Source organism: Pistacia vera, unplaced genomic scaffold (assembly GCF_008641045.1).
Source record: "Pistacia vera cultivar Batoury unplaced genomic scaffold, PisVer_v2 Contig676, whole genome shotgun sequence".
In the NCBI taxonomy this organism is placed as follows: domain Eukaryota; kingdom Viridiplantae; phylum Streptophyta; class Magnoliopsida; order Sapindales; family Anacardiaceae; genus Pistacia; species Pistacia vera.
In genome coordinates this window covers 641,135-713,223 of record NW_022196530.1, presented here as the reverse complement: position 1 = coordinate 713,223, position 72,089 = coordinate 641,135, and the positions used below count along the sequence as shown (strand labels likewise).

At 33.9% G+C, this 72,089-nt stretch overlaps 4 protein-coding genes and 2 pseudogenes across 8 annotated transcripts; 2 read left to right on the top strand and 4 right to left on the bottom strand.

Annotated features, from left to right (window-relative positions):
• LOC116113252 overlaps positions 1-201 on the bottom strand; it is a 1,276-nt pseudogene extending 1,075 nt beyond the window's left edge.
• Positions 202-35,393: 35,192 nt separating this feature from the next.
• On the bottom strand, positions 35,394-35,618 carry LOC116113250 (gibberellin-regulated protein 2-like). Its single transcript, XM_031399394.1, has one exon. The coding sequence runs from the start codon at positions 35,616-35,618 to the stop codon at positions 35,394-35,396; it is 225 nt and encodes a 74-aa protein (XP_031255254.1).
• A 2,422-nt stretch (positions 35,619-38,040) lies between these two features.
• LOC116113270 lies at positions 38,041-41,646 on the bottom strand. Of its 3 annotated transcripts, none has more exons than XM_031399410.1 (3): positions 41,427-41,646; positions 39,607-39,679; positions 38,041-38,713 (listed from the first exon to the last, which is right to left on the bottom strand). In XM_031399410.1, exons 2-3 carry the CDS (start codon positions 39,670-39,672, stop codon positions 38,132-38,134), a joined length of 648 nt encoding a protein of 215 aa, XP_031255270.1. In that variant the 5' UTR covers positions 39,673-39,679; positions 41,427-41,646; the 3' UTR covers positions 38,041-38,131. The 3 variants fall into 3 exon arrangements, with proteins under 3 accessions (XP_031255270.1, XP_031255271.1, XP_031255273.1); XM_031399411.1 differs by having other exon boundaries at positions 39,607-39,674; XM_031399413.1 differs by lacking the exon at positions 41,427-41,646 and adding an exon at positions 41,163-41,396 and having other exon boundaries at positions 39,607-39,674.
• A 1,035-nt stretch (positions 41,647-42,681) lies between these two features.
• LOC116113269 lies at positions 42,682-45,579 on the bottom strand (annotated as a pseudogene).
• Positions 45,580-49,250: 3,671 nt separating this feature from the next.
• On the top strand, positions 49,251-56,925 carry LOC116113265. Of its 2 annotated transcripts, XM_031399405.1 has the most exons (8): positions 49,251-49,615; positions 50,103-50,888; positions 51,976-52,328; positions 53,983-54,194; positions 55,457-55,713; positions 55,888-56,066; positions 56,245-56,300; positions 56,397-56,925. In XM_031399405.1, the coding sequence occupies exons 1-8, from the start codon at positions 49,351-49,353 to the stop codon at positions 56,404-56,406; spliced, it is 2,118 nt and encodes a 705-aa protein (XP_031255265.1). In that variant the 5' UTR covers positions 49,251-49,350; the 3' UTR covers positions 56,407-56,925. The 2 variants fall into 2 exon arrangements, with proteins under 2 accessions (XP_031255265.1, XP_031255264.1); XM_031399404.1 differs by having other exon boundaries at positions 56,245-56,925.
• A 13,106-nt stretch (positions 56,926-70,031) lies between these two features.
• On the top strand, positions 70,032-71,317 carry LOC116113267. Of its 2 annotated transcripts, none has more exons than XR_004125390.1 (2): positions 70,032-70,704; positions 71,016-71,317. XR_004125390.1 is itself a non-coding variant. In XM_031399409.1 (2 exons), exons 1-2 carry the CDS (start codon positions 70,404-70,406, stop codon positions 71,132-71,134), a joined length of 405 nt encoding a protein of 134 aa, XP_031255269.1. In that variant the 5' UTR covers positions 70,032-70,403; the 3' UTR covers positions 71,135-71,317. The 2 variants fall into 2 exon arrangements, 1 of the variants encoding a protein (XP_031255269.1); XM_031399409.1 differs by having other exon boundaries at positions 71,031-71,317.
• Positions 71,318-72,089: the final 772 nt, after the last annotated feature.

The window sequence follows — 72,089 nt, the reverse complement described above, 5'->3', positions numbered from 1 at the left end:
CGATGGATGACTTACATGCTTTGGTAATAAAGAAGACACGTAATTGTAAGGTTTGGGTTTGTAAACTTGTTTTGAGTAATGTGGTGGTGGTGGGGAGCTATAAGTGTAAGGGGCATAAGCTACCACATTTTGTGCAATGAGGCAAATTGCCATAGCATAAACCAAGCGAGGCCATTGCCCCGTTTGTCTTAGGGTTGCCATTTCTCGCAATCGAATTCTTTTTGCTAGAAATGTAATCTCAATACTTGGATGATGATAAACTTATTTGCTTGCTACTATTTATATAGTGATCTTTTAGATCATTAGTACCATAGATATATTTCTTTAATATTAGATAACAAATTAGATTAAGTATTTAATCACAAAATTATTGTCTTCAATTCTCAAATTGCATTTTATTTTTTTGTACGTGATTGGTGGATTCCCACTAAGTTTCTCTATTTTGTATTTTTGTTTATAAAATGCCTTCTATTAGTCAAAATTGAATTTTTAAGATGCTACTAATAAAATAAAGAGTAGACGACTTTTCCCACCGAAGGTTTGCCTTAATGACACTTTCCCACCCAAAAAGTTTTAAAATATCATTTTCCCACCCAAACTTAATATTATGTTGCTATCCAAAGTTGATTTCGACTGATTTTGATGGCGAAAATTATCTCAATCACCACCATTTGAACCTTCGTTCTCCTCTCTACAAAACATCTTTCACTCCGACACCTAATTTCCCACTGATTGCTGGCCACCACAAAGCTAGGGTTTTCGGTTCTTAGCTGATTTCTGGTTGATTCTAGTGGCGAATAGTCAATCAGTCACCACCCTTCGATCCACCAACCTCCATTCTACAAAAACCCTCTTATCCTAGATCTTGGTAATCGTCAAACACTGGCTAAGAAAGTCGAGTGTATTTAGGGTATTAACGGAACATAAACATTGGGTGGAAAATGGTATTTTGAAACTTTTTGGGTGGGAAAGTGTTATTAACGCAAACCTTGGGTGGGAAAAAGTCGTTTACTCTAAAATAAATAATAGAAATGTGGGAGCATCAATGTGTTGACCATACAATACAAAGGGTGCAGACTACAGTTCTGTAAAACATAAAAGGTCACATAGCAACTTGTCAATATGCTGTCGTTTTGAGTAAACTGTTTTAGATATTGCTTTGAGCTCAAACGAGCTACTTTACTAATTTCACTTTACTAATCTTCACTGGTTCTCTCCTTTGTATATAAAAGAGATCTTGATTGTACATTCTTCAATTTCAGCTTAATACAAATCAATTTATCCATTTTGTTTTTGCTCTCTTAAATCTTCACATGGTATCAGAGCCACTGACTCACGTCGATGGCTGAGTATTCTGGTGTTGATAGTTCTGCAAAGAACGTGAATAAACTCTACAATCAGTATGAGCTTCATTCGTTTATTGTTCCTTCAAGTCTTCAAGTAATAAATCCGAAGCTAACAAGGGACAATTACCATGATAACTATCGGTTCTGGCGCTCGCAAGTTTTGTTCACAGTAGGAGCTCATGGATTGGAAGAGCATTTGACAGGTTTGATCCCCTGTCCTGAACCTTTACTTACCTCATCAATTGATATTTCAATTAAATTAGGAATAATTAGTTCTAAAGAAACCCTAGCTAAAGAAAAAAATCAATCCTGAATATGTTGCTTGGAAATGCATTGATAAATTTCTTGTTACTTGGTTACTTGCGTCAATATCCGAGTGTATGTTCAGCTGTGTATCTAAGTTTCAACTCTCTACCGATGTTTGGTTCACACTTGAAAATGAGTTCTTGTCAGATTCTAAAGCTAGGGCACTACACCTAAAAAACTTACTTCAAAATACTCAAAAAGGCAACCTTAGTGTTAGTGACTACATCAAGAAAATGAAAGGAATAGCTCAAAGTTTGGCATCCAGTGGACAAGTTGTTTCTGATGAAGATGTTCTTCAATATGTTATGGATGGATTAGGTCCTGAATTTGATGCTGTTGTAGTCGATTTAACCTCCAGACTTGAGTCTAGGTTTGATTCTGTAAGTATTCAAGAAGCACAGTATCTTCTACAGAAATATGAGTTAAGACTAGAGAAATTCAACTCTATTGATTTTCCAGCAAGTTTAGTACATATAGCTGCAGTGAGTAATTCTAGTAATTCTCACTTTAAACCTACTCATTCAAGCACTGTTAATACTTCAGTTAGCTCTACTGGAAGTCTAGCTTCTCTCACACAGTTTACACCTTCCTTAAACATTTTATCTAATCCCTCTTACACACAACATTATCCTCTAGCAACTACCATTCCCATTGAACAAACTATTTCACATTATACTCCTTCTCAGACCTACTATAATCCTTCAGCACCTACCTACAGACCTACTATTTTTCACAATACTGGCAGAGGTCGTGGTAGGAGTAATGGCAGAGGAAGGTCAATATGCCAAGTCTGCAGCAAGATTGGTCATACTGCAGTACAATGTTACCACAGGTATAACTCCAATTACAATAGGACCTCACCTCAATACAATTCTTCCCTACAACAAATAGGTGCTGGATCATATTTCACCCCTGGTTCTCAAGTTCCTGTCACTTCTGGACACAAATATGTTAATAATCCCACTAGTAGCATCCTGCCACAACAATCTGTCCAGTCCTCCTATTCACATGAAGGATCACAATACCAAGGATAGTTTACTGAAATCTCTGATCAACCACAGCCACAGCCCTCAACAATTTCAAAACGAGTCTTCCAAGTACCCAGCAAACAGCAACAAACATCCAACCAAGCCTACCTAGCTTCTCATCAGAACATACAGCAACAAACACCTACCCAAGCCTACCTAGCTTCTCATCAGACCATACTTGTCAGCTCTCATTCATCACCCTTCATTCCTAGTGGTGCCTCTATCTCATCAGATCCTACCTGGTATATGGATTCTGATGCTACCGACCATGTAGCAAATCTTAGTTAGTTGAATATAAGCAGAAATTATGGTGGAATTGAACAATTACAAGTAGGCAATGGTGAGTTTCTTGATATATCCCATGTTGGCTTTGCTTCTTTACCTAGTTTTCTACAAAATAAATGTCTACATCTAAAAAACGTTTTGTGTGTACCAAGAATTACTAAAAACTTGCTCAGTATATCCAAATTTACTAAAGACAATAATGTTGTGGTTGAATTTAACTCTGACTGTTGCATTGTTAAGGATAAGGTTTCCATAGCAGTTTTACTATAGGGAGAACTTAATGCTGGGCTATATCAATTGAGACTTCCATCTGTCAGTTCTCAGGACACTTTAGCTTAGTCTTCTATTCGTTTTAATGCACAAAGCTTAGTTTCTGTCACCAGTCACAAACCTCAAAATCAAAATTGTTTTGCTAGTGTTACTGCCATTGATTCTCATAAGTCTGTATCTACCTTAAGAGATAAGATCCCACACAAGAGTCTTAGTGAGTTACAAACTAGTGTCAATCCTTCTACTATTAATATTGTTGTTAATGTTGATAATAAGTACACAGAGTCAATTTTGGATAGTTGTAATGTTCCTTCAATAAATAAAAATATTTCTGTTTCTGATTACTCTTTATCTAATAATAATGCTTCTAATTTGTGCAATATGATTGATCATATCAATGAAACTTCTACTGTTTATCTTGTTAGCAATACTGATGGTATTTATTCTAATGATAATAGTCATACTATTGATAATACTCCTAATAGAACTACTAGTCATGATGTTTCTATTAATCTTGATGCTGGTATTCATTCTGTCTCTGATAGCATTTATCCTGGTGTTAATAGTCATATTGTTGATGATACTCATAATAAGAATGCTAATCATGTTGTTCCTGTTGATTTTGGTGCTGATGGTATTAATTTTGTTACTGATCCTGTTGATTTTTATGCTGATGGTGTTAATTTTGTTACTGATCCTGTTGATTTTTATGCTGATGGTGTTAATTTTGTTGCTGATCACCATGTTGTTGATAATGTTCCTAGTTACTCTTTTAATAATAAAGCTTGCAGTGCTGCTGAAATTGATTGTAGTACTAGTAGTAATACTGATGACAATTTGGTTTCTCAATGTCACCTGTATCTGCCCAACAGTTCACCTTTGGCTCTTCAAGCCACTTGTCCCAAACAAAACATTTCATCAGTCTAGCATAAAAGATTAGGGCATCCACATTCCGAAGTTTTTCAGAAAATTATGTTGCAAATTAATCACAATCCTTCAAAGCATATTCCTTCCATTTCTTTTTGTGATGCATGCCAACTTGGCAAAATGCACAAAAACAGTTTTCCTGACTCTCATTCCAAAGCTACTGTTCCTCTTGAATTAGTTCATAGTGACATTTGGGGTCCTTCTCTAGTAGCATCCATTAAAGGCTTTAAGTACTATGTGCATTTTCTTGACGATTTTAGCAGGTTTACCTGGCTTTTTCCCTTAAGAACCAAAGCTGAAGTGCATTCCGTTTTTGTTAAATTTCATCATTTAGCTGAGAGACAGTTTAATCATAAACTTAAGTGTCTACAGTCTGATCAAGGGAGTGAATATAGGGGTTTATTTCCTTACCTAACCAAGTCTAGCATTCAGTTTAAGCACTCTTGTGCTTATGTCCATAAAAAAAATGGACGAAGTGAGAGAAAACATAGGCATATAATTGAAACTGGTCTCACCTTACTAGCCCATGCCTCCATGCCTATGAATTTTTGGTGGCTTGCATTTGATACTACTGTATTTTTAATCAATAGGATGCCATTTGCTGTTCTTGATTTTCATTGTCCTTATCAGTTGTTGTTTTGTCGATTACTGCTTTATTCATCTTTAAAAGTTTTTGGATGTGCATGTTTTCCTTACCTAAGAGATTACAATAGGCACAAACTAAGTTTTCATTCATCTAAGTGTTTATTTATAGGATATAGTCTAGTTTATAAAGGCTATAAGTGTTTAAGTCCTGAAGGTAAAATTTTTATTACACCTAATGTCACTTTTAATGAAGATGAATTTCCTTTTGTGCACAACTTTCTTCACTCTTTAGTTTCACCTTCTGCACAGTCAACAAACATCCCTTCTAGTCTTAGATTTCCTTCTTTGTCAGTGCCACCATCAGTGTCTCCTACTGTTTTAGCTCCCAGCAGTAAAGTATCTCAAGTAGTATCATGCTTTGCATCCATTCCTCCTTCAACAGTTGGAGCACAAAATTCCTCCTCAACATCACCTTCCCGTCAATCCAATCCTGTCTCTAACAACACTTCATCTTCAGAAAGTTGTCCCTTACCATCACCAATTTTACCTCACCAATCACATGTACCAGTTACAGCATCTCCTCCAACACCTATAATATTACACCTTATCACCATTCAAAATCAGCCTACGACATCACAACCTCACAGATTACAAAATCAGAAGTCTTCACACTGTCAGGAACCTCATCTTTGTCCTCTTATAGTAGACTTAACACCATCTCAATTGGTCATTTCATCCACTGATAACCCTACTACATCACAACCTCTTATCACACAAAATCAGTATATTATATCTCAATTTCACCAGTCATAAAATCAAGAATCTTCTCACTACCTTCTTGTAATTGATTTGACTCCATCACAGTTTCCTACTTCATCAACTAGTCTGCCTACTATATTAAACCCTCCTACAACAAATCACTCACTATCAGCAACCTTTTCTCTACCTCTAAACCCACATCCTATGTTAACTGGAGCAAAAACCAGTCTTTAACACAAAACTCCCTTTATCATATCTAGGCAAGAACTTGTCCTACCAGATTCTGATTCAGTTGTTGAAGCCTTGGTCAGTAATGAATGGAGAGAAGCCATGCAACTTGAGTATGATGCATTAGTAAAGAACAAGACTTGGTCCTTTGTTCCCAAGATGAGTGATATGTAGATTGTTAGTAACAAATGGGTATTTAGGACAAAGTTTCATGCTGATAGGTCTTACAAAAGTACAAAGCAAGGCTGGTTGCCAAGGGGTTTTAGCAAACCCCTAGTTTGAATTTGTTTCAACTTTCAGCCCTGTAATTAAGCCTTCAACCATTAGAATTATACTAACTCTTGCTGTGACCAATGGATGGGACATCCAACAAGTGGATGTCAATAATGCCTTCCTAAATGGCACTCTCAATGAAACAGTCTATATGAGGCAGCCTGAAGGATTTGAAAATCCTCAATTTCCTACTCATGTTTGCAAGTTGAATAAAGCCCTTTATAGACTTAAATAGGCTCCAAGAGCCTAGTTTGATAAACTGAAGTTTGCTCTTCTAGACAGAGGTTTTAAAAACTCTATATCTGATTCCAGCCTATTCATTCTCAAAAATGATTCCTACATCATCTATGTCATTATATATGTTGATGATATATTAATTACTGGCTGCAATGTCTCATCCATACATCAACTTGTTCAAGATCTTAATGATCAGTTTGCCTTAAAAACTCTTGGGTCTATTAAGTATTTTCTTGGTTTGGAAGCCACAAAGACCTCTGCTGGAATTCATTTGGAGCAAACAAAATACTTTGTTGATTTGCTAACCAAAACTAAGATGATGGATGCTCATGCATGTTCCACACCCATGGCTGTTGGCACAAAACTTTCTTCCACTGACAGTGAATTGTTCAAAGATCCCAGCCTATACAGAAGCACCATTGGAGCCCTTCAATACTTAACTTTAACCAGACCCAACATCAGCTTTACGGTTAATAAGCTAAGTCAATTTCTACAAGCACCAACAGAGCTCCAATGACAAGCTTGTAAGAGAATTTTAGGGTATATTAAAGGTACACAGTATCATGGGTTATAGTTCAGACCAGCTGCATCTTTGAATGTTGAATGCTATGCTAATGCAGATTGGGGTAGCAGTTTAGATGATCGACGGTCCACAAGTGGGTACTGTGTTTATCTAGGCCCTAATCTTATCTAATGGAGTTCCCAAAAACAGAGAGTTGTTACTCTTTCTTCAACAGAGGCTGAATATAGAGTCTTAGCACACACAGCCACTGAAATAGCTTGGTTACAAAGTATGTTTTCTGAGTTAGGTTTGATTCTGAACATTCCTCCAGTAATTTGGTGTGATAATGTCAGTGCTGGTGCCCTTGCTGCAAATCCTGTTTTTCATTCTAGGACCAAGCATATTGAGATTGATATTCATTACATCAGGGATTAGGTTTTAGCTAAAAAGCTCATGGTTCAATATGTTCCATCTTGACTACAAATTGCTGATGTTCTTACCAAAGCTTTATCAGCAGCTCAATTCCTTGAATTAAAGGAAAAATTGAATGTTATAGCCATGACTGATTCTGAAGAAAAAAAAAAGGGTGAGGTAGTAAAGTGTTGTACTACAGACTCTAGCTAAAATATCCAGCTAGCAACCATTTAATTGAAGCAATAGTTCAATTAAGAAGCAGCAGGTTGAAGCAGCAGTTCAGTTAAGAAGCAATAATTCAGCTATGAAAATGCAGTTCTGAAGCTTTGTTATATGTGTGGTTTTCAGCTAAAAAGCAACAGTTCAGCTGTGAAAAATGTAGTTCTGAGTGCTAAAAAGCAGCAGTTCAGCTGTGAAAAATGCAGTTCTGAGTGGTGAGTGCAGTTCAACTGTGAAAAATGCAGTTTTGAAGCTTTGTTGATGTGTACTGTGGTGTGTGTTCAACTGTGAAAATGCAGTTTTGAAGCTCTGTTGATGTGTACTGTGGTGTGTGTTCAGCTGTGAAAATGTAGTTTTGAAGCTCTGTTGATGTGTACTGTGTTGCTTGAAGAAACAGAGCTCTGTTGATGTGTACTATGTTGCTTGAAGAAACAGAGTTCTGATAGGAAAAATGCAGTCGTTTGTAGTATGTGTTGTGATGAATGTTGTGGTGAAAATCAGTTGCTTGAAGAAACAAAGTTCTGATAGGAAAAATGCAATTTGTTTTGAGGGGAAGTGTTGACCTTCAATCGTATGAGGAGTAGTTCAGTTTGAGGAGAAATGTTGACCATACAATACAAAGGGTGCAGACTGTAGTTCTGTAAAACATAAAGGGTCACACAGAAGCTTGTCAATACGCTGTCGTTTTGAGTAAACTATTTTAGATATTGCTTTGAGCTCAAACGAGCTACTTTACTAATCTTCACTGATTCTCTCCTTTGTATATAACAAAAATCTTGATTGTACATTCTTCAATTTCAGCTTAATACAAATCAGTTTATCCATTTTGTTTTTGCTCTCTTAAATCTTCACAAAATGTAGCAAGGGCAAAATTTTGTATCGCTTAATTTGATTAAATTATACAAATAGAATTAACTTATTGCAAATTGAAATTATAGCATGTTTTCTATATTATCTCACGTAGTCACAATATGAATTTATTAAATTAGTCTCTAATGATGATTTAATATATAAAGTCTTGCATGAATTTTCTTCACTTTTCAATGATCTTATATTATGTAAGATCCGGATCATTTTTATTTTATTTTATTAATTACTAATTATATTCTTATATGTATTTGCTCTAATAAAAGTTGAAGGAAGCATCGTAATACTATTAATTTATACTTAATTGACTCTCAGGAAGTCAGAGAATGAAAGCTAAATAATTATATAATTAACAATTTTGAAGCTCTCTCGTGGATTCGTTTGACTCTTGTTACATAATTAAATATTGCCCACTAGACCACTAGACCACTCCCTTTCATCATGGTTATCTGTTTTTTCGATAGCCAAAGAATTTTATTTTTTAATTATTAAAATTCTTTAATTAAAATTACTCTAAAAAATCAAAACAGTTAAGCAAATTAAAATAATAAATTTACTCTCTATACACACTGAATTATATATATGTCAATACATATTTTAAGTTGCTACTTTCATAAATTACTTATGCAGAATTTGTAATAAGACGAGCAGTTAAGTTAAGTATTTTGAGATTTGTGACAAATTAGATCAGTTAAGATATATATGCCCAATATTAATATTTAAGTCTAATAATTCATCTCATTGAAATAAATTAGACCCAATTCAACATTTTATAGATCGAAAATTGCTTTAATTAAGATAAATGATTTGATTGTAATGTGTGAGGAAATTTGACTATGATGTTAAATATTGAGAAATCACTTAAAAATTGTGCTTGATTCTCTACTTAGAAAGAAATAAATTGATTTACCTATATTTTTTAATTTAATTATATCAAAAATAAATATTATGATGTTAATTTGTTAATTGAATTAGTTGATAAAAGAGCTATGATATAAAAAATTAAATTGGAAAAATAATTTATTATAACTAGATTTTTTATTTATTTTTTAATTTACGGACATATCATATATAAGTAATGTTGTTTATTGACGCAGAGAGTTACAACAAACAAGGCTAGTACTTGACTATACATTTAGAATCGATAACAAGTCTCAATCAGAGAACTTAGGTCATAAAGGTTGAAGTAAAATATGAATAATCATTGAAATATTTTTCCAAAAATGAATATATGTTTTATATAGGGTGGTAACAACCCTAACAAGACTCCCATAACAAGGAAATAAAATCCAAATTTTTTTTTTTAAACCTAAATAAAATAGGAAATACACGCAGAAACTTAAATGACCCAAAACTGCCGAACAGTAGATTTTGGGCCCAAAAATGTCTCCCAACCGGGGAATCGAGTTGCCATGTCGCAGGTCTTGAAACGAGCTTCCGTTGATATTTATGGTCCCCGTGTTCGAATCAAAGTTATAGTTGTTTAAAGTTGATATGTCCGCTTTTGGGGCTTCTGATGCTTGACCCTATGTAGGAATTCATCTACTAGACGTTCTAACAATTATATACAATCAAGTTACAAAATCTTGATTTCATTGATAGCAACTACAAATATAAAAATTAACCACGCCGAGAAAACATGCTAATGGAAATAAATATTATTTGTTTCCTCAAATAATGAGAATTGACTCGAAATAAAACATGCTTCTAGGGATCAAGCAACAATTATGAATATCAAAACTTCATTAATTAAAAAAATTTAGATACAATTAGAGTGCTTCTTACAAATGAATTTGCAATTTAAACTCTTCTTATTCAAAAAATCAATGCCAATAACAATCATACATACATCAAAAAGGAAAAAAGAATTATTCTTGAACAACTTCATGATTTGACGTCAGCTTAGTAGTGTGCTGGAGGTGGGGTGATTTATAGATGTACTTTGGGTGCCATGGTAGAACTTTCTTGTTTGTGGTGGAGGCGATTTGTAGATGTAAGGAGAGGTGTGAAGGAGATGGTGGGGGAGGGGATTTGTAGATGTATGGAGGTGGGGGTGAAGGGGATGGTGAGGTGGAGGTGGGACTTGTAACTATGGAGGTGGTGGAGAAGGGATGGTGGGGGGTGGAGATTTGTAATGGTATGGTGGATGTTCAATTTTCTTTGTGGAGAGGAACTTGTAGACATGGAGTGGGGGTGAAGGGGATTGTGAGGTGGGACTTGTCGACGTATGGAGGTGGCGGAGAGAGACGGTGGGGTGGGGGTGGGGGTGGAGATTTGTAATGGTGTGGTGGATGTTCAATTTTCTTTGGTGGGGAGGAGACTTGTAAATGTATGGGTGGTGGTGAAGGGGATGGTGGAGGTGGGGACTTGTAGCCGTATGGAGGTGGTGGAGAAGGAACGGTGGGGATGGGGTGGAGATTTGTAATGCTGTGGTGGATGTTCATTTTTCTTTTGGTGGAGGAGAGACTTGTGAATGTATGGAGTGGTGGTGAAGGGATGGTGGAGGTGGGACTTGTAGACGTATGGAGTGGTGGTGAAGGGATGTGGGAGTGGGGACTTGTGAACGTATGGAGGTGGTGGGAAGAACGGTGGGGTGGGGGTGGGGGTGGGATTTGTAATGCTGTGGTGGATTGTTCAATTTTCTTTGGTGGAGGAGGAGACTTGTAGACGTATGGAGGTGGTGGTGAAGGGGATGGTGGAGGTGGGGACTTGTAGACGTATGGAGGTGGCGGAGAAGGAGCCGGTGGGGGTGGGGTGGAGATTTGTAATGGTGTGGTGGATGTTCAATTTTCTTTGGTGAGAGGAGACTTGTAGACGTATGGAGTGGTGGTGAAGGGATGGTGGGAGTGGAGACTTGTAGACGTATGGAGGTGGCGGAGAAGGAGACGGTGGGTGTGAGATTTGTAATGGTGTGGTGGATGTTCTTTTTCTTTGCTGGAGGAGGAGACTTGTAATGTATGGAGGTGGTGGTGAAGGAGATGGTGGAGGTGGGGACTTGTAGACGTATGGAGTGGTGGTGAAGGGGATGGTGGAGGTGGGACTTGTAGACGTATGGAGGTGGTGGAGAGGAAACGGTGGGGTGGGATTTGTATGCTGTGGTGGATGTTTCATTTTCTTTGGTGGGAGGAGACTTGTAGACGTATGGCGGTGGTGTGAAGGGATGTGGAGTGGGACGTGTAACGTATGGCGGTGGGGGGGATGGGTGTGAGGTGGGGACTTGTAACGTATGGGGTGGTGGTGAAGGGGATGGTGGGGTGGGGGGGGGTGGAGATTTGTATTGGTATGGTGATGTTCAATGTGTTTTGGCGGAGGAGGGGACTTGTAGACATATGGTGTATGCTTTTGTGGTGGTGTGGAGATTTGTAATAGTATTTTGGATGACTCTCACTCTTTGGCGGTGGAGGCGACTTGTAGAAGTATGATGTTTCTCCACAGTTTCGGTGGTGGTGGAGAATTAGACTTGTAAGGTGTATTTTTGGTGGCGGGGGCGACTTATATAATAAGCCGGATGACTCACATGCTTCGGGAGATGGTGACTTTGTAATGTACGGTGGATGCTCCACATGCTTAGGTGGCGGTGGAGACTTGTACACATAAGGCGTATAAGTAGGTGGTGGAGGAGAGCTATAAATGTAAGGAGCTATGCCCCCACATTGTTTGCGATGAGAGAATTGCACAAGCAAAAACCAATTGGGGCAAATGCCCCCCCTCCCAGAGTTCCCATTTCCACAATTGAACTCTTATTGTTTGTGACTTGAATGATCATAAACATATATGCTCCTCCTTATATAGCAATCCCTCCAATCATCTTTTGAATATTTTTTTTTTTAATGAGCATAACAGCCTGGATCAAAACTTAATTTATAATCTTTGTCTCCAATTTCAAACTGTATTTTAATTCTTTTTTAAATGACATTAGTGTTCTCCCACTAAGTTTGATCTTTTTTTTCTTTTTTTATGTATAAAATGGCATAAACAAGTCAAAGATGGAGTTGTTTAGACACAAATAATATGAAGTCAAATTTGAAGCATGTTTATTTGGGAATAATATCTATAGATATAAGCTCAAATTCTGGCAAGTTGGTTTGGAATAATATTATTTTAGGTGCCAATAGTTGATAACAATTTTAGAGTAAAATCGTGCTATAAATGTTGGTGAAGTGCCGGTGATATAAATAATCAAATGGAGTAGAAATAATAATAATTCTTTTTTTCAACTATGAGAATACTTAATTTTTGTCATGTATAATTATTAGGATTTGATCTTTTAGTTCAATAATTATACAGTGATTAAACATATGTAGTTTTAACAAAATTTATATCAGAAAGTAGAATTATATATATATAATATAATATAATATAAACTTTTTTGTCCAAAATTGAAGCTTGTTTATTTGGACATAACATCAATATTATTTTAGGAGCCAATATTTGATAAGATTTTATATCTAAAAATTGGTGAAGAGTCGGTGAAATAAATAATAAAATGGGTAGAATTATATATCTTATGAGTATAATTTTTTTTTTTTTTTGTGTATAATTGCCTGGATTTTATCTTTTAGTTTAACCTGAGCAGGTGTCAGAAGATGGTTTTTACAATAAAATGTGATCCAGTTCAATAAAAAAAAAAAAAAAATCTGGTTTTGCGAGTGAGAGTTTAATTAAAACTGTTTTGGAAATTTGAAAAAATATATATATATTTAAGAAGAAAATTCCCAAAGAATATTGTCATCTCTTCCCTTACCGCCTTATATTCTCTAAATCTTTCCTGAATTTACATTTAAAAAAATTACAAAAAAAAAAAAAAAATTCATCTCATAAATTTATTTTCAAAAACTTATTTAAAATTAATATCATACACAACCTTATCAAGGCTTTATCTTTCTTTTTTTCCCTTCTGGTTGTATAGAGATGAAGAAAAGTCTTCCACTAGGAGCAATAAAACTTTGTATTTGCTAGTTTTACTATTTATTCTCTACATGGTTAATAAAGTGAAAATAAAATATTTAAATTTCTATGTAAGAGTAACTCTCTAATCAAGACGTTATGATATTTGTTTTATCAAGATTCTGCTTAAATACAATTAGATTTATCATCATTTGATTGAAATATTATTTTATGAATAAATCCAATAGTATTTACAAATAATCATGATATACATACACAAAACCAAATTTTTCTCTAATTAAGACTTTTTGATATAAATTTTATTAGGATTATGCTTAATAATCACATGATAATTAGCATAGAAAAAATTTATATATCAGAAAGAACTACGGAAGTAACATAACTACTTATATGTATAATGACTTTATGCAGGAGAATTATTTTGCGGAGGAAAATATTCCTGTTAATGCACTTATGATTGTTTGAAAAATAAAAAAAAATAAAGGTCATATAGAGAAATGTAACCTTTAGGAATTTATATAACCAATGTGGATGAGTCGGTGTGAATGTGTAATCCTAATATAATGTTGGGAAACGTTAGTCAACTGATCATAACATTGTTCTGGTAATATTTAATATAAAATTATGTTCAAACTGGTGCAGTTTCTTTCATAGTTTCTGCAAATATATATATTATAAACAACTAGCACATTGCCAGCAAGCCAGCAATTGAAAGAAGAGAATCTTGTTATAACTCTCACACGGTTTAGTTTCTTAAAACTTAAATTAATCGCCTCAAAGTTGTATTCTGAGTCTAGGTAGAAGAAAATCTATTTACGTATATGTTAGACCGATCGTCACAGTTTAAAAATTAAACCTAAATACCGTAGTAGCGGTAAGCAGGATCGAATCCACAGGGAGCAAGACTAACAACCTAATGTATTTTAAGTAGCGGAAATGAAATTGGCAAAATNTTAATATTGTAAATACTATTTTATCATAAAAATATTATTAATATTATTTTTTAATAGTGATATAATCAAAAATAATTTATATTTTCTCATTAATAACATTATTGAAATATTTTAATTAATATTTTGAATACTTAATATAATTTATTATCTAAAATAAAAAATATTATCTGAATAATGATAAATATTTTTATCTATATTATGAGAATAATAATTTAAAATATTAAATAATCAATTAAAAATTAATATTTTAATAATTAGTATATTCCTCAATCAATTATTAATATTAAGATAATTGAATAACTTTATTTAGAGAAATTATATGTTCGTCAAATAGAATAATAATTATACTTATACATATAATTTTATTTTTTATTAAAATTTTATAAATAATTTACACATTTAAAAATACTAATATTAAGCAAAATATTAATAAAAAATTAAATATCAATATATTAAATATATATTTAAATAATAGCAAATTTTTTATTTATATCTAGAAAGTAATATTTTAAAATTTTAAAAGTTAATTTTAATTAATATGTTAATAGTCAATAATAATCAAAATATCTCTCATTCAAGTTACCATAGTTAATTAATTACATAAATATCATAATTATTTTAATATTGAATTTAATAAAATAAAACTTTAAATTGATTCATAATGTAAGTATTTTTAATTGTGTAATATATTTTTTATTTGGCATGTAGTTATATCGAGTTATTTAATATATTTATTTATTTATGTATTTAATAACTAATTTTAAATATTATAATCTAATAGTTTAAAAACAATTTAAGAATTGCAGTACAGATTTAGGGGCAAATAAGGTATGTCATAGTCAAATGAGTTAAATATTCATATCCCAATTCCCTAAATCAAAAATAGGTTTTCTAATAAAACGTTTTTATATTAACAACACAAGTCATGGTTATTAGTATCTTACGATACGTAATACGTATCCTACGATACGTATTCTGCGATATGATTTGATACAGGTCACCAACGATACATATCAGAGAGTATATCCTAAACATTTCGATACATTGATATGTATCTTATGATACGATACGTATCTGTTCATATCCTTAAAAATATCGATACGATTTTATTAATTTTGGTTGAATGCTCAAAAAAAATTTCAGGTCAAATCCGAGTCACCCAACCTGATTCACTAAAACTTGCCTAAATTTACCAATTTTGCATGAAAATGGTGAAGAGGAACATGTATTGCCTATTTTGCATAATAATGATAATAATACAAATAAAGATATAGATATTAACATTGATCTTAGAAATGATATGAATAGTTGAGAGAAATTGATATAGATTCTTAATCTTGTGATTAATTTTTATTATGTAATACCATAATTTAAAACCAATATGATTAATTTTTAGAAAAATTTTATTACTTTATTATTATTATTTTTTAAAATATATCCTATTATATAATAAGATACGCGATACACAGTTTGAAAAAGGTTTTCGATATACCCTACCAATTTGACAATCAAGGATTCGCTTATCAAATCAACTCACAAAAAAATTCAGGATTTTTAAATTCCTCCCCTTCACATTTCACAAATTCAGTCGAAAATGTTTCTTTAAACTTCACTTGTTTCTTAAAAATCAGCTTTAAAACTTAGATTTTCATCTTCATTTTCAGTTTTCTAAAATCACCCGAACACAACTCTACTTTTAAGCACCATGTTCAACTTCATAATTTCCTCCATGTAAACTGCAGAGTTGACAACTTCTCTCTCAATGAAGCTCTTTATTTCTTCAATTACATGATTCATCTGCTCCCCACTCCTCCTATCTCATCATTCCGTTTTTTGTTTACTGCACTCGCTAAGAATAAACATTTTTTATCAACTCCTTTTGCTTTACACGAGGTTCGTTTCAGTTGGGCTATTGTCTGGTTTTGTTATTTTGAAAATTATTATTAATTGCTTATGCAAAAGAGGTAGGGTTTATGATGGTTATTGTTAGGAGGGTTTTTTATCCAGATGCTGTGACTTTTAATTGTCTCATTAATGGTCTTTGTATGGAGGGTAAGATTAAGAAGACGATTGAATTGCATAGGAAAATGTATTCTTTTGGTTGTACGTCTGACGTAATTACTTTTGGGACTTTGATTATTGGGTTGTGTCGAACAGGCAATATCACTATTGTCCTCTAGGTTTCTCAGATAAATTGAACTTAAGTACCAAGAACAAAAGAGAAATCAGTGAATGCAGAAGATAATGGCAAAATTTAATTGAAATAATTTGGTTGCGGTACAAATATCTAAAGAAACACCACAATTCTCTTTAACCACAAACCAATCGGATTTTAAAAGGCAGTAGAAGAACGTTTTCCCCTTCCTGCTTTATCATCAGCAAAGATGATCAATGGATTCACAAAACAGGCTTGTATCTTTGGTTTACTCATTTAGGAGTTGCTTTAATTGCTTCCTTAGCAGAATCGTCCAGATCTTCCGCTATTATTAGTGACATGCCACTTCCCTGCATTAAAATTGTCAAGTCATATCACATTATTTCACGAAAGTTCCATATAGATCAAATTTCTTATTCAAGAGGTTTCCTATCAGATAAAATTCCATACAGGACGGATCCAGCCTAATTTTGGATGGGTCATCAATTTTTTTTTTTAAAATATTAATATGCATAATTTCTAAATTTTGATCTATCCTAACAAAAATATTAATGGACAAAAATATTAATGCATAATTAGTTTTTATTTTGGTCCACCCTAACATAAATTTATGGATCCACTTCCATATTTACCTTAAGTATTCTCTTTCCATGGTCTAATATTGGTGCCTTTGAGACGACCCACCAGTGGTACTTTTAGCTTTAGGTAGGGATGGGTGCGGATCGGGTAGGGGTTGGGGATTCCATTCCTTGGGCCCATCCTCGACTTCTAGGGGATTCCTTGAGCTCGGCCTGTCCCTAGGCTCGGGGATGAGGGGGGGATCCCATGGGGTCTTTGCGGGGTCAAACTTTTTTTAATACAGTTGTTTTAATAATTTATGTAGAGACTAATGAAAAAGTGTATTATGATTAGATAGATTAAGATAACTAGACTCGAATTACTAATTACATATTTACATTATAAATAGTTGGATTATAGATAACTTGACCCGTTTTAATTCCATTTGCTAATTATGAGTTTTGAAGATTAAGGAAACAATTACGACATACCATTGACCTTTTACTATGAATATATTTTGGGTCAAGTAATATCAACTTAACTTTTGGACTTAAAAATGTAACACCATTTATTATTATTATCTGTAAATATTAAACACGTTATTAATTATTTAGTCCACACTCCACGCGTTGTAACTTGATAATATTAATTTGGTTAACTTCATTGACCTCTTTTAAGGGTTGACCTATTTCTAGATAAACTTTATTTATGAATCACAGATCATTGAAGTATCTCATGTGCGAACTGTTCACATTTTTTTAGGTGGTTGTAACCTTTCACAGTTTTATATATAAAATATTTCGATTAAATTTTTGTCTTTTAGTATTAATCGGCATTAGTTAACAGTCAATTATTGTTGATAAACAAGGTCAGTATTTTAAAAATATTTGTAGGGAGACTTTTGATACATTTGTGATCTATAGTAATGTAGCAATACTTGAGAGATGAGATTAATAAACATTTCTATTTCCTATATATATATTAAAATAATTTGAAAAACAAACATTAGGGTTTGTCTTGCAGTTGTGGTATTGTAATATTTTTTTTTTTCCCTTAAATTTTATGCAAATAAATAAGATTTATATATGATTCACATATTTAGTGTTTTGATTGTTCTATTTAAAAAAAAAAAAAAATTATCTACCCTCAATTTACTTTAAATTTATACTTATGATTAAGTGTTCAATAAACTTTTTTTATTGTATTATAAAATATAGATTATATGGAATAATTGCAAATTATTGGATAAATTAAGACGAGATATTTTTTTAAACCTATTTGTTTAGTGAGAAAGTGAGAGAAAGTAAAAATATCGGAAAAAGAATTCTGTAGAGAAAACATGGGGAAGAAATTGGAAATTTATCAAGCAATGGTGATTAATAATAAAATTTTAATTCTCAATCGCTAAAATTATTAGATTTTCATTTATAGAATACTCATATTTCATACCAAATTAAAATGGTTTAAACATCAAGCTATATTTCATACCAAATTAAAATGGTTTAACATCAAGCTAGCTAAGTGACCAATTACAGAGAACTTGTGAAGAAGAGGACATACATAAATTATCAAGCTCTCCGAGCCTTATTTTTCTACTAAAATATTTGACACGTCTAATCAGGTCAGGACCTTTTAACTTAAACTTTATACTTAAAAGTCCAATTCAACGATACAGAAAACTGACCATGAGTTTTGACTTATGAGTCAGTCACTGGATCAAGATGAATGAACAAATGAAAATTTAAGTTAAAAGATCACGTCCCGTTCATAATTTTTTCAGAATTTAATTAAGGGCACTTGAGCCTGCCACCATGGGTGGTCATGGTGGCATAGCAAGGACAGACATTAGTGTTTCCAGAAGTTCCAGGAGGCACACAGTTGCATCTTTTACAGCAAGTGTTGCAAGCCCTTATGCACATTTTATGCCTCGAAGCTTTGCTGCATCTGTAATTGCATTTCGGTTTGCAGTCTGAAAATAAAATAAAATATTTCACCAGGTAAAAAATCCTCATAATTATGTTTGATTAATTATTATTAATTACATACTTTGAGTAACCCTTTTCTGACAAAAAAATCGAATAATTTGGATGCTCGTTTAAGGTTAATTGGTAGAAAATTGAAATGATCTCTAAACCTCTTATGCGTTGAATAATTTTTTTTCCCCAATTACAAAACATAGTTGTGCGTCTTTTTCCTCATTTCAATATTACATACTTTGAGTAACCCTTTTTTAAGAACGAAAAATAAAATAAATCAAATATCCCTATTTTTTTTAATAACTAAGGTATCCAAGCCAACTTACATGAATATCGACAAATCCTTAGAAAGAGCTATCCCACAGTAACTCACCGCTATGGCCCTCCAGGTAAATTACGGGACAAATGTATTATCTTTGCAATAGAGAATTAAATCTGGGATTATAGATTCTACCCATTTACAGCCCCTTTGGTTTGTCCTTATTGTTGGGTTACCTATGGGTGGGTCATTAACCCATTTTCGATTAGCTTTATGGAATAAATTGAATACCAGTTTATATATAATTAATTGGTGTAAAGGTTGATTAATTTATTAAGCACTTCCTTCTTGAGATGTTTAAGTCAAGAAAAATAAAATAATTGTAGTAAAAAGGAAAAGAAGAAAAAAAGTATGCAATATAAGTCATTAACTTTTTATCATCCATCCATCTAATAGCTAGACTAATAAGATAATACTCCATCAGCGAAAATGGATTTTTGATAATTAAATATATACACAAAAATAATTATGGCGGCAATACCTATTTTTTCAGCTTCAACCATATGCATCTCCAGCTGCACATTTTTTTTTTTTTTTTGGTCAAAAAAAGAGAATTAATACAGAGAAATTAAAATATTTAAAGGCAAAACAAAAAATTATAAAAACTCAGAAAATTAAAAGGAAATTGAGAAAACAGTAACAAATTAAAACAATTGTTACAATTACTATATCATAGTTTTGCTAATATATAATTAGTTAGATTAATCTTGAAGATAATTTCAATCTCAATCCATGATCAGCATGGGGAAGAACCATTAGTTAAAAAAAAAAAAAAAAAAAGTTACTCAAATAAATAATTAAAATGAAGAAGTTAATTAATATTCATAAAAACACTTACCTCATGTACTAAGACAAAGCAAAAGATTATCAAAACAAGAGTTGTTTTGGAGCTAAACATTTGCAATTTTCTAGGGAAAATGAGCAAGAAAATTTTAGTTGTTAAAAGTGAGAGAGAGAGAGAGAGATTTTAGGTTGTAATTTTTCAACTTGAAGTACCCTAATATATATCCTTATTTAAGTGATAGCTTGAATTAATGTATAAGTGTTTTGATGTAATGTTCAACAAACTTCTCTATTCAAACTCTACTTTTTTGCAAAGTTTCAGAGCTGAATAATGATCAGATTATAAACGTGATTTAGCACCAATATTATCTGTAAAGATTAGAGATTGTGATGTATTCAACTATTGTCACATTATTGGTTTATCATCCATGACTTTTGGGTGATTATTTGGTCCACATATTGTTACTTGATAATGTTGATTGACTTGAGTAAAGCTGATTGACATCTTTTAAGTTGACATAAGTCTAGATGAACTTTTACCTTATTTGGGAATTATAAATAATAGAGTTATCATTAACTCACGAAGTTAATTTGATCAACTAGCTAGGAAAAAGTTTATTAGAGTGATCAGGTTTGTAATTTATTCTTATAAGGTCTAGGGTTTGAGTCTTCTCATCGGACAATAAAATGGAAAATATATACTTTATAATCTTTGAAAAGTGAGAAACAATTGTCTTTAACTATGTAGGAAAAAATTCAAAACTAGAGACCCGTCAAACCCTACAATTTTGAGCTCAATTGGGGAACTGGGATTTTTGAATTATTAAAAAAGAAGAAAAAAAATTACAAGTTTAATTTATTGTAGGATTCCACATAGGCTCCAGTTTCAAACTTAAGTTTGCAAAGCGGGATTGGAGGATTTTTGGAATTAAAAAAAAAAAAAAAAAACCTTTAAAGGTTAATTAATTTGTAGGAATACTTACTATAATTTAGCCACACTTGAGGGGTGAGATAAAAATTCTATTGCCTGTTATTTATATATGGAAGCTTAATTAAATGAAGCTTAGTATGAAGTTAATGAAACAAAGATGTTGAAACTTATGGAATCACATTAAACTCCAAAAAAGTACTTCAATATTTAGTAGAAAATTTTATATGATTAATTAGTATTGATGCTTGATTTTGATATCAACGACTTTGCACTGTAAAGTGTTAAGAAGATCTTAGAAATTACACGTGAATTGATTATGAAAGTTGATTATGGTGTTCAGATTATATATGTTTGAAGAAACATAAATAAAAGATTGACAACATAGATTTTTATAGTGGTTCAGATATTTAAAGCAATTCTTACATCCACTGTGATTTTATTGTTCTCAAACTTTTTTTCTGATATCGCATTTGAGGCGTACAAAGATGGAATAATGCTTTTTTTACAAAAAAAAAATAATGATTGAAGCTCGAAGGTATGAAGCATGCCTAGCTCACATATACCCAGCCTCTTTATCTCATTAAGAGAGCCGCTAATTTATATACCTTTGAGCTCAACGTAATGAGTGTTTTTGCAAATTGTTTTAACACATGGAAAGTTTTCATTCATCCTGATCCTTTCTTTTGATAAAAGTGGGATATGTGTTATATAATATCTCTTTGAGACAGTTTGAGTTTTGATAGTTAATACCACTTTGCCTTTAAGTGCTTGTTGAGCTTTGATTAGTGATGCTGACATTAGTGTATATATTTGACATAACAATTAGTTTTTAATAGTATGATAAAGTCAATATCAAGACTTCTGGTAGAACCCTAAAATCCATCAACAAAGAAATTTTATTGAGTAAACCATTCTTATCATATGTATTTTATCTTGACGGATATAATGCATGATTGGAAGCCATGCAAGTAGTCCATGTTTAATTAGTTTTGAGACAATGAATACATCAATTTGAGTCCATGTTTAATTAGTTTTGAGACAATGAATACATCAATTTAAAGATGAAATGCATGGGTGCAAATAAACTTAACAAATAAAAGTTTCACGTTGAAAATGAAATTTATGTATGGTTTCATTTTATTGATGAAACAACGGAAAAATGAAAATTATTCTAGAGTCCTTAATTTCAACCCCAACTGGGAAATAGCTGGAAATTAGTTGTAATTAACGTTAGCATACACAAATCTTGGACACATAACCAAATACCACAATTTTCACACCCATTAATCCTTTGTAACTTGATAATGATATTTGGAGAAAAGAAAATGCTACCAAGGTATCTTATCAGTTATACTAAAAACTAGTGACTTTATGATACAGTTTTTTCTCTCGGCTATCTTTACAATTAATTTGATTGATATTTGTTAAATTTAAAACTTGTGTAACATACATCGTGTTGACTAATGATACGACTAATGAACCACCATCATACGACTTTCTCTTAATTCAAATAATAACATTATCAACAACGATACTGAAAATTCTTCAGCAGAGCTACAACACTTTCATCCCAACCAAAAATATGTATAAACTATGAGTTACTTTTTAAGTATTTGAGAATATGAATATAAAGTTTATAAGTACAAAAATCTATAAGAAACTTTAAACATATTTAGGGTTACAGATTAGGAGAAAACAATCATCCTTAAACTTGCTTCACCTATACAATCTAACGTTAACATTTCTTTCCATTTCCTTACACTAATATAACTTAATGAGTTAATAAATATTGTAAATATTTTGAACTTACATATGAATTGAAGTTGTAATAATGCTTCACTAAGTGATAATTCTCTCTTTGTGTAGGAAAATTATAACTGAAGAAATCAAGCCATCTAATGATCTAAAACCGAACCCAGCATCGAGTGCATTGCGCCATACAATCTCCTTTACAGTCAACATTATAGCCTAAGACTTTTGGATTTCGCAAAAGAAGGTTCCGTAAAGTTTTTCCTTCGATTTCCCAATCTTTTTCCAGGATTTGCACATTGTTCTTCAACTCATGTTCCATACTACATCCAAGAACTTCAGGATATTTTTTAAGCAGTTTACGGATATCATCATCCGTGAGGCTTCGGTTCCTCAGATAATCTAATATTTCATTTACAGTTTCACACTTACGGTGAATGGATATGGCCAAATGCTTTTCCAAGTATCTTGTCTTCCTCCTCAACGCCAAAATCAAACACAGACGGAGGTTTTCTGCGTGCTTCCCATTTTTTCCTCTCTCCATCGTTTAAAGTTATACTTCCGGCTTGTGTGGTTGAATATATCACCCATTTCTTATGATAAGTTTTGGAGCTACGCACCCCAAAGAAATGTTTTGGTGGGAGTCCGCTGGACAAGTTCACGTTCGAGAGAGCATTATTTGGGTGTCTCATAAAAATTACATCCCTACTGATTATTATTCTAAATCGAGGGGCACTCCTCTCCCAAAGTCTATACCTTGGTTTCCTCTTGATAACCTAAGAAGACCACCTAAGGGACCTAGGATCTAACTTCCCTTCATGTTATGGACATAGACAACACATCCAAAGGTCCTAAGTGCCTAGGTTAGGTTTCCTATTACTCCACTTTTCCTCTGGACACATAAACTGAGGCACTTAAGGGACTCTGTTAATAAGGTAGGCAGCGGTTAAGGGCTTCTCCCAAAAAGACTTTGGTAGGCTAGATGTAAAGAGAAGGCATATCACCTTCTCTAAGAGGTCCTATCATTCTTTCAGCAACCCCATTTGTTGAGGGGTTTTTCTAACTGTTCTATGTCTTAGAATGTCATGTTCGTGTAATAAGCGTCAAATTCCAAGTTATAGAACTATAGTCATTGTCTGTCCTAAGTGTTTTAACTTTTTGTTAGTTTGGTTCTTACAAGAACCTTCCAACTCTTAAACTTACCCAATGCTTCATCCTTAGTCCTAAGTAAGAAAACCCACACCTTTCTATGTAACTATCTACTATGGACAGAAAGTAGCTACTACCCGATGTGATTTTACCCTTTTAGGTCCCCACAAGTCGGCATGCAAATATTCTAAACAATTGGCAGCCAGGTGAGTTCCCTTATGGAAAACTCAGCCTGTGTTGCTTACCCATGTAACATGTCTCACAAAACTCAAGGGGTACAATGGGATCCTTACCAAACAGGCCCTGCATTTGTAGGATGTCAAGGCCCTTCTGGCTCATGTGACCTAGCCAGTGCCATTTTTCATAGCATTCAGGTTAGTCGAAAACAGCGCGAATTTAAACAATCAAAGTAATAATTTCACACAGAATATATAGTCCATTTCTTTTTACACCCTTAAGCAATACGCTGTTATTTTTATAGACATTAAGGCACCCATTTCAGCTTTATAATAGCATCCAGATTCATCTAAAGTACCTAAGGAAATTAGATTTCTCTTTAATTTGGAATGTACCTAACCTTAGTTAACTTGACAGTTTTCAGTGTCTAGTCTTAGGGTTACACTGCCTATTCCTTGGACTTTACACGCATTGTTATTACCCAGTACACAGTTTCTGACCTATCTCCTCAAAGTATGAACCATCTTATTGGGCCTCATATGAAGTGAGCACCCAGAATCCAACACCAATCATTTATCTTTTCAGTTTTGGAAACTGTTAGAACTCATATTCTTCATATTAGACTTAGAGGTTGCTAGGTTACTTTCAGTGTTCCTTTGTTTCTGTTTCTTAAGCCATGATAGCAATTCTTTTTGATGACCGGTTTTGTACAGAAGAAACACTTCTTGGTTTCTCCCTTAGTTTTACGGTTCAGCTTTCCTTTTTTCTTGTTCCTAGGGCCACTATCAGACTGAACAGTGGTGCCTAACTAGTTGTTCATCTTTTCCCTTAACAAACAAATTACTACCAGTCTCCTTTGTACCTTAAGCTCTAACTCTCTAGCTTTAATCCTGAAACTATTAAGTCCACGTTAGGACAACTAGTGTATTGTAGGGCATTTTTTACAACTTGGTAATCCTCAGTCAGGGAATTCAATAAAATCATAGCTAAACTAGAGTCCCGAGTTCTTGATCTGTACCTTCAACACTTGGGTCATTTTCAAGAACTCGTCAAGATTTTCATCAACGGTCCTAGAGCTATCCATTTTATATGCAAACAAAACACCTTTTAAGTAGGCTAAGTTTGGTACAGATTGTAAAGCATAAAAGGATTCGAGTTTACCCATATTGCAGTCGAAGTTCATACCCGTCTACTTCCGCAGGACAACGTCGGAGAGTCTATGATCAATTTTCTACGCTTCCTCCTCAAAATCTACTTCTTTTTTAATTTCTCCTCTGACTATTTGGTTTATCTTTCTTCAATTCGATGGATCCTTATTATGTGATAATAAGGCTTTCATTTTTCTTCCAACCGTTGAAATCAATTTTTCCCGAATTGGGTGATTTCACTCGTGTAGTGTATAGTGTTCGATTTAGGGTTGGTGTTTAGATTTAGGGTTGACACAGAAGAAACCCTAATCTGTTTAGGATTGAATTGGAGTCAATTACAAGAATTGATAGGACAATCTATGGTTTCCTAGCCTGGATCCTAATTTGAATGATTTTCAAGAAATCCCCAATTTGTATAACCCTAGGTTACATGAACAATCAAGACAGACCAAGAAAACCTAATACTTGCTTGATACCATGTCAATCTTTAATCAACACAAACCTAACCCTGTTCATCTATCAAACACAACAACACACAATCCACTAACAAAATCAACCAGAACAAGAAAAACACAAAGAAGACAACCAAGATTTACTGTGGTTCGTTTATTCCAATGGAATAAACTAATCCACGTTAAGCTCAAGTAATTTGAGACTTTCTGCACTATAAGGTTGAATTTGTTATAGATTACAACAAGAAATCTCAATAACCCCCAAATCTCTCCTCTCACACAACCCTCAATTAGCAGTAATCAACACAACCAAGACAACTTAAACAATCATCTAGACCAGAAGAATATACAACTTCTTCTACCACAATTCTAACAAAAATTACGACCTGATTACAGCTTGAAGGAATCAATACTAAGCACCAGCACTGACAAAAACATGAGAGAGAGAGAGAGAGGAGAGAGAGAGAGAGTGAGTTTCCAATCTAATTTCTACAGTGAATTTAGCTTTAAATAGGTTGACCATCTTGGCTAATTTCCACGTTGGATAAGTGAGATTAATGGCTGAGATCTATCACTTAACACCTTCTTAAAACGTCAACGTATTGGAGCTTCACTTAACTCCTTTTCTTTTTCGTCTTCTTCTCCTTTCACTTTTCTGTTTTTTTTTTCTTTTTCGTCTTCTCCATTTCTTCTCTTTCACAGCTTTTCTGTTTAGATTTCGATAACCATGATTAGACTTCAGCTTCCTTCTCCTTCATCGTTTGGTAAAGCATAATTTTAATTCAAGTAAAAAAAAAAAATTGGAAAAAAAAATGGGCCAAATGGAGTGTGACGACCAAATTGGGCCGAAAAAAGCAGCCCATAATTCATAATTGGGCTAAATAATGCAACCCAATATTTAACCGGTTTAAAATCGGTTAACCGGTTAGCCGAACTGAATTTTCGGTTCGGTTCATAATCGGTTTTTAACCGAAACCGGACCGGTTTCGGTTTAATTATTTTTTTAAACCGAAAACCGGTTCGGTTCAAGTTTTTGGTTAACCGGTTTTTTCCACCCCTAAGCGTATTGGAGCTTCACTTAACAAACTCCACCTTGAAGCTTCAACACATTACCTGATCAGATACCTTATCAGTGCAGTTCATCCTCAAATTACTCATCATAGCTCTATTGCTGCAGCTTACTCAACATGCAGCAGGTTCAAGCAGTGCCTGAACTTGGTTGGAGACACCACTTTTGTTCCCATATCTGCAGGGTTGTCCTCAGTTGGCACCTTTTTCAGAATGATTACCCTTTTGTTCACTAGCTCCCTCACAAAATGGTATTTAACATCAACATGTTTGGTCCTGTTGTAGTATACGGGATTCTTGCTCAAATGTATGGCACTCTGGCTATCAGAATAGACAGTGACAACACCCTCCAGTAGTTTAACTTTTGACAGTAGCCCTTGGAGCTAGAGAGCTTCTTTGAAAGCATCTGTCACAACCACATACTCTGCCTCAGTTGTCGATAGAGCAACAATTGGCTGAAGCTGGGACTTCTAGCTCACATAATTTCCACCCAAGGTGAACACGTATGCAATAGTTGATTTCCTTGAATCTTTGTCACCTGTAAAGTCAGAATCTACAAATCCTATAAGATCAAGTGAGTCATATCTTTTTCCATATTCCAAGCCAACATGCACATAACTATTAATGTATCTAAGAAGCCATTTGAGAGCAAGTCAATGTTCAAAACCAGGATTTGACATGAATCTACGTAAGAGTGAAATTGCAAAGAAAATGTCTGGTCTGGTGCTTATCATGGCATACATTACTGACCCAACTACATTTGCATAAGGGATATTTTCCATTTTGATTAAATCAGCATCAGTTTTGGGGCCTTGTGATTTACTTAACATAAAGTGACCAGCCAGGGGTACATTAACAGTTTTGGATCCTACCATGCCAAATCTAGACGCTAATTTTTGTAGGTAAGACTTTTGATGGACTTTTAATTCATAGTTCTTTCTGTTTCTATCTATTAACATGCCTAGAATCTGTTTAGCACTTCTTAAATCCTTCATATCAAATTCAGAGTTTAGTTTTTTCTTTAACTCTTCTATTCTAGGCTTAGACTTGCAGATTAAAAGCATGTCATCAACATACAGCAGTAAATATAAAGGCATGTCATCATATAGAGCATAATAAAAACAGCTATCATATTTGCTTCTATTGAAGCCAATGCTAAGAATAAAAGTATCAAAACGCTTATACCACTGCCTAGAGGACTGTTTCAGTCCATATAAGGATTTGTGAAGCAGACATACATGGTTGGGTAGGTTTCTATCTATAAAACCAGTGGGCTGCCTCATGTAAATCCTTTCTTCTAAGTTCCCATGCAAGAATGCGGTCTTAACGTCAAGTTGTTCTAACTCTAAATCCTTATGGGCAACTATGGCTAACATGATCCTAATGGTCTTGTATTTCACAACAGGGGAAAATATCTCATTAAAGTCTATTCCCTCTCGCTGTGTGTAACCTTTGGCTACCAATCTAGCCTTATACCTAGGAGGGTTAGAAAAGTCCATACATTCTTTAGGCTTGAATGACCATCTGCATTCAATCAGTTTCTGGTCTTTAGATTTGGAACCAAGGACCAGGTTCCATTTACCTTTAGGGACAACATCTCTTCCTCCATTGCAGCTTGCCATTTTTCTTTGTCTTTGGATCTGACTGCTTCTTCATAGTAGTTTGGTTCTGTCCTCTGGACTTAAGCCCCTACCACTAGGGTTGTGTAAATCAAATCAGCGTAGGAGTATCTTGTTGGTGGCCTGATTTCCCTCCTACTTCTATCCCTGGCTAGCTGGTACTGGGCTAAGGGATCAGGATGGGGTTCAGCAGGTTCTATAGCATTTTCCTCTTCCAACTCAGGGTCCAAATCTGGCTCATTAATTTCAGCTTCCTGTTGCTCCAAATCAGGTTGCGTTACAACAGGCTTCACCTCAATTTGGACTTTCTCAAGTTGATCCTGATTATAGATTTGCTGCTAGTTGAACCTGCATCAGAGTTAGTAGTTTTACAAGGAAATACATTCTCATTAAAAATTACATCCCTACTGATTATTATTCTAAATCGAGGGGCACTCCTCTCCCAAAGTCTATACCCTTTGGTTTCCTCTTGATAACCTAAGAAGACACACCTAAGGGACCTAGGATCTAACTTCCCTTCACTGTTATGGACATAAGCAACACATCCAAAGGTCCTCAAGTGTCCTAGGTTAGGTTTCCTATTACTCCACTTTTCCTCTGGACACATAAAACTGATGGCACTTAAGGGACTTCTGTTAATAAGGTAGGCAGCGATGTTAAGGGCTTCTCCCCAAAAAGACTTTGGTAGGCTAGATGTAAAGAGAAGGCATATCACCTTCTCTAAGAGGGTCCTATTCATTCTTTCAGCAACCCCATTCTGTTGAGGGGTTTTTCTAACTGTTCTATGTCTTAGAATGTCATGTTCAGTGTAATAAGCGTCAAATTCCAAGTTATAGAACTCTAAGTCATTGTCTGTCCTAAGTGTTTTAACTTTTTTGTTAGTTTGGTTCTCTACAAGAACCTTCCAACTCTTAAACTTACCCAATGCTTCATCCTTAGTCCTAAGTAAGAAAACCCACACCTTTCTACTGTAATCATCTACTATGGACAGAAAGTAGCTACTACCCCGATGTGATTTTACCCTTTTAGGTCCCCACAAGTCGGCATGCAAATATTCTAAACAATTGGCAGCCAGGTGAGTTCCCTTATGGAAAACTCAGCCTGTGTTGCTTACCCATGATACATGTCTCACAAAACTCAAGGGGTACAATGGGATCCTTACCAAACAGGCCCTGCATTTGTAGGATGTCAAGGCCCTTCTGGCTCATGTGACCTAGCCTTAAGTGCCATTTTTCTATAGCATTCAGGTTAGTCGAAAACAGCGCAGAATTTAAACAATCAAAGTAATAATTTCCACACAGAATATATAGTCCATTTCTTTTTACACCCTTAAGCAATACGCTGTTATTTTTATAGACATTAAGGCACCCATTTTCAGCTTTATAATAGCATCCAGATTCATCTAAAGTACCTAAGGAAATTAGATTTCTCTTTAATTCTGGAATGTACCTAACCTTAGTTAACTTGACAGTTTTTCCAGTGTCTAGTCTTAGGGTTACACTGCCTATTCCTTGGACTTTACACGCATTGTTATTACCCATGTACACAGTTTCTGACCTATTCTCCTCAAAGTCCTGAAACCATTCTTTATTGGGCCTCATATGAAGTGAGCACCCAGAATCCAACACCCAATCATTTATCTTTTCAGTTTTGGAAACTGTTAGAACTTCATATTCTTCTATATTAGACTTAGAGGTTGCTAGGTTACTTTCAGTGTTCCTTTGTTTCTGTTTCTTAAGCCATGCATAGCAATTCTTTTTTAGATGACCGGTTTTGTTACAGAAGAAACACTTCTTGGTTTCTCCCTTAGTTTTACGGTTCAGCTTTCCTTTTTTCTTGTTCCTAGGGCCACTATCAGACTGAACAGTGTTGCCTAACTAGTTTAGTTCATCTTTTCCCTTAACAAACAAATTACTACCAGTTCTCCTTTGTACCTTAAGCTCTAACTCTCTAGCTTTTAATCCTGAAACTATTAAGTCCACGCTTAGGACAGTACTAGTGTATTGTAGGGCATTTTTTACAACTTGGTAATCCTCAGTCAGGGAATTCAATAAAATCATAGCTAAACTAGAGTCCCCGAGTTCTTGATCTGTACCCTTCAACACTTGGGTCATTTTCAAGAACTCGTCAAGATTTTCATCAACGGTCCTAGAGCTATCCATTTTATATGCAAACAAAACACCTTTTAAGTAGGCTAAGTTTGGTACAGATTGTAAAGCATAAAAGGATTCGAGTTTACCCCATATTGCAGTCGAAGTTTCATACCCGTCTACTTTCCGCAGGACACCGTCGGAGAGATTCATAATGATCAGGTTCTACGCTTCCTCCTCAAAATCTACTTTCTTTTTCAATTTCTCCTCTGACTATTTGGTTTCATCTTTCTCCAATTCGATGGCTACCTTATTATGTGATAATAAGGCTTTCATTTTTTTCTTCCAACCGTTGAAATCAATTTTTCCATCGAATTGGGTGATTTCAACTCGTGTAGTAGTCATAGTGTTTCGATTTAGGGTTGGTGTTTAGATTTAGGGTTGACACAGAAGAAACCCTAATCTGTTTAGGATTGAATTGGAGTCAATTACAAGAAATTGATAGGACAATCTATGGTTTTCCTAGCCCTAGGATCCTAATTTGACTGATTTTCAAGAAATCCCCAATTTGTATAACCCTAGGTTACATGAACAATCAAGACAGACCAAGAAAACCTAATACTTGCTCTGATACCACTGTCAATCTTTAATCAAACACAAACCTAACCCTGTTCATCTATCAAACACAAACAACACACAAATCCACTACACAAATCAACCAAGAACAAGAAAAACACAAAGAAGACAACCAAGATTTACTGTGGTTCGTTTATTCCAATGGAATAAACTACATCCACGTTAAGCTCAAAGTAATTTGAGACTTTCTGCACTATAAGGATTGAATTTGTTATAGATTACAACAAGAAATCTCAATAACCCCCAAATCTCTCCTCTCACACAACCCCTCAATCTAGCAGTAATCAACACAACCAAGACAACTTAAACAATCATCTAGACCAGAAGAATATACAACTTCTTCTACCCACAATTCTAACAAAAATTACGACCTGATTACAGCTTGAAGGAATCAATACTAAGCACCCAGCACTGACAAAAACATGAGAGAGAGAGAGAGAGAGAGAGAGAGAGAGAGTGAGTTTCCAATCTAATTTCTACAGTGAATTTTAGCTTTAAATAGGTTGACCATCTTGGCTAATTTCCACCGTTGGATTAAGCTGAGATTAATGGCTGAGATCTATCACTTAACACCTTCTTAAAACGTCAACGTATTGGAGCTTCACTTAACAGTTTATAAGTACAAAAATCTATAAGAAACTTTAAACATGTTTAGGGTTACAGATTAGGGGAAAACAATCATCCTTAAACTTGCTTCACCTATAAAATCTAACGTTAACATTTCTTTCCATTTCCTCACACTAATATAACTTAATGAGTTAATAAATAATGTAAATATTTTGAACTTACATACGAATTGAAGTTGTAATAATGCTTCACTAAGTGATAATTCTCTCTTTGTGTAGGAAAATTATAACTGAAGAGATCAAGCCATCTAATGATCTAAAACCGAACCCAGCATCGAGTGCATTGCGCCATACAATCTCCTTTACAGTCAACATTATAACCTAAGACTTTTGGATTTCGCAAAAGAAGGTTCCGTAAAGTTTTTCCTTCGATTTTCCAATTTTTCCAGGATCTGCACATTGTTCTTCAACTCATGTTCCATACCACATCCAAGAACTTGAGGATAGTTTTTAAGCAGTTTACGGATATCATCATCCGTGAGGCTTCGGTTCCTCAGATAATCTAATATTTCATTTACAGTTTCACACTTACGGTTAATGGATATGGCCAAATGCTTTTCCAAGTATCTTGTCTTCCTCCTCAACGCCAAAATCAAACACAGACGGAGGTTTTCTGCATGCTTCCCATTTTTTCCTCTCTCCATCGCTTAAAGTTATACTTCCGGCTTGTGTGGTTGAATATATCACCCATTTCTTATGATAAGTTTTGGAGCTACGCACCCCAAAGAAATGTTTTGGTGGGAGTCCGCTGGACAAGTTCACGTTCGAGAGAGCATTATTTGGGAAAACTGTAGCAATATCAGGCTGCAAGTAGATCAAGTGAGATCAATTTTCATATTTACAAGCTAAAATAAGTACTTAATTCATGAGACAACACTGCTCACTTCAAGCCACCAATTAAATAGGATGATTTACGCCTTGCGTAAACCTTTTTCAAATGAAAAGGTCAATAAACTGAATACCCATTAAGAAAATTGGAACTAATTATTGTAAAAAGGAAAAGAAAAAGAGAGAGAATTACTGAGAATCAATACAGAGAAATTAAAATGACTTCTACTACAATAATTAGAAGCAAAACCAAAAATTTATTTTAAAAAAAAAAAAAAAACGCAGCAATTAAAAGGAAATTGAGAAAACAATAACAAATTACTTAAACAACAACTAATCAAGCATAGTTTTGTTAATATAAAATTAGTTAGATAAGTAATTGTATTTACCCCCTGGGGTTTAGGTTACCCCCTGGGGTTTAGGTCTACTGTCTGAGTCCTATAAACAGTAGCAATTTTTTATATTTGTTTATTATATCGTTATTCAGTAAATATTTGCCTATTTGGACACTATCAAAATGAGGGGTATTCTAATTTTTAAACAGAAAAAATCATCCCAATTAGCAGAATATGTACACATTTGTTAAATTCAAAGGGGATGGTGGATGATGATTATGACGGTGGTGGTGTTGGTATGGGGTTTGTGTATTTGGTTATTATGTTGGTTTTGATTTTGAGATTATTCTTTATTTGGGTTTCTTTCTATTTAATTTGAAGTGTTTGAGGGATGGGGAATGATGATGGTGGTTGAAATGGCGGTTGATAGCAGTAGTGAGTGATGGTGTTGAAAGCTTGAAATCGAATGGTGTTCTTGGAGTATGTTGGGGACAAGGTGGGGGTTGTTTGGTTGGTAGGATAGGGGCTGTTTGGTGAATAGATGAGAAGCTGTTTGGTGGGTTGGATAAATGTTGTTTGGGTGAAAGCGGTATGATTGTAAAAAATGAAAAATATATAAATTGTAAGGGCTTAATTGTAAAAATTGAAAACTAAAGTGAACAGTATGGACACCCACGCGTCCACCCGTACCCGTATAGGGTAGGGTACGAATCTAATATTTTGAACCCGTTTAAATCGACCCGTTTTAGACCCATACCTGTTTATACCCGACCCGTACTCAACCCACCCGCCCGTTTTGCCAGATCTATTGGTAGATTGTTACATACTTTAGTTTAAATGAGCATATTAGTGTAATGGGATATGTTTATAATCCTTTAGAATATATAGTTGTTACTCATATGGGGTGTATTTTGTAAAGGTTAAAACAGCCAAGTATAAATTGGTCGCCTTCTTGTAACTAATTCAGTTAATCAGACAGACATTTTTCAGCTCGTCTTCATTCTTCCTCTCTTGCTCTTAAAGTCATTCAATGTGCAACCCTTTTTTTTTTTTTTTTTTAATCTCACAGTTTTAGATATAAAAGATTTTGATTAAATTTTTGTCTTTTAATATTAGTCAGTATTAGTCGACATTAGTTCAACGTCAATTATTATTGATAAACAAGGTCCGTATTTTAAAAATATGTTGATGTTTGCACATGAGACAGATTTTATAAACCCTAGGAATATCCTTATTTTGGAATCATAGATCATTGAAATTATCATGTGCGGACTATTCGCTTTTTTATTTATTTTATTTTATTATCATTATTATTTTTTTTATTTTTTATTTTAAAATACAAACATTAGGGTTTGTTTTGCAGTTCTGGTATTGTAATTTTTCCCCTTTAATTTTTATGTAATAAATAAGATTGATATATGATTCACAGATTCAATGTTTTGATTGTTTTATTAAAAAAAAAAAATTACCCTTAATTTATTTTAAGTTTATACTTATGATTTAGTGTTAAATAAAAGTTTTTTATTGTATTATAAGATATAGATTATATGGAATAATTGCAAATTATTTGATAAATTAAGACGAGAGATATTTTTTTGAACTTGTTTGTTTAGTGAGAAAGTGAGAGAAAGAATTCTGTAGAGAAAACATGGGGAAGAAATTGGAAATCTATCAAGCAATAGTGATTAATAATAAAATTTTAATTCTCAATTGCTAAAACTATTAAATTTTCATACTTAACAATATATATATAATAGTACTCATATTTCATACTGTTACGCCTGAAAAAGTAGGGCTAACGTAAAGTCTTGTCAGCATGGGATGGTTAGAACTTGGGAAAGTTCTGCGACCGTTCAGACACACCCACGTCGCATAATAACATAAGTGGTATGCCCTCGTTAGTGCAGTGGGTGAGTGTCAGGTTAGCGGATGGTTGGAAACCGTCCACGTGTCCAATCTCTGCATAAGTCGAGGAAATCACTCGGGCAAGTGAGCAATGAGACGTAGAGAATGATTTGCACGGTATCCGTCCACTTGCAAATTTAGTAATGATTACCTTGGTTTATCCCACTATAAATAGATGTTTTCTCTCTCATTTGCCGGATTAGTTAATGTCACTCTAGAATAGCCTATTCTCTCTCTCTCTCTCTCTCTCTATCTCTCTTGTATTCTCTAAGCTGTAACTCAGCTCGCTTAACGTGACCTAACCTTACTCATTAATACAATATCAATGGACGTAGGATTCGCTTTTGAGCATTCGAACCATTTTAAACATTGCTTTTCACCCTTTATTTAACTAAATATTATCATATCGCGTGTGTCTTTTAAGTCCGCTTAGCATTTTCCACATACGAATAGTTGGTGTCAAAATCAAGCATCAACACATACCAAATTAAAATGGTTTAAACATCAAACTAGCTAAGAGACCAACTACAGAGAATTTGTGAAGAAGAGGACATACATAAATTATCAAGCTCTCCTAACCTTATTTTTCTACTAAAATTTTTTATACAAATCTAATGGGGTTGGGATCTTTTCACTTAAATTTTATACTTAAAAAGTTCGATTCAAAGATACAGAAAACTGATCATGAGTTTCAACTTATGAGTAAATTACTAGATCAAGATGAACGAATGGAGATTTAAATTAAAAGATCATGTCCCCTTCATAATTTTTTCAGAATTTAACTAAGGGCACTTAAGCCTGCCACCATGAGTGGTCATGGTGGCATAGCAAGGGCAGACATTAGTGTTTCCAGAAGTTCCAGGAGGCACACAATTGCATCTTTTACAGCAAGTGTTGCAAGCCCTTATGCACATTTTATGCCTCGAAGCTTTGCTGCATCTGTAATCGCATTTTGATGTGCAGTCTGAAAATAAAACAAAATATTTCACTGGGTCAAAAATCCTCATAATTATGTTTGATTAATTATTATTAATTATATACTTTGAGTAACCCTTTTCTGAGTACACAAAATCAAATGAATTAAAAACTCGTTTAAGGTTATTGGTAGAAAATTGAATCGATCTCTAAACCTCTTATGCGTTGTATAAATTTGTATCTAGTAATTAACTTTGTTTTTCCTCATTATATAAACTAGTTATGTGTCTTTTCTTTCCTGTTAATATTACATACTTGGTGTAACCCTATTTTAAGAACAAAAAATAGAATAAATTAAATGCCGATTTAGGGTTAATTGATACAAAAATCGGATTGATATCTAAAAGTCTTATGCGTTTGTATAATTTTGCATCTAGTTATTAGTTTTTTTTTTTTTTTTTTCACATTAATAGACTTGGTTATATGCTCTTTTTTTAATTTATTATTACACACCTCATGTAACCCAATTTCCATTAACATAAAGATGGAATAAATTGAATACCGTTTATATAAAATTAATCGGTGTAAAGGTCCATTACTTTGTTAAGCACTTCCTTCTTGAGCCGTTTAAGTCGAGAAAAATAAAAATAATTATAGTAAAAAGGAAAAGAAAACAAAAAGTATCCAATATAAGTCATTAACTTTTTATCATCCATCCATCTAATAGCTAGACTAATAAGATAATACTTCATTAGCAAAAATGGATTTTTGATAATTAGATATACACACACAAAAATAATTATTGTGGCAATACCTATTTTTTCAGCTTCAACCATATGCATCTCCAGCTGCACATTTTTGGTCAAAAAAAAAAAAAAAAAGAGAATTACTGAGAAGTAATACAGAGAAATTCAAATGACTTCCGCTACAATATTTAAAGGCAAAACCAAAAAGTTATAGAAACTCAGAAAATTAAAAAGAAATTGAATAACAAATTAAAACAATTGTTACAATTACTATATCATAGTTTTGTTAATATATAATTAGTTAGATTAATCTTGAAGATAATTTCAATCTCAATCCATGATCAGCAATTGGGGGAAGAACCATTAGTTTTTTTAAAAAAATAAAATAACTACACAAATAGATAATTGAAATGAATAAATTAATTAATATTCATAAAAACACTTACCTCTTGTACTAAAACAAAGCAAAAGATTATCAAAACAAGAGTTGTTTTGGAGCTAAACATTTGCAATTTTCTTGGGAAAATGAGCAAGAAAATTTTAGTTGTTAAAAGAGAGAGAGAGAGAGAGATTTTGGGTTGTAATTTTTCAATTTGAAGTACCCTAACATATATACTTATTTAAGTGATAGCTTGAATTAATGTATGAGAGTTTTGATGCAATGTTCAACAAACTTCTCAATTCAAACTCGACTTTTTTGCAAAGTTTTAGGGCTGATTAATGATTAGATTATAAATGGGATTTAGCACCAATATTATCTGTAATGATTAGAGATAGTGATGTGTTCAACTATTGTCACATTATATGGTTTATCATCCATGACTTTTGGGTGATTATTGGCCACGTATTGTTTCTTGATAATGTTGATTGACTTAAGTAAAGTTGATTGACATCTTTTAAGTTGACATATCTGGTATACCTAAAAAAAAATCTAGGTTAATGCAAGCTTACATCCACGAGTATAAATTAGTGTTTAAAAGGGTTTTGTGTTATCTAGAATCTGTCACATCGCCCCAAAACAGAAAGATATAGTTGTTACCAACCTAGCTTATTCAAGTTTTGTCTGTGAATGAATTTGGTTCGCACACCTCTCCAAACCTCATATAATTTAAGGATATTTCTTAAGTTATCAACTAATGAGACGTAAGGAAGGACTTAGCCGACACCCACCCACTTGCAGACTTGTAAACATTACCTTGAACTTAGCAGCTATAATAGATGACTTCTCCTCACAAAATCGGGATTAGACTCTCTGAATTTATAAAAACAAATAGCAAAAACAACCTACGAGAAAGAGACTAGCTTAATATTCTCTCTGAATACCAAGCTCTTATAATTATGTTCATTGTTCGCAATCTCTTGTAACCTTGGTTAATCACCAAGAGCACTCATATAAAAGATAACAGTAGATGTAGGAATCGCTTTAAGCATCCAAACTATTAAAATTCTCTTCGTCTCATTTATTATTAAGTCTTTGCATATTCTCTTTGTCTTATTTATTATTAAGTCTTTGCATGTTACCATGACCTTTAATCAAATCTTATAATCAATACGTATAATTTCTAAGACCCTCTTAACACTTTTGCGTGTACGAGATCGTTAGTATCCAAATTACACATCAACAATATCAAGGGTTAAAAAATAGTGGAAAACAGTCACCCTTAAACTAGCTTCACCTATACAATCTAATGTCGACATTTCTTTCCATTTCTTTACACTAATATAACATAATAGAGTTAATAAATAATGTAAATATTTTGAACTTAAATATGAATTAAAGTTGTAATCATGCTTCACTAAGTGATAACTCTCTCTTTGTGTAGAAAATTATAATTGAATAAATCAAGGCATCTAATGATCTAAAACCGAACCCAACATCGAGTGCATTGTGCCATACAATCCCCTTTACAGTCAACATTATAGCCTAAGACTTTTGGATTTCGCAAAAGAAGGTTCCGTAATGTTTTTCCTTCGATCCCCCAATCTTTTTCCAGGATCTGCACATTGTTCTTCAACTCATGTTCCAAATTACATCCAAGAACTTCAGGAAATTTTTTAAGCAGTTTACGGATATCATCATCCATGAGGCTTAGGTTTCTCAGATAATCTAATATTTCGTTAACAGTTTCACACTCGGGGATTTCTCTTTTGCGTTCTTCACTCCAGTACGGTGAATGGATATGGCCAAATGCTTTTCCAAGTATCTTGTCTTCCTCTTCAATGCCAAAATCAAACACAGACAGAGGTTTTCTACATGCTTCCCATTTCTTCCTCTCTCCATCGCTTAAAGTTATACTTCCGACTTGTGTGGTTGAATATATCACCCATTTCTTTTGATAAGTTTTGGAGCTACGCATCCCAAAGAAAAGATTTGGTGGGACTCCACTGGACAAGTTCACGATCGAGAGAGCATTATTTGGGAAAACTGTAGCAATATCAGGCTGCAAGTAGAACAAGTGAGATCAATTTTCATATTTACAAGGTAAAATAAGTACTGAATTCAATGAGACAACACTGCTCACTTCAAGCCACCAAATAGAATGATTTATAAATAACTAGGAATTATTGAGAAACACAGAATAACTTAAAAAAACACCCTAGCTAAATCTTTGCAAGCATATCCAACTACTTTTGAATGTCAGAAGTGTAAATCCCTGATGTTAAATTTATCAGATGAATGTGGTCCTTCTCAAATACATATTTGATCACAGCTTTTGACATTTCCAGTCTCATAAAATTTGTTATTTCAAAAATTTCCCATCAGTTCAAATCAATAAAAATTGCCTAAACGCAAAGGAAAGCTGAAGCCTAAAAGTTATGAACACCTTACAACATTTCTGATTTCATTTCCAGGTCTTGGTTATTATTCATGCCCTGCCATACAATTCCCTTTACACTCAACATTATAGTCTAACAATACATAGTACCCATCTGACATGAATAAAGAGCACTTGAGCATAAAATATATTCGAGAGCATAGCACTTTAACAAAGAAATGTTATAGAGCACAAGTGAATTAACAGAGAACTTCAAAAATAACTTTTGTGAACACTGAAAGACCAGTCAACAACTTTAAACTAACCTGTTACATATAGTGAATAGAGTTATTTATCATGGAGTGATGTAATTTCAACTTAATATTTCATCTTTGGTTCTTAATGTAAAAGCAGGATATGGCAGAACTGACTTCATTTTTCATAGTAAAAATAAGATAAGAACCAATTCTGATTTGGAGTAGGATTATGTGTTTCCATGAACTAGAAAAACCGTAAAAAGGATGTCAATTATAATTTCCATTAACTCTAATTGGGATCAGGTGTGAAAGAATGCTTACAGTGGAAAAACAGTGTGATACAGAATGAAAGGTGAACAGAGGAGAAGCTAACAACTTTCCTAACATTCCTGCACTATCAATGACAAAAACGGTGAGCAGGGGTAAAAGATTTCCACTAATAACATATTCCAAAAACTCCCCAACTATTAAAATTAGCTACATGAATTTGAGCTAGAATTTTGAATTTTCCTTTCTAAAGTCTTGTTAAGATCTTCGGTTGCTGAAAATTTAAAGTTATTGCATAGAAAAAGCTTACATGAATTCTTTTTAAATTTCATAAGATCAAAATCATGCATGCAAAGCAGAAGTAAACTGCCTATTTATTGTCAATTATTATCATCTTTTTTCATTAAAGATATGACAAAGAAGAACATTATTCATGATCATCAACCAGAACGATATAAATGAAGTACTATTCATAACTTAGAACTGCTGACATTAAAACCCTTCACTAAACACAGGGAAGCTCAGTTAATTTACATAGAAGAAAGAATAACATAACAAGAGCGGACTTCATTGTTGTCGTCACCAATTTTCAAGTAAAAGCTTCTGAAGACATGAAATGAAAAGATAGGCAGCGATAATCCCAGCAGTAAGAAATTATTAAAGGCTGTACCATATCATAATTTGAACCTGACTTCAAATTAGACATTATATAGAACTTCTAACATATTGGAATCCATTTAAAATCCTGTATTGAGGAAAAATCTACACTAACAAGTTATAAAAATGAGGTCAACAAGTGTTACATGCTTTAAGTTTTATTACTAACAGAACACCTTAACTTAAGTGGAAGAAATAAAAGAGCCCCCAGCCTCGTAGTCTGACTTGAGAAGAAGAAAAGTCTTTCTCTAGTTTTCTTAATCACACATGTATTGACTGAAGGTGATAAAAAGAGGTGGAATCTCGTATGAAATCAAACTTGGTTAAAGCGATTATTCATATTTCCATCTCTTATACCTCACACAAGTGTACAATGCAACAAGTTCCAATTTATCAACAAAGAAAACTTCTTGATACAAGACATGTATCTTTATTCAAGAAACTTGACCACAACAACATAGTGATAGATTTATGTCTACACCAGAAATGAAAAAATCAAATTCAACAGCAGCTAATGCACTAAAAGTATTTATTAGACCTAAAAATTATAACTAATAAATGGAGCAACAACACCCCACTTATAGCATTTAACAACTTGAAAAGATATTCCATTAAGTACCAAGAACTAAATCCCAAAAAGGTTTAAAATTTAGCCTCTTAGCTCTCCAGAGTCAAGACCCTTTTCATTCAAGTAACAATCAAACACAACAATGACTTGACCTCACATTTCACAACTTGCTATGTTCCTAAAGAAGATTCATCAAGATGTTTCTTCTTTTTATATTAAGTAACAACTTAAAAAAAAAAAAAAAAAAAGAACACAGCACACGATGAAATCAAAAGCTCAAAAGAATAAGGATGTAGTAGAGAGAGAGTTGATAATGCAATAAAAATATTCATCGCAACTAAAACATGGAACAAATAAAAAGAACGACAAAAAATCAAAAACCCACTTCTAGGATTCAACAACTTGAAGATGCCACATTAAGTACCAAGAACTAAAACCCAAAAAAGGGATAAAATTTTAGCTTCTTAGATCTCAAGAGTCAAAACCCTTTTCATTCAATTAATAAACAAACACCACAACTCACAACTGGCTATATTCCTAAGGAAGAAAGCGCTTTAACCCGGACGTCATAAACTTTGTTTTGTTTACACAGCACAGCATATGATGAAATTAAAAGCTCAAATGAACCAAAGAGAGAGAGAGTTGATACCTGAATAGAGGAGCTCCCAATTACCAGCAAGAGTGACGAAAGAATGAAAAATAAAAAAAAAACGACTGGACTGGAGTGGACTGGGACAGAACCGAAAGCTAGGATCAAAAGCCAATACTGACCTTTGATTGTAGCCAATAGTTGTTACTATGTTTTGTTAAGGACCTGTTTGGATGCAAAGAACTCTACATCCCAGTAAAGTATGGATTTATCTCATTTAAAATTCTCTCCCGGAGATATATTCTTCTTGATTCAAATGTATGGATTGATTAAAATATAAATAAGTCTTATTAATTTTATTTTTAATTAAACTTTTTTTTATAATTATTAAAAGAAAATTATTGTTTGATTATCATAAAATTTAAACACCTCTCTTATCAATAAAATTCATTAGAAACGTTTCTTTAAGGAAGTTCATCACCCAATTGACCAATTCTAACTAAGCACATTTATAAATTTTATTTGACAAGGGGTAAATTTTATGAAAACTACTTAAAATTTAGCCAATTTTGTTTTTGGTTGAATAGCATTTTGACCCCAATCTATCCAGAAAGAACAAATTTTTCCCTTAGTTTTGGAAACATCCAATGGTACAACATAATAATTATACAACAGTAATTGAGGATAATTTAGGTGTTAACACATTAAACATTAGATTAAAATCATCATGTGATTGATGGAATTATACAACAATAATTGATTAACATTAAATCATTTGAGATATCCAAATCAAATTAAAAACATATTATAATTTGGCATTATTCGGTTTCCAAGAGGTCAGTGAGATTCTTCAATCCTCATAATGCCAACTTTGCTGGCTCCTTGGGATCTTAACGAAGAACAGCTGCTCTTTGGCTTTGTTAAATTACACCTGCAAACATTTACACCTTTTTCTATCTTTGATCCATAAGGTTTTTCTTTTTTTTTTTAATTTTCCCTCTTTTAAAATCATACATAAATTATCAATAATTATGGTATAATGATAATGGATATTTGTATAAGTTGACGGGGTAAACTAAAGTATCATGAATTTTGATTGAAGTATCAAAAGAATAATACATACTTTTACAAAGTGTATATACAAAATCCAATATGTCGTGCCACATTACAATTGTGTCAGTGAAAATGTAAATTCAACTCATCGAATGAAGATAAATGATATGTGCCACATCACTTTGTATACAAACTTTATATGTGTAGTACTACTATTAGCAAAATTACATACAGGTAATTCAAGGTAAATAATTAGTGTGCACAAACTTTTTATTCATGAATTAGAATGTTCCATGGAACCCAAAAATTATATTTAAACTTAAAAATTAAAAATTAAAAAATAAAAGACCAAAGAGAAAAGTGAGAAATACACAATTAGCAAACCATTAGTTATTTATGTATTTCTCCTATTGTCTTTTCCGGAGCATATTTACTAACTGGAGACCTGCATTCAACGGTCAAAAAATGGCATTCATCAATGTACAGAACGTAAACTAAATTATTGTCAGCAGAAAACAGTTAAATATAAAGTTAGCCCACTTCCCTTGTTCGGCAAAGGATCATCCAGATCTTCTGTCGTCTCCATTTCATGAGCTCCAGGACTTCTTTTGGCATTTCTTCAACATTGTCTTGAAGAAACTTTGCCGATTCTAATGTTGCATTTAGCCTTGTTTTTAGTGCCTCCTACAAGTTAAGATTATAATAAACTCTCCTAGATAGCATTTCAGAGAAAAAAGTTAAAGGACATATAATACAAACACTCTCCTATGCAATCAACACTACTGCATAAGACTTGAATTCATCCTCCTACTGGCGGATTTTCATAGCGTACTACTCCTTCTAAGCTTATATATCACTTAGTTTATGATGTTCCAGTGTTAAGGTTTTCGCTATTTCCATGTACACTAATGGTCATGACCCAAATATATATACACTATGCCTAGACAACAAAAAGAAAAAAGAACAGCAATGAAGTTGATATCAGTATGATGATAAAAAATGGAGAAAGAGAAAAGCCTGTAATCAAATGATTCTGCATTGCTCATCATGTTATAATCGTCTTTCAAGCTAGACGGCTGTCAGCAAATAAACCATTTGAATCTTTCTTGGAAGGTGGCTCAAAAATCTCCCAGAAGCAAAGGGTCTCATCTGCCCCAGCTGACACCACAGTCAGGCCATCAGGGCTCCGCAAAACATCGATTTAAGGAACTCAGCTTCATTTATTTAAGAATACAATTTACTGGGTTCTAAACTAAAGTTTTTCAGATAGTCGAACCTGGGAAAGCTCAAGCACTCTAGAACTTTGCTGCTTTAACTCCCCAACTTTAGTCATGGAAGGGTACTTCCACACACATACCTTGTTTTCATTCCCACTGTTACTCAAGCCATGGCCACTCAGTATATCTTTGTGATGCATGTTCCACTCTAGTCCACATATCTGCACATGTAATAAGGAGAAAACCAATAACTGCACAAGTATGGATGGCCAATATGACATGGAACTGTTGTCTAAGAAGAGGAATATGGCCAATTCAACAAAAATATTATCATAAATGAAATGTCTCTTAGTAGAACACAAATAAATTCTAGTTTTTGATCTATGGAAAACTCATGAGAAGTATAACTGGATGGTGCAATAGTTTTTGCTAATGGATGACTGCTTCAGCGACCAAAAAAATTTTAATCATAAATTGAAATGTCTTTTATTAGAACAAAAATAAATTTAGTGCATATAGAAAACTCGTAAGAAAGAGTGGATTATTACACACGCCTGTGCTCCAGTGTCACAGCTGAACTATGTCCCCTTCTGAAAATTCCATATCTTAATACGTCCATCCTCTGTGCCTCCTCCAGAGGCAAGTACATTAGATTGATAAGGGCACCAAGCCAGGGCCTTGACTGCATCCCGATGTTCATTAATTCAGTACAAGAATTTGGTTGCACTCATTTTGGAACGCTCCCATATGCATATGAGATTATTATTCCCACTGCCTGCCAATAGATTGCCCTCAGTAGACCATTTCAGTCCGCATATTCTTTAGTGTGTGCCTTTTTTATGCAATAAGTGACACTGTTTCGCACTCTAACTGCAAATAACAGCATAGTAAAAATATAAAACTCAGCAACTAGAATACCTAAAGATGCAACAAACATAGACGTCCGTGAAATTCAGGTACCATCATGATTGATAATGGAATTCTCAAACCCTGCTGATGTTAAAATGTGACCACTCCGGAGGTTCCATGATAGAGTTGTTACTTTTCCGTGGTGACCATCAGGCCTCCTAACCTGCATTCGGAAACAACACTTATGATCAAAACAAACACATTAAGAGTCAGAGAACCAAGCAATAGATGATGAAATTTGCTCACAAGTTTCGAAGCCTGAGCATCCCATAGCTGAAGTTTGGAGTCAACATATCCAACGGCGAGAATTGCAACATTGCAGGGGTGAGACCAGGCTACACTTGTGGGATAATCATTGTCCCCAAGTGATTCCAACAACAATTCTACCTCACCATTTTCTGATTTCCAGAGATACGACTCAGAAGTCAGAACCCAAAACAATGCAAGAGTGTTATTTTTCCCCAATCCATAATTTTCGTATTAGAATTATCCCTAATATTAGGTGCATCAAGAATTTTAAATTCACTCTGCAAACATAAATCAATTTCATTCAGCACACACCCAAATGCTCCTTACAAATGAATTTACAATTAAAAATGCATTCTTTTTTTATTACCTTCGGCATAAGTTGAGGTCTAGTAATAGTGCGTTGCTCTGTGAAGAAGGGGAAAGGGTCTCCCTGCCAGAAGACTCAATTTAAATTAAAACAAAAAAATCATATAAAAAAACATGGTTACATCAAGAAAAAAAAAATGTTTTTGAAGCATAAAGAACAATTTCTATGATTTACAGAATTACACAATATCTAACATTTACCCAAAATTTTGTATTGTTGATTCTGTGCATTCCCTGTAAAAATTTGTCAATCTCCCATCGTTTTTTTACTCTGTTGATTCCCCTTAAAATGTCGTCCATTTCAGCGCAGAGAATGATCGGAAAGCGAAGTAGCAGAGAAAGAGAAGAAAGAAAAGAGCGAGGGGAAGAAGAAGCAAGAGAAAGGGAAAGCAGAGGGGCAGAGAAGAGAAGGAGAAGAAAAGATAGAGAACGGGAAACGAAGTAGAAGCAGAAGAAGAGGAGAAGAGAATGGAAAATTGAATTTTGAAGAGAGCCGGTTGGTACATTATTATAACGTTGTTCCATTTCCGACCCCTGGGAGATTAGGGAATTTAAAAGGACCCCGTATTTTTTCAGAAGTATTAAAACAAACCCTGGAAAAGGAGTTGACGTTAACACACGCCGTTACAGGGAGTCAACAGTAGTCCATTGAATCCTTTTCAATGACCATTATACCCTTATAAACCATTTTAACTAACAAAATTACAACAAAGCCCTTAGATAAAATGACAAAGTTGCCCTTAAGTTTATGGAAAATGATAAGCTGTTTTTAATTCCAATTATATCATTGAATGCCTATTTTAGGCTTGGATAAGAGGATATATTATATTGTTTTTAAATGTAAGAAGAAGAAAGTGGCCTGAACGGCAAGAAGGAATTCTAAAATCTTCCGAATTGTAACTTTAAAAATATACAAGACTGCTTACATAATTTAAAAGGCTTAAAATTTTTCTGAATTGCTAAATCAAGTTCCTAATTGATTTGAGGAACTGAAAATTGCAGGATGCTAGCGGCTGCAACGTTGCCACTAGTGTTGGTACACGCGGTGGCATTTACTCCACCAGGCTTCATCACCATCAATTTTGTATGGTTTTTTGTAGGAGTGTTCAAAAGAACCGATTAGAACGAGAATTGGGGAGTACGCAGGGTTTGATTTCAGTTTCGGTTCTTACCCAAAACCAATCATCGACGAGTAGGTTTCGGTTCCAGTTTCTAACTATCGGAAACTGTGACTAATATAAAATAAAATTAAAGAGTAAGGGGTTAATAAAAACTTTTGTAGAAAAAGTAATGTGAATACATTTATATTTATATTTCACAACATTTAAGTTGGTTTGACTTTTGAGAATCTACATTTACAAAGTAATGGAGTTTGTAATTTTGAATTTATAATTTGTAATTTTATTTTTGTTAACAAGTGCCAGAGGGTATTTGTAAGTTTTTAAGGGTTTTTTTTTGCCATTTTAAAACTTTTGGGAGTCCTTGAATTTTACAAGTACCCAGAACTGGAACCGAAACCGTTGTTATAGGTTGCAGTTGCGGTTGCGGTTCTGATTCCGGTTCTAGCTCCGGTTCCAGTTCTGGTTTCAGTTCCGATTTTGGTTTCGGTTCTGGTTCCGGTTCTGGTTCCGGTTCCAGTTCCTTCAAAAAATGCAGGGTACCCGAAACTGAACACTCCTAGTTTTTTGGGTTGTAGAACGATTGGGCTTGGAGTTTTGAGCAATAACAAACCTAGACAATTACCTGAGTAGAGGTATGAATATTTAAAAAAATTAAAAAATAAATATTTATTATATTTTTCTCCAATATACTAAAAAATGTCCTTAATATAGTATTCTTATTTAAAAACATATTTCATAGTTTCATTATATCATAATTTTTAGGCTTTTTATTTTGATTTAATAATAATTTGAATCAATACTATTATTATAAGTTACTAATATTGTATATTAAGATTCAATTTTTTCTTCTCAATCTTAATATACGAAACAAGAAAACAAAAATAGAGATATAATATTTACTTTTTTTTTTTTAATTGGTATTTATTGATAAACTTTACTTGGATTGAAATTATTTTATAGAAAAAACATTTTCTTATTATAATGATTTGTGGGGTGAAAGGAAACTATATTACATTGTAGTGCTTTTTAAAATCTTTTTATACAACAATAAAAATTGGCTCACAACCTAATCTCATAAACTCTTTCTTCTAATTCCGATGTGACAGCTCGCAATTGGTCGAACGGAAAAATTCATCAGGAACCAATTGCGAGCTACCACATCAGGGTTGTAAAAGAAAGTTTGTGATATTAAATTGTAAGTAAAATATTGCCCTTTATATAATAAGGTTTTGAAGACAAGTTAGAGCTCATTTGGGTTATCAGACCCCACTAGGTAAGGGTGTTTAAACAAAATACAAAAACTGAACCAAACTGTGAACTGATAACCGAACCAAAAAACTGATTAACCGAAAAAACGGTTCGGTTATGGTTCAAAAAATTCAAAGAACTGGATTTTTGGTTTGGTTACCGATGTTTGGGGAAAACTAAAAAAGGGTTAACCGAAACCGGTTTTTTGAACCAGTTTTACAAATATATATATATAAAATAAATAAAAATAAAAATATATATTATATATTAAATAAAAAATAATTTCATTTCAGACTTTTATTTGTATCAATTTTTAATGTATTATTAGTAGTGGTCAATGGATATGTATAAATGTTTAATTTTTATTTGGATATGTATTGTTTATATTTACAATGTAATTCAGGAAAAAATTAAAAAAAAAAGTTTTATAAAAAAAAGGGAAAACCAGTTTTTCCTCCAAACCGGTTCAGTTTCAGTTCTGGCATTTTTCCGAACCGAAAAATCAATTCAATTAAAAAAAAGGTTAACTGGTTCAGTTAACTGTTTTTTGAAAACCCTTACCACCAGGTCCAACATAGAGTCATCCATGCCTGTGCGGATAGCACTTGGGTGTCACAGTCAACAGCCAATCGACGCTTAAGCACTCAAACTCATAATTGTACCTGGGTGTTGCAACCTCTTAACACAATTAATGAAGAGAAAGAGCTTCAAGATTTTATATCTGAAATTTTAAAACGAAATGGGTGAAGGAAGACGAAGAAGAGAGACGGGCAAGAAAGGAAGAAAGAGAGGTTTTTTTTTTAAATTTAACTCTTTCAAAATTGTAAAAAGACTATAGTATCCTTTGATTGAATGATGCAGATATTTCTATCAATCATTTTACCTAAATGCCCTCGCCTCTTTTGACTTTATTGACTTTCATTAACAGCGCCTTGACGGAAAGTGATTTTTAGAGGTTTTTCTAATACTTTACGAAAAGTAGAAAACCGTGGGGCCGCTCAAATTTCCTTATCTCTCAGGCAGAAACCCTAATGTTGGCGGCTCCCGTTAGCCCCCTTAGACTTCAAAAAGTGACAACTAAACCCATAGTTAGTTATATTAGATTATTAGCCCCTTAGACTTCCGAAACCGACAACAAAACCTAGGAATAGCGGTAGCCCCTTACACTTCCGAAACTGACAATTAAACCCAGGTAAACTCTGTCAGCCCCTTATACTTTCGAAACTGACAACGAAACCCAGGTAAACTCTATGCAGCCCCTTATACTTCCGAAACTGACAACGAAACCCAGGTAAACTCATTTAGCCCCTTATACTTCCGAAACTAACACAAAATCCGGGTAAACTCTACTCCCCTTATACTTCCGAAACTAACAACAAAACCCAGATAAACTCTTGCAGCCCCTTACACTTCCGAAACTAACAACGAAACCTATGTAAAGTTCATTTAGCCCCTTATACTTCCGAACTAACACCGACATCCCAATTATTCGACAGATTCATTTACATGACTCATGGCATGCTATCTAATTGGTCTACAGCTCACTAGATACATAAATTTACCAATAAATCCATTGAATCTAAGTTCTAACCACTCCTCTGACAAATCACTCCCTCAAAACTCATGAAAAGCAACCTCAAATCGAAGGCCATCTTGGTAATTTCATCCATCCACATTATAAATCCGTCGTTTCCCACCTCCGCCACTCCCCGAATCGCCGAGCACCAAACAAAAATTAAAAAATAATTTATTTATTTTCAATTAATTGAAATCAGTGTGAGAACGAGGGCGAGAGAAACAGAGAGAACTGACAATGCGAGAATGGCTCAGTACAGACAATCGGGCCATCATAGCTACAACAACTCCAACGGCACGTCGTCCGGCGACCACGTGTCCATCGGCATCCGTACTACGACGTCTCACGGCAAACTGTCTCGCCCTCGCCGATCGGCACGCTCTGACAAGGCCGGTCTCCGCCTCTCCGTCGCCTCAATCTCCGTCTTCCTCTCCCTCGTACTCCTTGTCACTCTCTTAGCCTATTTTTACATCTCTGGATATAATACTGTTGTTCATACTGATGATAAAGGTATTATTTTATTATTAGTAATGTTACTATTTTTGTTTCTTTTAATTTCTCTGTTTTTTATATAAAGTCAGTTGTTTTTGGTTCTGGATTTGATTAATTTCACTTTGAGATGTGGAGTGATGTGATTATTTTAAAGTTATGATGTGTGTTCTAGTTCGGTTGCTTGGAAAGGGTTGGAAAAAGGATAAGAAAGTAGTTGAATAAAAGAATGAGAGTTTAATTGGAGTAAGGAAAGTCGTTGATTAGTGCAAGTTGAAATTTACGAGTTTTGAAGTAACGTTTAAAGCCAAAACAACTTAGAAAATTCAAATTCAGATCAACATGATCATATTTACTGAAGTTTTTGGTTCATATTTTGGACTTATTATAGCTAGATTGCCTGTCTTGAAGAATTCATGTTTAATTCGTTTTGAATTTTGAAATGTTGAAGGGGGTTGGGGCTTTTTCTTAGATTGCTGAATAAGTTTTTTTTCTTTCTTTGGCTCAGACATGAATAGTTACAATACTGTGGATGGTGAGTTGATGAATGAGCTTGATTTTCTTACGAATGTGACACGGAGGGACACTTTTAAAGTTCTTGGATTTGGCAAGGGCTCAGTAACACATGGAAGAGATTCAAGATATTGGGATACGGATGATAGGAGAAGGGATGATGATTACAACGAGGATGAAGTGGAACGTTCTAGCATGGCTGCAAAGGGTGGAAGTAATAATATGGGCCATATTCCTGTGAAAGTGGACAATGGCAACAAGAAGATTTCTCATGATGATCCGCAGAAGGGTTTAGAAGGGAAAGGAGTTGGTTTGTATAACGAAGCTGGGCGTGATGAATTGAAAATGTATGAAGCAGAATATGAAGCATCCCTAAAGAATTTGGGCCAGTCAGGAAATGGAAATCAACAGTCTGAAGATAAAGATTTTCAGATGCAAAGTGACGCTATCGATGTTGATGATGAGTATGATAATATTGCCGATGGTACTCAAGTGGAATATGATGATTCTGGGCATAACAAAGGGGATGACTCAGATTTAGCAAAAATCCACGATCAGAATCATATGGACTCATCTGATAGTCATGATACTGGAATGCAGGATCAGGATTTTCCCAAGGAAGTTGAGGAAACCTCCAACAAATCATTTGCTGACTCTTCTATAAAATCTCGAAATTTAGGCAATTCTGATGCACATCATCGAGAGGCCAGTGTTACTGGTGGTAAATCCACCAGAAGTTCACGATCAGAACCAAAAAGAAAAAAACGCCGCAAATTTTCTGGTAATTTTTCTGTTCTGTTATGTATGTATTTCTGAATTTACCGTATTGCTATTTTAATTTTCTTTCTATCTATTTCCCCCTTTTCCCCTTCCTTTTCTAAAGGCATATCCTCTATAACTATAAAGGATGTGTAATGTATAACCTGGTTTTGTTTTTGAGATTCTGGATGGAACTAGGAAAACATATCTTCAGTTGTAATCTTAACATTGAGTTTATTGACATTACTCATAGAACCTTATGTGAATCCTAAAATTGCTACTAGGTAGAGGCAAGCCTTTGGACTAGTATAATCTGCAGTTGTAGAGCAGTTGTTACTGGTTCTGAAATGTCTTTTCACTTGTACTGTCAGTAGGTAACTGTGTTCTGTGGTTTCTACATAATAACTGACATCTTGACTTATTATCAGAGAATTCGTCCTTTCTTCATTCATCATAATTGAGAAGTGGTTGTTTTACGTATTAAGATGTGTTCTGGTTTATGCAATGAAACCGTGATTGGTAGTGTTTTAGTTTGGTATAATTTTCTACATGTTTTTCAAATTCGATGCTCGTGAAACATTATTGAGACAGATGCTGACAACCCCCAAAATGAATCTAGATCACCCCTCCTGAGATCTTGCATAGATCTTGAATTTGAAAACAAAAATTCGTGGTTTCTCTAGATTAGGCTCAAGAGGCCAAATTTCCTTAGTACTTCAATTTGAAAACGCTGTTCACTGTCAGAAAACAAAACTCATGTAATTTAATTGATAAGTGAGATTTTGTAAATTGGTGGATGTTTACCCAATCCAACAGTTGAACAGTTGAATTGCATAGCTTGAAAACTTATCCTGCTTTCGGTGTTTGGATCAAAAAATAATGATGAATCAGAGCTTCCTAATACTGGTGGTTGTCTCCATGTGTTTCAGTTGAATCTTTTGTTGTGCTGAGGTGTTGATTTAGAAAGCATACCATTGTTACATCCTAACATATCATCACAAAACATGCAATTTTAGTTTTTGCTTACTTTTGTAGTAGTGGTGTTTGGATGTTGTCTCTATGTTTCAATTTCTGCTCCTTGCCTGATATGTCATGTTTAAAATTTTCAGGGTCGTGTGAGATGAAGTTCTTAAATTCTACTACACAGCTTGTTGAGCCTTTAGAAAGTCGAAAATTTGCAAGATTTTTCTTGCAATATACTGAAGTGGAGGAGAAGCCTGATGGAGTCGCAGAGTGGGAGCCTAGATTTGCTGGGCATCAGAGTTTACAAGAGCGGGAAGAATCATTTTTAGCTCATGACCAAAAAATAAATTGTGGCTTTGTTAAAGGTCCTGAAGGTTCTCCAAGTACTGGATTTGACTTGTCAGAAGATGATGCAAATTATATGAGTAAATGCCACATTGCTGTTGTCTCATGCATTTTTGGAAATTCAGATCGCTTGAGGGTACCTGCTGGTAAAATGGTATGAATAGACAAGCTTTTTCTTTCTATTTGCATTGCTTTATTCTGAGCAATATTTTTTCTGAGAATAAAACAGGTATAAAAAATATCAAATTTTGTATAACTTTTGGATTATGGGGTTATGAAAATAACGTGGAAGAACTTCTATGCCTCTATGCTTATTGATTATTTTTTATTTTGTTAATCGGACTTGTGTTCTGAAAATTTTTAATCATATCTTTCATAGTTTTATATTTTTCAACTTTTGGGAACTTGGTAAGCATGAATCATTAATTAGATGCTTTTATAACAAATTCTTATAAATCATGCACAGACTAATTTTACTTTCTATAAAATCATCTTGTAATGTTATTATGAGCACATTGAAACTTCTTTGAGTGAGTTGTTATTCACATTACAGAATAGCTTTTGTATGGACATATGATTTTGGTTACGGATGGATATGCATTATAATTATTTGTATTTGGATCCCATCTAGCACCAATTGCATTCTTACCGAGTATAGGTATCTGTATTTTATATGTTGTGTTGTATAACATCATGTCTATTCTATTTACATAATGCATTTTAATTTGTAAGACAACATTTACAGCTTTCTCATATCTTGATTTTAACTGAGCTTCCTATCTATTAGTGTATCATTTCTTTTCTTATAAAAAAAAAATATATTTTTTGACTAAGGAACTGTCAATTGTTCCTCTGTTTGCCTTAATTTTAAATGTTCATAAAGGGATTATGAGAAATGGCATGAAATAACTGTGAGGTCATCGGTCAAATGCCCATCTTGTTTCCTTAATTAAGTATTTTGTGATGAAGGGTCTGAATGATAGTCATTAGTGAAATCCTGAATGCAAAGTTTAGGCTTGAGATATGTATCAGTGCAGCAATAGGTTTCACTACCTCCACAAAAATCAGCAGGAGGTCTTGTTTGACATCAACCATTTTTTCTAAGTTATTGACTTTTTCCGGTAAGGTTGGGTCCTCTTGATCAATTGCATGTTATCACAGTTTCTAAAGTCTAGTTGAATCGGTCATAAATCCTTTCTTAATGGGTTACATCAGTCCAAACTCATTGAGAAAATTTGCATAGACAATGGAGAATTGTTTGCAAGAAGATGGTGCTGACAGTATACTATGGGTTGAGGTTATGTGGGGTTTGGAGGCAGTTTCTTTCATCAGAAAGTTAAGTTCTCTCAAATGAAGAAATGTGACTGCTGCAGGGAGAGGAGAGCAGGTGTAGTGGAAAAACGAGAGCCAGTGAACTGAGAAGAACTGAAATAATTGTATATATATATAGTGATTCTCTGGTGTGGATATCTGGAATTTCACGTAAATCCATAATTTAAATGTCACCTGTACGGATTTTGAATGAAACTTCAGAAGTCTCCGCTACCTTATTTGTTTACTCCACGATTAAGCTGTTGTTTTGAATATTCAACTTGTATTTTGTTGGTTGGACTTCGTTCTTCACCTGTTTATTTTCTAGATATCAATCATAATGCCTAGATTAAGTGCTTTTGCTGCTTTTTGCTTTTGAATGGTCTTGAGAGTCGAGTGTATGTGGTCATTTTGAATGCCAATTTATATCTATGAGGTTTATCTAATGTGATTTTAAAATGTAGATAGGGTCTCAATGAGTTTTCACTTCTTTGCAGGTCACTCGTTTGTCAAGGAAAAATGTTTGCTTTGTTATGTTCATGGATGCGCTGACTTTGCAAACACTTATTGCAGAAGGTCAGATACCAGATAGAACAGGTTTGATTGGTTTATGGAGGATAGTTGTTGTGCAGAATCTTCCTTATACTGATATGCGTAGAGTGGGAAAAATACCAAAACTGTTGTCACATCGACTATTTCCTTCTGCAAGGTGAGAATTAGAATAAGCAGGATACAGAATTGCTTATATTATATTGCAGTTAATCAGTTAGAAATGGGCCTGTCCTGCATTTGTTTTGGAGTGTGTTTCTTTTTCCTTGTGACAAAATTTATTTGTTTTCTCACTATACAAAGTGAGTAGGTTTATGGGGCGGTATCACTATAGGCTTATTTTTTTTATTTTTTATTTTTATTGTTAAGAAGCTGCAAACTTTTATCAAGTAAAAAGATGAGAAGATGTAGTTGTGGACCTATTTTCCACAAAGAATCAAAAACTCAAGGTGATGGAAAAAAGATTTGTATGCATACTGCAGTGAATAATTATCCCTTGAACCGAAAAGTATACAAATTAACTCAAAACCCTAGTGATAATTAGAATAGTGAATGCTGTTACGATTAGAGCTTAAATACTATTGTTGGGTATTTATTAGCTAAAGTTTATTTGTCAACGTATTAGAGATAAGTCGTCCGGGTGGTCTTGTATTCAAATTAACCTATTGCATAATTAAATTATAATATTTTGTGTTTGTGTTCGATCACTGTGCCTTTTATTTAAGCAGTGTACTAGAGCTTAAATGCTATTTTTGGGTTCAATATATTAGCTTAAGCTTCTGGTCAAATGGTTACTTACATGTTAGAATTTAGTATTTGTTTTAAATCCATAAATATATCTTGGTATCTGGAGACTTTGGACACATTTAGTAGGTAGACAGGACTAAGTCACACACGTCTTGCTAGCTGTTTTTAATGTAATTAATAAAATATTGGTTGGAAAACTACTTGCTTATGAAAATATTTCAGGTCTTTGAACCATACTGCTGTACAATTGATGTTAACTATCAAATATTAGTTTCAGTTAGGTATTTGCATATTCAGGTATTCTCAAAAGTCATTAACCAAACAAAGCGAGTGCGGGTTGAAGATACCTGATTTATGGATTTTGTATGGTAGAATGGTGTAATCCCGACAGAATGAAGGGCTAAAAAGAAAATAGGAAAGTGGAAAAACACCATAATACTTTGCTTGTTTAATCATTTTGTCACTGCAAGTGTCATGTAGTAATTTGTCATGAACTGCAATCGTTTAACACTTTAATTTTCTGAGTTATGTTATATAGAGGCGCATTTTCTTAATGCATTATTCAGCTTATGATATGACTTTTTCATGGGATTACATTCCTGCCAATTAGGAGGTTATTGCATTTGAAAATTCAGTCTGTTTTTTTCTAACTTCCAACATATGAAATTTTCTCAGATATTCAATTTGGCTGGATAGCAAATTACGTCTTCAACTTGACCCTTTACTCATCTTGGAATATTTCTTGTGGCGAAAGGGTTATGAGTATGCCATTTCTAATCACTATGATCGGCATTGTGTATGGGAAGAAGTCGCACAAAACAAGAAGTTGAACAAGTATAACCATACAATCATTGACCAACAATTTGCGTTCTACCAGGATGATGGGTTGAAAAGATTCGATGCCTCAGATCCTAACAAGCTTCTTCCTAGCAGTATGATCCTGTTCAACCATATACATATATATGTGTAGTGATACTCTTGCTTGACCAAGTTGTAGCGAGCTTGAATCTTGCAACCCCTCTTTACAGCAATGTTGTTTTTCCCCCTTTTTTTCTTTTTCATTATTATTATTTTTAATGTGGAGATTTACTTTGTGCTGTCTGCAGATGTTCCTGAGGGATCTTTCATTGTAAGAGCACACACTCCAATGTCAAATTTGTTCTCATGTCTTTGGTTCAATGAGGTTGATCGGTTTACTCCTCGCGATCAGCTAAGCTTTGCTTATACATACCAGAAATTGCGAAGAACAAATCCTGGCAAAATGTTTTATCTTAATATGTTCAAGGTATAGAGTCTAATTGAAATTCATCTCTGTTTTACTGTTTAAATGAGTGACAATCGATGCAGGAGTGAAAAACTCAAATTTGACTAGCTGTTAAGAGTTTTCTTCTTGAGGAATATTTGAAAAGAGGGAAGGAAATTTGGATTTTAGATTTACAGCGCTTTGCTTCCATGCATTGCAGGATTGTGAGAGGAGAAGCATTGCTAAGCTGTTCCGACACAGAGCAGAGGAGAAGCGGTATAGTCATCAACATGCAGCTACGTAAATGTTTTGCTATATTGAACATTTCACCAGAAGCTGATTTATATATTGTGATTGGATGCACTTATCCAGTGCCTTGTGAAGTTATGTACTATTCCCTCAACGTGTTGTACAAGTGGTGGTGGCTTCCGATACAATACCACATCTTCTGCAGCTTTGATTTGAAGAAAGTCTGCTGGATCTAAAACAATTTCTACAGTGAATACTACAGGTGAGTTCTCCACTTCTGCAGCCCTCTCACGATCAATGCAGAAAAGAAAATTCATACACCCATTTATCCAATTCATTTTAAATTCATTACTTCCGACTAGCGGGAACCAGAGCATTCGATAAATTTTACTACTTCCACTACAAGTTGTATTCTTTGTTCCCTTCTTGATTGGTTGTCGATCTTTTGTTCGTAAAATTTTGATGGCTTATTCAGGCTTGTATGATATATGGGTAATTTGTTTAGTGATGCCACAAATTCAAGATTTTACCTGATGTTGTCCATATTTTGCATCGTTAAATTGGTGCTTCTTGTGGAATACTGAAATATGTTTGATTTAAGTGAACTTTACAGGAGTACAATTAATCAAGTGCTCCTTTTTCTGGATNTTGGGTCATACATTCAAAAAGTTTTTAGTGTTTGTATGGAACTATATTCAAATTAATTGACAGAGGGAGGCAATCAGTGGAGGGAGAAATTTTGATTGATAGAGAGGAGTCTATAACTTAGATTTGGATTAAAACTTCGGTTATACATTGAAAAAGTTTTGAGTTTTTGTATTGAAACATAAGAAACTTTATTTAAATTAATTGACAAAAGGAGACAATCAGTGTGGGGGAAGAGATTCAAATTAATAGAGATGAGTCTATAACTTTGATTTGGATAGAGAACAGCCTATAGCTTTGACTACAAACTTAAAACTATGTAATGAAGTTACTGTAATGGAGTTGCCGTAAAGAGGAGAAGGGTAATTCAAGTGTCATTTGTTTATATATATATATATATATATATTTATTTCCAGCCATGGCTTCATAAACTCCAGATTCCGCCTTAAATAAACATAAAATCGTCTAGTGAAACGGTCAAAGGGTATTTAGGTCTTTTTATCAAAAAAACTCAAATCTCTCACTCCCCAGTTTCGTAAAATTTTGAAATAACCCTCCACATCTCAAATTTTTTCTCTCAACTACCGGGCTTTCAGCCAGTCATTGTTGCCGTTTCTGGCGACAACTCACTGCCCCCAGGCCTTATTTTGAATCCTCAGCCAGCCTCTTGCCACTGTCGGCGTCCTTGCGGCACAACCACCACCCAACCGCAGCTTTTTGCTCCCGCGCGACAGCCTCCTCCCAGCCGTTGCTCGGCTGTTTCCGACGGCAATCGAACCACCCAACAGCACCATCACCTTCACCTCAACTTTCCGGCCAAAACCCTCACCGCAAACGACCTCGCCGACCACCAGATCTCTGCGAACGACCACCAGACCTCTGTCGTTCGCACACGCCTGTCACACCTCTTGACAGGCGCGACGTGTATCGACCCACCGCCGCCCATTTTCTCCCATCCTGGGCCACCATCATTCACCACTGCTGTTGTTTTGCCTTGTTGAGTGTAAACCGGTCGCCGGAAAACCACCCTTTAACACAACCTTACCACTCACGACTCGCCCACTAAGTGTTCGAAGAAACCTCTCCAACCTTGCACACAGCACACCAGCGCCCAACAGCCGCGCGCGCCTGTCCCCCCCACCCTCCGCCCCGCGCCCGCGCGCATAGGTGGGAAAAGCTGTCTACCCTTTTCCAAGTGATATTTGTGCCAAAGCAAAAGGTCAAATTAGGCGTAGGTAAATCTTTACCAAATTAATTTTAATATACATAAATAAATTATGAATTGGGAATTCCCAAAACTCTCCATGAGAAATTTGGATCGATAGAGAGAAGTCTATAACTTTGATTCGGAGGAACACTAGTAAATAATCTTGATAAGTATTTGATTAAAAAAAAAAAAAAAAAAAACGTAGTGGATTGACTTGATTTTCTGTTTATTGAGTAATTAAAAGGTAAATGGTAATTCAAGTCAATCCAATAGTTATTACTTACTTAAACATATGATAAATTTAAAATATGAAAAAAAATTCTTTCCCTTAAATATAGTAAAATTCTATTAATTCTAAAAGCTGTGACAAATTCTTTTTAGGGGTTATTAAATTAAGTTTTGACAAAAAAAGAAAAAGGAAATATAAAATATTTGTGAAGATTAATTCAGTAAAAACTAGCGGATTGACTTGAAGTTGTGTCCAGACACTTCAAGTCAATCCAGTAGTTATTACTGATTAAGCAAGTCCAATAGCCATTACTTACTTACACCACACTTCAACAAAAGAGTTATCTGTCATTATCTGTAATTTATTGTATATGAATTTCAAAATATTTGTGTGAATATTATAGTAAAATTTATTAATTCTGCAATTCATGAGACACCCTTTTTTTTCCTAAGTTTTGTCAGGATCATTATGAATATTTCTAAAATTTTGTTAAACAAATACACCTGTTTTGAGAGTTTAGTGAATTTGCAAAAACTAATGCTAAATTATAATAAAGTTGGATTTTAATTAATTATATGCCCCATTTCTTAAAATATTATGATTTATCATGTATAAATAATAATATGAGGCAAGAATTAAGGACGTCTCATCTAACGCCGGATTGATAGGAGAAAATTAATTTGTTTTATTTATTGGAGAAATTTTCCACATTGTGGTATTGACTCTGTGGAGCTTTGAAAGTGATAGCACTACAAATGAATTATACCTCTTCATTTTATTTATTTAAAATAAAACCAACTACAAATTTTATAAGCCTGTTTGTCCCACGCCATATCAATATATATATCTCACATTACTTGCAATTTAATTCGCTGAATTTTGAAAATGAAACCTCGTTGATTAAACCTCGTTATTTCCCATTTTATAAAACATATTAATTCAATTAATTGTTTTTAACGTAAAAGTATTTTGTAATTCGAAGTATGAAAAATGAGGGTGTTTATCATTATACATCTATAAAATCAACTTGAGAAATAAATATGATTTTAAAAGCTGTTCTAGTAGCTAGAACAGCTTTTAAAAATCCTTTAATGTCAATAATCACTAGCTAAAATTAGTTGATCCTAACTTGAAAATAAAGTTATTAATGTCTATTTTACATCATGCAACAAGGACAACGGAAAACATATTATTTTAAACTAAAATGTGAGAAATATTTTCAATTAAGAAAAAGTACCTTTCACTTATTAAACTTTTGTTAAATCCCAAGTAAATAATTATTGAGAAATAGTAAGAGTTAACAATTTTTTTTTTTCCACCCAAGTAACGGTTTGATGACATATTCTCACTCACAGACTTTTAAAATACTATTTTATTATCCAAATTTGTATTCCAACACTAAACAAAGAGCAAACTCGGTCCAGACTATTAAGCCTTTTAAAGAGGGGAGACTGATGAATATTTTGATAGTGAAATATTAGATTTTGGAGGTTGAAATTGATCAGAATTTGACTTGGAAGAGGCAATTGCATAAACTTTAATAGCTCGATTGTTGGTGATTCATGTGGTCGATAAGAGTAAGATTTGAAGGTTTTTTATGAGTGATGATCAGAGAAGAGAATGATGGTGGTGTGAAGTTATAACGATGCCGGAATTAGAAACATAATATAAATTTGGGTAGTAAAATGGTATTTTAAAAGTTTGTGGGTGGAAAAGTGTCATTAAACCATTAATTGGGTGGAAAATAGTCGTTTACTCAAATAATAAATCATGTCTTGTTAAGTTCCAAAATCGATTGAAATTTATTAAAACTTTCACACACCTTAATTAAATCACGCCTTCCATGAGATCATCAAATTTATTCTTTTAGATTATAATATTGTGGAATTATATAACAAAATATTAATAACAATTAAACAATGATAAACCTTGTACAATATTTTAATGCTACCTAGTGTTGTAGCAAAAATGAGCTGTAACATAGAATATTAGGCTTATAATACGTTGTAAATTGTCATTGTAATGTCACAAATTGCAGGTTAACTACAAATACCTAGTGGGTAGGGTTGTATTTGAATAATTTTTAATATAAAGAATATAATATATGTTTTGATTCTGATTTGGCCTCAGATTCTCCTAATCCAGTTTAGTCCAAATTCAACCGCACCACATTTTGCAGCGATGCCACCAAATTAATTTGAGGAGGCTAAAGTGTAAAGTTTAAAGAACAAGAGGGATTACAGTGATTAATCAAATATAAGAAGTTGCACTTATGGTTATGGAGGGCTAAAGTGTAAAAGTCAATGAATAATGAGGGCCGAAGAAAAAACGAAATTTTAGGGATGAAATTCAGAAAACATAGAAGAAAAGTGACAAATGACGAGATAAAAAAGGGTCTTTTAGCATATGTGATAGTGGAATAGGTGGGAAAAGTCTGTCCTACCCTTTTCCAAGTGATATTTTGTGCCAAAAGCAAAAGGTCAAATTAGGCGTAGGTAAATCTTTACCAAATTAATTTTAATATACATTAAATAAATTATGAATTGGGAATTCCCCAAAACTCTCCATGAGAAATTTGGATCGATAGAGAGAAGTCTATAACTTTGATTCGGATTTAACACTTGGGTCATACATTCAAAAAGTTTTTAGTGTTTGTATGGAACTATATTCAAATTAATTGACAAAGGGAGGCAATCAGTGGAGGGAGAAATTTTGATTGATAGAGAGGAGTCTATAACTTAGATTTGGATTAAAACTTTGGTTATACATTGAAAAAGTTTTGGGTTTTTGTATGGAAACATAAGAAACTTTATTTAAATTAATTGACAGAAGGAGACAATCAGTGTGGGGGAAGAGATTTAAATTGATAGAGATGAGTCTATAACTTTGATTTGGATAGAGAACAGCCTATAGCTTTGACTACAAACTTAAAACTATGTAATGAAGTTACTGTAATGGAGTTGCCGTAAAGAGGAGAAGGGTAATTCAAGTGTCATTTGTTTATATATATATATATATATATATTTATTTCCAGCCATGGCTTCATAAACTCCAGATTCCGCCTTAAATAAACATAAAATCGTCTAGTGAAACGGTCAAAGGGTATTTAGGTCTTTTTATCAAAAAAACTCAAATCTCTCACTCCCCAGTTTCGTAAAATTTTGAAATAACCCTCCACATCTCAAATTTTTTCTCTCAACTACCGGGCTTTCAGCCAGTCATTGTTGCCGTTTCTGGCGACAACTCACTGCCCCCAGGCCTTATTTTGAATCCTCAGCCAGCCTCTTGCCACTGTCGGCGTCCTTGCGGCACAACCACCACCCAACCGCAGCTTTTTGCTCCCGCGCGACAGCCTCCTCCCAGCCGTTGCTCGGCTGTTTCCGACGGCAATCGAACCACCCAACAGCACCATCACCTTCACCTCAACTTTCCGGCCAAAACCCTCACCGCAAACGACCTCGCCGACCACCAGATCTCTGCGAACGACCACCAGACCTCTGTCGTTCGCACACGCCTGTCACACCTCTTGACAGGCGCGACGTGTATCGACCCACCGCCGCCCATTTTCTCCCATCCTGGGCCACCATCATTCACCACTGCTGTTGTTTTGCCTTGTTGTGTGTAAACCGGTCGCCGGAAAACCACCCTTTAACACAACCTTACCACTCACGACTCGCCCACTAAGTGTTCGAAGAAACCTCTCCAACCTTGCACACAGCACACCAGCGCCCAACAGCCGCGCGCGCCTGTCCCCCCCACCCTCCGCCCCGCGCCCGCGCGCCTGTACCCCCCAGGCGGAGAAAGGAAGGTTGAAAAGAGAATTTTACTAACCACCATGATATTTAATTTGTTAAGTGAACGTTAATCACATTGTAGGAAAGTGACAAATGATAAGTGAAAAAATGGATCTTTTAGTACATGTTAGTGGACAGATGTGAAAAGTCTGTCCTACCCTTTTGCCATGTGACATTTTGTGCCAAAAGTGGAAGGTCAAATTAGGCTTAATAAGGCTAATCTTTGCAGTTTGCTCTATCAGTATTCATTTCTTTTTACAATCTTTTAAGCTAAAATGCACACTATAAAACACTAATATCAAAATTAAGGTCACACTATAGTATTGAAAAATTATATATATTAGGCAGTTCATGGGAAAGGCTCACGATTTTTATAACAATTAATCATTTAAGTTTACAGAAATTAACCATTAAAAAAAAAAATGATCCAAGATTTCACTTATTCCCCCATTGTCCACACTCAAATAGCGAAAACAATAATAAATAAAAAGTTAATTATCTGATAACAATTTACAACATATAAAATGAACACAATCATAACTCTAAAATAAATAATTACATAACCACAGTATGGCATTGACTCAACAAAATCCTGATCAATGAAACTCAACAAAATCTTCATTCTCATATACAGGATGGACTCCAATCTTTTTCACCACGAATATTTCTTTGTCCCATAATGAGCTAATTGAAAACTTTGGTTCATTAAACACTTTGATTTTATCTTCAGACAAATAGGATAGCCAAAGATGATCTAACTCTGGCAGACCAACTACATAATCCATTGAAGAGCTAAGTACCCAATTAAAAAAATTCTGAATATCAAATGCATCGTCAAGAGGGAGATTTTCAGTCACATTGCAGTAAGCCAAATTTACGCCGAGAAAACTACGGGAAGTGAGAGCAGGATCAATCTTACGGACAAAATAATTAGAGCACACAATATAACCCGCCAACTTATTATTATTGTTAAAATCTGGAGGCTTTTGTATTATTAGTGAACAACCATCACTCTTATGCTTAAACCACTCTGGAACTTCACTTCCTGGAACAACAATGCCAAATTTAGGGCAACTTCGACTGCCCGTTGCCTGTAAAAGAAAAAAAGAAAGAAAAGGTTATTGTTATTAGATTATTTATTAGAGTTGGACCCTACTAGCTTAAACATTTGGTCTCTATCAAAAAGAATCTGATTCAAGAATAAAGAGAGGAAAAGGACAGACCTTAGTATTCCTTCAGAATTGAAAGTGCCTCGCCTCTGCCATCGAGCAATTTGACACAATACTGACACGAAATATCTGACAAATTTGAGTTGCATAATCTTAATGCATTAGAAATGTTTCCAACGAAACACAGTTTACTTAAGTTGACAATATTGGGAGGAAGTTCTGGCAAAATTTGAAGCCAAAGCAACCGTTCACCTTAAGAACTCTAAGTTTAGAAAGACGATTGATGGTAGCAGGTAGGGAAACAAATTTGTTTAGGCTTAGATCTAAATCCTCCACTGAGATTAAGCTTCCAATAAAATCACTGGTCTTGTTCCTTCCCCAAGATTACAATGACTAAGATCCAACTTTGTAAGAGAAACACATTAACTGGCAGAGAAGGCAATATCAAATCCCTAGGATTTGAACTTTTCTTAAAAGATGATTTGATGGTGATACTTTGCATCCACAATTCTAATTCTAGAAGATTCTTCAGGCAAAAAAGACGACACTTGCTGTCTAATAGCGTTTTCTTAAACTGAGAGTACGCAAACTTTCTACTTGCCATAAAGTCTCGGGTAGACTTTCAAGCTTAGAGCAACCAGAGAGAGAAAGAGTCGTAAGAGATTCCAAACCATTTATTGTATTTGGAAGACACAAGTTCAAAGCAGTTAGTGAGGAAAAGTTTTTCAAGAGATTTCAAACCATTTATAGAACTTGGAAGAGTCACAAGTTTCGAGCAATGAGAGAGAGATAAAGCCTCAAGAGATTTCAAGTCATGTTAGTACTCGAAAGACTCACAAGTTTTGAGCAATAAGAGAGATCGAGATTTCGAAGAGATCTCAAGCCATTTTTGTACTTGGAAGACTTAAAAGATTTTTGCATCCTTCCAAATCCAAGGAATCAAGTTCAGATAGGAACTCAATAGAGAGAGCAGTTCTTTGATAGCAGTTACACTTAAAGAAAGATCTGAGAGGCATTCCATACTTCCAATATCTCCGGAAACTTCTTCATTTTGAGCAACCATAGAGCTGAAGACTTGTTAGAGATTCCATATGAATCTTGTTTGGAAGGTCTAAGGCTTGAACAATTTCCCAGATCCAAACAGTTAATCCTTTTATGAAGCGTAAAGATGGGTGAATCTCACACAAACTTGAACATCCCGTAAGAGTCAACTCCTCAATTTGGGATCTCTGTGAAATCGGGTGTTTTGATGAGGCTGGTGCAGTCTTCGAAACTCATAGATTTCAACATGTATAAGGCTGTTAATTAAAAAAAAAAAAATAAGGAAAAGAAAGATTTACTAAAAACAAAATCAAAGGATAAATCATAAATATTCACTAATTATTTACTAAAAAAATAAATAAATATGCAACTGAATTATCTTACTTTGTTTCCCTTCCAGGTTGTCCGATGCGACTACTACCCATTTTAAGTTCAACAAGTTTATTCAGTTGCAAATTTGATGGCAAAGTTTTCAAAGAATATCCATCCCAATCAGTAATCTTAACTCGTTGGAAAGATATTCAAGACCTTTGGAAGTTGTACATTACGAATCTTGAGTAGTCTTAGGTTGATCATCTTTGAAAAGGCTTTAGCACTTGCATTTAAATAGAGCTCTTCTTCAAGTATTGTTCGACTAGCTCAGTCCCTAGAATTAAAAAACAAAATAAGAGACGAACAAAGTTTGAAGATAATGATAAAAAGTACGTAATATTTTCAGTTAGATAATTCAAAAAGAATCTTTCCCACTAGTTGTTTCCGTGTTCTTTGTAAGCACATGACGAATGTCCTCTTTATCCCATAATCTACTACGTTTTCCAGGCTCTTCAATGCATTCTCTCTTAACAATTTGTCGACCCATTTCTTGTAACAAATAATGCATTTCTACCGTGTTGAAATCTGAAATTTTTATCAGTGATTTATCAAGGAGAACACTTATTCCGATAGTTGGTTTGAAACCACAACCATCTAAAATTCTATTACATATTCTCTACATCTCCTTTAAAGAAACACGCGAGATCAAGAAATATTTTCTTTTCTGTTTCTTCTAAAGTACGAAACTTATTTAAGCTTATCCAAATTTCTTATTAGGATCTCTTTCAGTCTTTTAATGGTGTCCATCCATTCACTGTAGTTCTACCAAACAAAAAGGAACCTAATACTCAAAGCTAATGGAACCGCCAACATACTTATAACACGTTGGGACACCTTCAATAATCTTCTAAAGGCTGTTTGTTTTTAAAGGCTTCCAAATAAGAAGTCAAGAGCTTCGTCATGATTAGGTTCTTTAGCCTCATAAATTTCATCAACCTCATGGCTCATCAACAGATGTTTATTTCTTGTTGTTATTATGATCCTACTTCCTACCCAAACCATCACGTTTTCCAACTAAATTGTTTAGTTGGTCAATATGATCCACATCATCTCAAACAACAGAACTTTTTGTGAGACAACTTTCTCTTATCTCTTTAATTCCATCATACTCATGCTATGTTATTATCTCTTCCTAGAATTTTCAAAAGAAGTTGCCTTTGAAAGTAACCAGGCCACTTTTCCTTGAAATTCCCGGACATTGGCAAGAAAACACTCCCTTCAAATTGATGTGAAAACACTCATAAAAACTCTTGCAATTGTCGTTTTGCCAATTCCTCCCATTCCACATATCCTATCATGCGAATATCGTTGAACCCTGTACCTATCAGCAACTTAAGTCCTCAAGGCGAGAATTTATTCCTACTAGGCCCTCAGAGTATCATCAATGTTTGTTAGACTTAATTTAATTGATATTTCTTTGACAATATCTTTTATGATTGATTCATGTCTGCAATGAAAAGAGACATAGTAGTGGTCAATGTATGACCAAAAAAAAAAAAAAAAAATCCATTTAACTTCACAAATAGGAAGTTTCCCTTCTTTTCAATAGACTTCCTCTGAATTTTAGCCTTCAATACTATCGAATCATATTATAACTGGCTTAGCTGTTATTTAATGATCTCTTAATCTGAACTTTGAATTAACTAATATAAGATATGATGGTGGTTAATAAAAAAAAAAAAAAATCAAAGAAAGATCAAGCAATCACCACTTCAGTCTTATGAAAAAAATTATTCCTCATAACTGGTTAAGTACCGTGAGAAACATTATGACATATATATAAAACAAAAACAAAAATTGTTACCTGTTCTTTGCATCCCATCCGAGAGATTAGCAACCTCTGTTAAAGCATTCTTCCATTTTGAACCTTTTGCTTATTCTCACTAAAAGTTTCTTCATGTTTAGCGAAGGCTTCCCAAATGCTCCTGTTTGTTTCCTTACAACAGATGGATCCACATCATAAAAAATGGGAAAAACATTCTGTTCCCTTGTGTTCTTAAATCAACAATCTTAGCAGTTTCTCCAAACACCAAGTTGAAGAACTAGTTTCTTGAGAAACAATAATGGAAACCTTGATTCTTCAATTGCTTGAAGGAGCTCTCCTAAATGGGTTTTCCTCTCTCAAGTACTTCATCATCTCTAAAAACAATAACTCCTTCTGATCAAGGCATCATATAGATGATCTGTGAAATTCTTCCCGAGTGTCTTCACCTCTGAAGCTTAAAGACGTCAATTCCAAGAGAAGCATAAGTGGAGTATCGAGGAGATTTTTTGATGCTCATAATGGATGCAGTAGTTGATTTTCAAGCTCTCTTGTTGCAATGTTAACCAGCAGAATTGGAAACATATATAAGTAACTAACTTATATATTTTTGAAGGAATCTTAATTTGTAAACAAACTAAAATACATGCATCTCAAAACCCATTAAATTTTTAAACTCTCTATTGTATAAGATCTGCGAAGTTAAAAGTAGATCAACGAATATATTTTGTTTGCAAGAAATTAATGATCGAAATTAAAAAAAATATACTCTGTATGCTTCTAATAAATTATTATGTTAAAATTAAAATAGAAAGTAGAGAAGAAACTTACACAATGTTGAGGAGTAAAGTTTGATATAAGAGCTTCAAAGAAAGCAATTAGTTTTGTTTTCAATGGAAGAAGAGAAGCTTTCTGTGTTCAAAGTGATGAACTCAACAAGTTCTTCTCTTACTTTACTCTCTTTCACATTCTCACAGAATATATGAAGAGCTTTCCACGTAGTTTTGCAATATACTTTATTAAAGTCTGGTTCAGTCCCTTCTTTTCTAAGTTAATTAATGTCTTGCTTTTCTCTTTTTGACTTAGACATTGATAATATATAAGATTTTTATCTATGAAATTTTATATACTATATAAATAATACTTCTTTTTTTCCTCCTTAATTATACAGGAATTTTCGGTGCAATAAAGTGAAAAGTCACATAATCCCTCCTTTTTCTCTCGTCACATACCTACAAAGAAGAAATCAAGAATCTTCCATGTTGCTTCGCAATAACCTCTTATTAAAGTTTTTACTTCGTCGATCCTCCCTTCCTTTTTTTTTTTTCGATAATTATGACTTAGACTTATAATCAAAGGTCTTTTTTTCTTTTCTTTTCCTTTGCTATTCGCTCTTTTAACTCCATTACACTTTGATGAATATAATTAAGAGTGGTTCTACTATACCAGCTAAATATACAAAGTGATTAGAAATGATTGATTTTTGTGGTATGAATAAAATATTTATTAAAATTTATATATTTTTTTTAATGTCTAATTAGAAATTTAAAAACATTGCTATAATTTTATTAACGTTTTAAATTATAAATTAGTTAATAAATAGATTATTTATAAAATTTCACAGTACCATATAAAAAATAATATTTATCTTATTAATTTGAAAATTATTATAATCAAATATAAATAATAATTATATAAAAAGAAGAAAAGAGTAGCTTAATCCCAATGGCACCAGAATATCCTCATCCCAATGGTATTTATTCATAAAACAGTTTCTTATGAAGTGGTTTCTTGAACGTTATTTACTTGATTAAAGAAAGTCATATATAAAATTGCTATAGGTCCCAAATTCATGCAATTCTAACACCTTGTATCCATCGCTAGAATTGCTTTTGAATCAGAAGATCCCGTGAAGATGTTAGTTTTGAATATCTTGCTATTGGTTGGAGTTTAGTGTTAGTTATAAATTATTTTTTCTGCTTTTGCTAAATTCGGTTCTCTGATTTTGTAAACATTTAAATGCATGAGTTTTCACGTGGTATCAGAACACATCTTTTCCTTCACTTAACGTTTTCTTTGACATTGTTTAATTGATCTTTATTTTTTTTTATTATCAACGATACATGTTCTGTATTTATGCCAAAAATTCAAGCATGTTGATAATTTAATTTGAATGAAATTATATTTGATCATACATTAAATTTTGACGTTATTGCTTGGTATATTATATTACAAAATTTCATAAATAAATATCACTTATTATATATAAAAAAAAAATTCAGTAATCTTATAGGTTTCATAGGCTAAACTACAATATGAATCCCTTGTCTGTATATATTATTTTTTAGTCAAGTTAATTTTCAAATTAAGAAGAGAAAATATAATTGTGAATTTTGGAATGTGGAAGATGAATGGTTGAATTCTTGTTGCCTATTTTTATTTTAAATATCTGTTTTTGTTTTATTATTTTGAGTAGTATTTTTGAAATATTGTTGTTAAGTTGAGTTGAGTTATTATTGCGAGGTAAGATTTGGAAATTAAGAAATAAAACCTTTAGGTTTGTTAATTTAGCTAAATAACCCCAATAATAAAAAGTTTATAAATTGACAAAAACACCCCTGTCCACCAACAATTGCTAGATTATGGTCACAACCGTCAGAATCTGGATGGAATCTTGTTTCATTGCGCACGACTAACTAGATCTAGCCAGTCGTGCGTCGCTATGGTCTTTTCCGGCTAGATGCACCACAGATCTGGCTGAAAAAAGTCAGATATACGGTTGGATTTGGCCTTTGACGGTCAAAGATATGGTCGTAGTTGACAGTCAATAACGGCCATACATTAGCCGTCATTGATGGTTAGATGTGACCAAAGAAGGGCAGATCTTTGGCTGGAAATGATTTAGCCGAAAAAGGTCAGATCGATACATTACTAGCTAGATCTAGTCTGTAGTGTATCATTACGCTAGATTCTGGCTACCTTCTGATGGTGATTGTCAGAATCTAACAAATATTGGTAGATGGGGGTGTTTTTGTCAATTTATAAAAAAAATTTGTTGGGGATGTTTAATTAAATTAATAAACTTATGGAGGTTTAAAATAATTGAATATTATAGGATATGATTTTGAGAATATGAAAACAAAAATGTATTTTTTCACAATAGGAATAAAGTATTTTAAAAATAGCCAAATAAATTTTCTCGTACCCGGGTTTGGGATCTGAAGAAGACGCGCTGACGCGGTAACCAGGCTGTCATTTTTATTTTTCTTCTTTTTTTAAAAACACGTAAAGGTAAATCCCTAAAATAGAAAATCACCCAAATCAAATCTAACTCCCTAAGCCTATATTCACCACCGCCAGCGCCTCCCATCTCATCACAGTCTCGCCGGTGATCGTGACTCATTAGGCTGCTCTTCGTGGCCGCCGTTCAATTCATCGTGAATCACCATCTTCGCATGCGCTACCGGCGGTGAAAACCGTGTACAAATCTTCACTTTTAGTTTTTTTTTTTTTTTTTTTTNTAGGAAGCAATTCACTCAATGGTGTGATCCCTTCGGCGAATTTTGCAACTCTGGAAAAATTAACTTACTTGGAGCTGGACAACAATAGCTTCACTGGAATGATACCTCCAGAACTGGGTGATTGCCAAACTTTGACGCCGTTGAACTTGGCTCAAAATAAGCTGAATGATTCATTGCTGGCACAATTGGGTAATCGCAGCAGTCTTCAAGTTATGAAGCTCTAACTTAACAACCTAAGTGGAGACATCCCTTTTCAGTTTTCCCAGCTAAAGACTTTGTCTCAATTAAACATTAGCTGGAATTCGCTGACTGGTTCAATACCTTCTTTCCTTTTCCAAGTTGCAAGAGCTTACAAACTTGAACTTACAAAACAACTATCTCAGTGGTTCCATGCCCAACTCTATTGGGAACATGAATTCTTTGATAGAACTCCAACTTGGAGAAAATAAGCTAAGTGGCCGAATTCCATCGTTGCCAGTGAAATTGCAGATTGCTTTGAATCTGAGCATCAATCAGTTAGGGTGCACCTCTGGTCCAATTCTCCTCCTCGATCTTTCAAGTAGAAACATTATGCTTAAGTCACTGAAAGAACCACACCTTGGAGATATTGAACTCTGCAAAGTGATTGACCCCTTAAAGAGGATTGGCAGTCTTTCCATGCTTGCTGGTTTTGTCGGTTATATTCCTCCAGGTAAACTCTCTCTTTTGTTTTTATAGCTAAAGAATTGCTCAAACCAAGTATAGCTTTTATATTCACGAAAATTTTTAGGCACATTGGCTATCATATGCATTTGATGCATAATTTAGCACATAACGTACGATTTAGCAATTCATAAACCTGTCTTAAATCTGAAAAAGGTAAAATAGGTGATAAAATATTCTTTTAGGCATATTAGCATCACCAGTTCAGGATACTTACCCTTGGATCTCATTACTCATGATCTTTATTCTTTTATCATTCATAAATTTGCAATCAGATAGATAACTAATTTTCTTTTTTAGTTTTCTGTATTTGAGATTATTGCAGAGTATGCCTACACGATGGGAGTAACAGCGGCTGGGAACGTTTACGGCTTCAATGTTATTCTCCTGGAGTTGCTGACCAGAAAACCTCCAATTAGCGAGGGTACTGAGTTAGCCAAGTTGGTGTTACACAACTGGGAACATGAAGATGTTAATATCAACGTGGCTTCACTTGCTATCAAAAACCAGATGCTTGCAGTCCTGGAGGTTGCTATTGCTTGTGTTAGTGTCTTACCAGAAGGAAGGCCAAAGATGAATGTTGTCTCAATTTATTTCTCCATCGTCCATCCTCAAATAATAATAATAATAATAGATAAATAAATAAAAAAGAAAAAGTTAATTATCTGATAACAAGTTACAACATATAAAATTAACAAAATCATAACTTTCAAATAAACAACATAAACACAATGCAGCATTGACAGCAAAGCCTTGGCACTAAAGGTGGAAAAGTAACCCGTCGCGCCGGGCCTGGCCTGTGGCGGGTTACTTTGTTTGGCGGGCCGGGCCTAACCCGCCCGCCGGGTTAGGTGGCGGGCTAGGCCAGGTTAGCCCGATTTTCTTATTTTTTTTTATTTAACTTTTCAAATAAATAATTATAAATATAATTGTTTTTAATTAACTTTTCAAATATCAATAATTCAATTCAATTTTTTTGTTTGTTAACATTTCAAATATTAATTCAATTTTGATACAATAAAATTATAATATAAGAAAAATTAGACTTATTCATTTATCAAAAAATAAAATAANGCCGGCACAATTGGGTAATCGCAGCAGTCTTCAAGTTATGAAGCTCTAACTTAACAACCTAAGTGGAGACATCCCTTTTCAGTTTTCCCAGCTAAAGACTTTGTCTCAATTAAACATTAGCTGGAATTCGCTGATTGGTTCAATACCTTCATTCCTTTTCCAAGTTGCAAGAGCTCACAAACTTGAGCTTACAAAACAACTATTTCAGTAGTTCCATACCCGACTCTATCGGGAACATGAATTCTTTGATAGAACTCCAACTTCGAGAAAATAAACTAAGTGGCCGAATTCCATCGTTGC

What these genes read in the sequence shown, in the direction of transcription:
- LOC116113250 (XM_031399394.1), bottom strand. Translation starts at nt 35,618, where the DNA reads ATGAGGATTTTTGACCCAGTGAAATATTTTGTTTTATTTTCAGACTGC.
- LOC116113270 (XM_031399410.1), bottom strand. Translation starts at nt 39,672, where the DNA reads ATGTTAGGAAAGTTGTTAGCTTCTCCTCTGTTCACCTTTCATTCTGTA. An exon ending in TATCACACTGTTTTTCCACT is followed by an intron (nt 38,714 to 39,606) that starts GTAAGCATTCTT and finishes TTCTACTTGCAG; the next exon opens with CCTGATATTGCTACAGTTTT.
- LOC116113265 (XM_031399404.1), top strand. Translation starts at nt 49,351, where the DNA reads ATGGCTCAGTACAGACAATCGGGCCATCATAGCTACAACAACTCCAAC. An exon ending in TAACAAGCTTCTTCCTAGCA is followed by an intron (nt 55,714 to 55,887) that starts GTATGATCCTGT and finishes TGCTGTCTGCAG; the next exon opens with ATGTTCCTGAGGGATCTTTC. An exon ending in TTTATCTTAATATGTTCAAG is followed by an intron (nt 56,067 to 56,244) that starts GTATAGAGTCTA and finishes CATGCATTGCAG; the next exon opens with GATTGTGAGAGGAGAAGCAT.
- LOC116113267 (XM_031399409.1), top strand. Translation starts at nt 70,404, where the DNA reads ATGCCCAACTCTATTGGGAACATGAATTCTTTGATAGAACTCCAACTT. An exon ending in TGTCGGTTATATTCCTCCAG is followed by an intron (nt 70,705 to 71,030) that starts GTAAACTCTCTC and finishes TCTGTATTTGAG; the next exon opens with ATTATTGCAGAGTATGCCTA.